The 72,089-nt window shown below is 35.4% G+C and overlaps 2 protein-coding genes across 2 annotated transcripts; both read right to left on the bottom strand.

The window, feature by feature from the left end:
- Window positions 1–12,677: 12,677 nt before the first annotated feature.
- On the bottom strand, window positions 12,678–32,497 carry LOC142354492 (double zinc ribbon and ankyrin repeat-containing protein 1-like). The gene is made up of 6 exons (XM_075406809.1): window positions 32,166–32,497; window positions 23,915–24,077; window positions 16,738–17,491; window positions 15,788–16,551; window positions 15,280–15,479; window positions 12,678–13,261 (listed from the first exon to the last, which is right to left on the bottom strand). Exons 1-6 carry the CDS (start codon window positions 32,418–32,420, stop codon window positions 12,944–12,946), a joined length of 2,454 nt encoding a protein of 817 aa, XP_075262924.1. The 5' UTR covers window positions 32,421–32,497; the 3' UTR covers window positions 12,678–12,943.
- A 471-nt stretch (window positions 32,498–32,968) lies between these two features.
- LOC142354740 (protein ABHD13-like) lies at window positions 32,969–60,387 on the bottom strand. Its single transcript, XM_075407122.1, has 8 exons — window positions 60,137–60,387; window positions 48,803–48,969; window positions 45,257–45,389; window positions 44,381–44,560; window positions 40,266–40,545; window positions 37,717–37,873; window positions 37,055–37,200; window positions 32,969–33,774 (listed from the first exon to the last, which is right to left on the bottom strand). Exons 1-8 carry the CDS (start codon window positions 60,294–60,296, stop codon window positions 33,540–33,542), a joined length of 1,458 nt encoding a protein of 485 aa, XP_075263237.1. The 5' UTR covers window positions 60,297–60,387; the 3' UTR covers window positions 32,969–33,539.
- Between the last annotated feature and the right edge of the window lie 11,702 nt (window positions 60,388–72,089).

The raw sequence follows: 72,089 nt of genomic DNA, 5'->3' as shown, positions 1-72,089 counted from the left end.
GGATAACAACTTTAAACTTATGATTTCAAAAATGCAGAGAAAATATTAGCCTCAGGATTTTTTTTAAAAAAGAAATTATCTGACAAATATACGGTGAATTGCTTTCAAAGGACTGGCGAGGAGGTTAAATTTGGTTAAACCAAAAGCCCAAAAAACCAAAGTTTCAGTTTTCAGAAAAAAATGCAAAAATGTTGCTTGTTTTTCTGGGTTTAATCACTAAAATTTTTGGGCTTAATTTGTCTTTAACATACCACAAAAAGCAGAGGAATTCTATGAATTGTGATCAACGCGTCAATTGAAAACTCATTGACAAATTAGTTCAAGTTATCCGACCAAAATATTAACCGCGCGTGAAACTAATTCAAAGCTCACTTTTCACTTGTAATTTCATCTTTAGCTGGATTTTTGCAGTCTTAGCCCTTCAGAAATTGGTAAAAGTAAGTTAGTTAAACTAATAAAACTTTTCGGAAAAACAGACGAAACAAGATTTTCTCATTTTAAGAGGGATGCATCAAAATTAGCATTTAGTTTGTAAATACTTTGGTGTCGAACTCATAAAAGCCTTAAGTTTCCATTAAAAGCACACAAAACAACGAAGGCAGATTACTTGGCAGCAATAAATATAACTTGATATATTTTGAAAACTAAAGGACAAGCCGAAACAAAAGCATCAAAAGCAGACCAACAAAAAAATTGAAAATTAGCCAAATTTCTGAAATTGTTCCATTGGTTCCTGGTGTTTGCAGCAGCAATTTTGTGGTGTTTAAGTGTGCGCATGAACCCAGCTGTATGCAAAAAAAAGTTTTTTGGATTGTGTTTTAGTGGACTGAGGTAATCGAACAAACATAAACAAGGTTTTAAAAACCGATATTATTGGTAAATGTTTACATACTAATATATTCAAAACAATCTGTGGCTTGGCAAACGTTTACTCAGACATAAATCACAGGTTATCAGAACTTAGGTGAAGCAGAGAACCCTAGTTGAAATACCGAACAAAAACGACCAAACAAATAATAAAAATAAGAATAAAAATAATAATAATAATAATAATAATAATAATAATAATAATAATAATAATAATAATAATAATAATAATAATAGTAATAATAATAATAATAATAATAATAATAATAATAATAATAATAATACTAATATAATAATAATAATAAAAATAATAATAATAACAATATTAATAATAATAATGATGATAACAATAATAATAATAATAATAATAATAATAATAATAATAACAATAATAATATTAATAATAATAATAATAATAATAATAATAATAATAATAATAATAATAATAATAATAATAATAATAATAATAATAATAATAATAATAATAATAATAATAATAATAATAATAATAATAATAATGATAATAATAATAATAATAATAATAATAATAATAATAATAATAATAGTAATCATAACAATAAGAATAATAATAATAATAAAAATAATAATAATAATAATAATAATAATAATAATAATAATAATAACAAAAATAATAATAATACTAACAAAAATAATAATATTAATAATAATAATAATAATAAAATAAAAAAAAAATTCAAACCAAACATAGTTTCCAGCAAAGAGTGTACGTGAATGAAAGCGCATTGTTATATTTAACGACACCAACTAAAATTTTCTTTTCTTCGCACCGTTTCTGTCTCATTCTCTAGCATAAATCAAGGTTTTGCCATTGGACCTTGCAGTGAAGTCGTGTGATTTGATCTCCCAGAAGTCAAGTTGATTCAGAACAGTCTCTCCAACAAGTATTTTGCTCAAAAAAAGAGATCTGTGAGGACCAGCTAGTACCCAATGGGCAAACGACTTTAGTTAATCAGACTTAAGACATAGTCTGAATCGGAGAGATGCCATTGTCTACAGATCCACTTCACACATTTTTCAAATTTCTCCAGACGCTGTAGTCTAACTTTACTTGGGAACCAAACAATTGATCCATAGCAGAGAACTGAAGTTACATAGTTTTCAACCAAAACAAACATTTTATTTGTTTTTGATTCAGCAGGCATAACTCGTCGAATATGAACAAGTTTCTCGAGACCTTTTATTTCAATAAGGTCAATGTAGAAGTCCCAAGAAAATTTTTGAGAGAAATTTATGCCAAGATCCGTTATCGACGTGTCGCGTTCAATCTTATGTTCTCTTGCTTGAAAAGACCATTCCCGGTCGGCGCGATATTGTAGAGAAAATTTCATAAACTTGATCTTTGTGAAATTAAAAATCCATAGTTTTTTTCACTCCACGTGATAGCACTATCAACGTCATTTTGTCACAGTGGTTGATGGGTTTCTGAACCAACAATTTTTGTGTCGACCGCAAATAAAAAACTTTTATTCAAGAAAACTTCTGGTAAACCATTTATATAAACCGAGAATAGGAAGACTGCAAAATTCTACGCATGTGGTCATCCACTATTTACGTTTACGTAAATCGAAGTAAAGTTTTAAATAACTACTTGTTGTTGACCGCCTAAAAAAGACGATTTTAAGAACAGGAGGAACTTTTCATCAAAACCAGTTTGCGAAAATTTGTGGTTGATAATTTTGAAGTTAAATGTGTCGAAAGCTTTGCTATATCAAGGAAAACAGATTTTGGTTTCTTCTTGGTATCCAGCTCATGTTACAGTTTGTCGCAATAAGTAGGGACTTGAGTTATGGTTGATCGACCAAGCTGTTTGTTAAAGAGTTGGTTTTGAATCAGCCGTTTAAAAAGTTTAAAAACCAGTTTTTCAAACACTAATGGCGAAGACGTAAGCATCGCAATAGGTCGGTAGTTTTTGACATCAAGTTTGCTACCACTCCCAAAATGAGGTCGTTCATAAACTTTTTTCCATATGTCTGGGAACTAGCATTTGTTAATTGAACAACTGAAGATTAACAACTGAAACGGTTTATGAGGAATGCAGCAGCTGTATTGAGGAAACCTGGTGACATCTCGTCAATCACATTTGAACCCTATTATATTACCAAGATTTTCTCCAAGACTTCTTTTTTAGAAAAGGTGGTATCACTCAATCATATTAAAATATTTGAAGTTTTTGGTACTTCCAGTACCAATTTGTCTCGAATAAAAACGAATGTGAAATGATCGTTGAAAGCTTCACTTACGTTTTGAAGTCCATTGATTTGTTTTTCTTGTTTGATATGTTCGGTTTCCTACATACTAAGTCGTCGGCGTGTTCGGTTTGTTTGATATGTTTGGTTTCAAACGTAAAATGATCGGTATACTCGATCTCGGATGTAAGACAGCTTCGGTATGTTCGGTTTGGAACGTTGGTATAAAAAACGGGGGCAGAGGATTTTGGTTTCAAAACTAAAAAAAATAGCACAAATTACTTAAAAACGTACTAATATTCTTAAAGTTAATGTAAACCCATTAAAAAATTTGAAAGAACACAATTTCTTCAATTAACCCCTTTAAATAAAAACAACTCTGAAGATTTCGCTCTGAAGAATTTTTGCAAAATTGATTGATTTTTGAATTTCAATTGCCATTTCTAATTTAAATAAATCACCGACGATAAGGCCTGTGATACATTTCTAATAGGCATTGAACTCACATACATGACCACTAAGACAATCAATAACCTATCTAATTTGACACGAAAAGAACACAGCAAATAAAGAAGTGGAGAAGCTAATATTAAAACGTGCCGAAACAACAGATTTTTTTTCCAATCAGAAATTATCCAAAAAATGAATGTCTAGTCTTTAGCCAGTGTCAAGCAATATAACAGTAAAATAGTAGAACCCGTAGTTGACTCTAGTAGAAACATTCAAAACAAAAAAAGAATAGCAGCAAATCACTGAGAACAATTTCTTGAAAAAACAATTTGTATTCAGTCCCTAAAAAATCCGAAATCACATACATTTTCCTAGATGAAAACAAACCAAGAAAATTCTTCAAAACTTGTTTGGCCCCTAAGAGGGGAACAGAAAGAAAACAACAAAATGCAGTGCACAAAATTGTTGCAATTATTACATGAAATTATTGCCTATAAGTTTTTGGTTTGTATGTCTCTAAAATCAAAAACGATCAAACAAAAACATTCGAAAACAACTAAAAACTTTTCTCTCGCTCTCTCTCTCTCTCTCTCTCTCTCTCTCTCTCTCTCTCTCTCTCTGTCAGCTAATGATTTAATAAATTGATGAAAATTTCTCTGGAAATACGCAAAGAGTTGTCAAATAATATTCGTTTTTCTGATTTTTTCGGTGTTATCCTAGTAAAAATTATTCAAAATTAACAACTAACATCTAAAAGAGGAAAAAACAAGAAAATCCTGATTAAAGGAATTTCAAACAGAGAAAATAGGACAAAAAACGCTAAGTTTGTCAAATCCAAATCTTCTGAAAACCTTCAGTGTCTTGTTTTCAAAATCTGCGGTTACTCAGCAAAATTTTAAAATTCGAAAACTTGACCGGGAAATAAACTATGAAAAATTGACCAAAATTTTTTGGAAACATCAAATCAAACATTTTATCAAATACTTTTAATACAAAAAGTAAAACATTCTGAATGAGAAAAATTACTCTGCTCTCAAAAATCAATTCTCTAGGACATCACAAAGTTGAAATATGTTTAAATAAGCATCTCGGAAAGTAACTCGGTTACTCATTATTTTACTAAATGCCTCCGAAGTATTGAAAATTGCAAAAAAAAACTGAAAAGAATTTTTGGTGGCATTGTTTGTCATATCTTAACAATTCGAGACTGGAAAAATTTCATCGCAAAATGAAGAGATTTTTTCACTTTAATAGCTTTAATCAAGCTTGAAAAATTGATAAGAACAGTGCATTTATCCAAACTGCTCCTACTTCTGACCAGCAGAACTTTAAATTGTCAAACTACTTTTACAAACATAATTTTTGAAAAGATATTGAACAAGAAAAAATGGGAAAATCTCAAAAAGAGCCGATGAAGTATAGACTGGAGTTCAATTTAGTCAAAATTTTGCTAAATCCAAAAATGACACATGTCAAATCAAACCGTAGACAAGATCTTAATAGACATATGTGCTACCGAAAAAAAGGCCTTAAAATAACCAAAAGCAGAAAATTGTACAAAATGCTAAATACCTTCACATTAGAAAAATCTTTTAAAAAAGTTGACTCAAAGTTGAAAAAACCTCACATAAAAAATATAGTCCCTCAGCAAATTTTTTTCACACTCACTTATCTCACTTTCAAAAAACTGCAGCAAAAACCACCTTTTCCTCTCTTTGTTTGAGGGTGTTTCAGTGAAGTAAACGCAAAAGAAAATATTTTACATCGTAAATTATCTGCCCATTTTATGAAGTTGAGATAGAGGAATTGAGACGAGTGAAATTGAGATAACAGGAAAGGACAACTTGCAAAATTTTCTATTGTAATGTTAACAAACTCCATCTATGATTTATTCTTGAAAGAATTTTTGTCTCAAAAATGTTACGATTAAACGTTTCTTCAAAAATGATTGTGTTTGCACTTGCAATAAAAATTAGAGAGAGATAAAATGTGAATAGAATATGATTTCGTGGTAGCTTCCTATTCCGATTGAAAGTAGGATGGAGTTAGTTTACTTTGCCTTAACATATCTGGAAAGTTACCTTTTTATACTATATGAAATTCAAAAGAAGGTAGGACTACTAGCCAAGGCGATCAATGTTGTAAATTCTTTCCCTAAACTTTGATTGCAGTTTGGAGCGAAATAGCGTCAAAAATTGAGTTTTGTTCTGCAAAACAAGGGGGTGCTGAATTACTTCAAACGTGTGAAGAACTTTTAACGCGTTTCATTCAGATCATCAACACTTCCTGTTTCTAATACTTCTAAACTAATTTGAACAATAAAAAAATCCGTACTAGATGGTTTTCTATTCAGTAAAATTTAACATAAAGAACTTCAGGCAAAAGGAATGGTATCAACAAAAAAACCGAGGTTGTTTTTGGCTTTTATGACTAACCAACAAACAAAAATGTTGTTAAATTCTCTTATCATATATGTTGATTTGATTATCTCTGTTGACTTTATCTGCAAGTGAATGTTTATAATCAAACAACAACTCTCTGCGCATTACCTGAAGGGAAAATCGACTTTAAAACTTTCCAGTTCGGCTTTTCTAAGTTTGTTTATTTTCAAAGTGGATACAGTTGGAGGACAAGTGAAAACGCGACTTGGTTTTTCTTGACGTTTTCAGTGAAATTGTGATCTAAGAGGTTAGTTCTAATTATCATTTGAACCATGCGGTAATGATATTAGCTGAACTAAAAGAAGTTGGAACAAAAAAATTGATCTGAAAGTCGTCCCAATTAGCATCGCTAGAACTGAATTGTTTCGCATATGGCAAGTCTTCTGGCTCAGCATATTCATTCAAAACCTGCTTGTTTTATCATATTCTCCTTACTCCAAATGATAGCTTTTTCTAAATCTTTTTCAAGTTTTTATTCCAGTGTTAATGAATTTTGTTCGAACCGCTTATAAATAGCACGCACTGATAAAAGTTTTGAGTAAGTTGTTTGTACAAACGGAAAAAAGAACCACAGCAAAAGATCATCCCTGAGGCCCCTTTCTAGTAACTGATTGAAAGTCAGATTTTTCTCAAGATATTACAACTAGCAGCTGTCAGTTAGTCTAATGTGATACAAAAAGCTCAGCTTTATCAAATCTGAATTGGTATAGATTTAAAAGTAAGACGTTGGAATTAATGGTATCAAAGACTTTTGGTAGGTTGAGATTTTACTGTCATTGGCATTCTGCTTACGTTCAGTGATTCAAACAACCTGATGCAGTAGATAGTCAACTTAGTGATGCTTGAATGATTTTTTCCAAAACCTGTCTTTTTCTACTCATAACTTTTGTTGCAGAAGCATCGAGAACTGCTTATTTATCCAAACTGCTCCTAGTTCTGACCAGCAGATATTTAACTTGTCGAACCACTTTTAAAAAACAAAATTTTTGAAAAGACACTGAACAAGAGAAAATGAGAAAACCTCAAAAAATCGATGAAGTATAGACCGGAGTTTAATTTAGTCAAGTTTGTGCAAAATCCAAAAAGGACACAAGTCAAATCAAAACGTAGACAAGAACTTGATAAACATAAGTGCTACCGAAAAAAATGCCTCAGAAAATGCAAATGCAGAAAGTTGTACAAAAAGCTAAATAGCCTCACATTAAAAAAATCTTAAAAGGTTAACTCAATGTTGAAAATTGTTGCAATTATCACATGAAATTATTGCCTATAAGTTTTTGGTTTTTATGTCTCTAAAATCAAAAACCATCAAACAAAAATATTCGACTACAACAAAAAATTTTATCTCTTTCTATCTCTATCTCTCTCTCTCTCTCTCTCTCTCTGTCAGCTAATGATTTAAAAAATTGATGAAAATTTCTCTGGAAATACGCAAAGAGTTGTCAAATAATATTCGTTTTTCTGATTTTTTCGGTGTTATCCTAGTAAAAATTATTCAAAATTAACAACTAACATCTAAAAGAGGAAAAAACAAGAAAATCCTGATGAAAGGAATTTCAAACAGAGAAAATAGGACAAAAAACGCTAAGTTTGTCAAATCCAAATCTTCTGAAAACCTTCAGTGTCTTGTTTTCAAAATCGGCGGTCACTCAGAAAAATTTTAAAATTCGAAAATTTGACCTTGAAATGTACCATAAAAAATTTAACAAAATATTTCGGAAGCATCAAATCAAACAATTAATACAATACTTTTTTATACAAGAAGTTAAAATTTTTGAATGACAAAATTGGATCTGCTCTCAAAAATCAATTCTCAAGTATATCAAAAAGTTGAAATTCGTTTAAATAAGCATCCTGGAAAAAGACTCGGTTACTCATCATTTTACTAATTGCCTCCAAAGTAGCAAAAATTGCAAAAAAAATAACTGGAAAAGTTTCATCGAAAAAATGAACAGAATTTTTCACTTTAATGGCCTTAATCCAGCTTGAAAAATGAAAAGAACAGTGCATTTATCCAAATTGTTCCTAGTTCTGACCAGCAGAAATTTAACTTGTCGAACCACTTTTACAAACATAATTTTTGAAAAGACATTGCACAAGAAAAAATTGAATAATCTCAAAAAGAGCCGATGAAGTATAGACTGGAGTTCAATTTAGTCAAATTTATGCTAAATCAAAAAACGACACAAGTCAAATCAAAAGGTAGACAAGATCTTGATAAAAATAAGTGCTACCGAAAAAAAACGGCTTTAAAATATGCGAAAGCAGAAAACTGTACAAAAAGCTAAATAGCCTCACATTAACAAAATCTCCAAAGGTAACTCAAACTTGAAAATTGTTGCAATTATCACATGAAATTATTGCCTAAAAGTTCTTGGTTTTTATGTCTCTAAAATCAAAAACCATCAAACAAAAATATTCAAAAACAACTAAAAACTTTTCTCTCTATCTCTCTCTCTCTCTTTCTCTCTCTCTCTCTCTCTCTCTCTCTCTTTCAGCTAATGATTTAAAAAATTCTCTGGAAAAACGCAGAGAGTTGTCAAATAATATTCGTGTTTCTGATTTTTTCGTTGTTATCACAGTAAAAAATATTCAAAATTAACAATTAACATCTAAAAAAGATAAAAACTAGAAAATCCTGGTTAAAGGATTTTCAAACAGTGAAAATAGGACAAAAAACGCTAAGTTTGTCAATCCCAAATCTTCTGAAAATCTTCAGCGTCTTGTTTTCAAAATTTGCGGTCACTCAGCAAAATTTTAAAATTCGAAAACTTGACCTTGAAATGTACCATTAAAAAAATTATTAAAATTTTTGGGAAACATCAAATCAAAAAATTTATACAATACTTTTCATAAAAAAAGTTAAAATTTCTCAATGAGAAAATTTAATCTGCTCTCAAAAAACAATTCTCTAGGACATCACAAAGTGGAAATTTGTTTAAAAAAGCATCTTGGAAAAAGACTCTGTTACTCATCATTTTACTAATTGCCTCCAAAGTAGCAAAAATTGTAAAAAAAAACTGAAAAAAAAATTGGTGGCATTGTTTGTCATATCTTAACAATTCGATACTGATAAATTTCATCGCAACATGAAGAGAATTTTTCACTTTAATGGCTTTAATCCAGCTTGAAAAATTGAAAAGAACATTGCAATTATCCAAATTGCTCCTAGTTCTGACCAGCAGAAATTTAACTTGTCGAACCACTTTTACAAACAACATTTTTGAAAAGACATTGAACAAGAAAAAATGGGAAAATCTCAAAAGGAGCCGATGAAGTATAGACTGGAGTTCAGTTTAGTCAAAATTTTGCTAAATCCAAAAATGACACATGTCAAATCAAACCGTAGACAAGATCTTAATAAACATATGTGCTACCGAAAAAAAGGCCTTAAAATAACCAAAAGCAGAAAATTGTACAAAATGCTAAATAGCTTCACATTAGAAATATCTTTTAAAGAAGTTGACTCAAAGTTGAAAAAACCTCAATTGAAAAATCTACTCCCTAAGCAAACATTTTGCACACTAACTGGTCTCACTTCAAAAAACTGCAGCAAAAACCACCTTTCCCTCTCTTCGTTTGAGGCTGTTTCAGTGAAGTAAACGCAAACGAAAACATTTTACATGGTAAATTATCTGCCGATTTTATGAAGTTGAGATAGAGGAATTGAGACGAGTGAAATTGAGATAACAGGAAAGGACAACTTGCAAGATTTTCTATTGTAATGTTAACAAACTCCATCTATGATTTATTCTTGAAAGAATTTTTGTCTCAAAAATGATATGATTAAAAGTTTGTTCAAAAATGATTGTGTTTGCACTTGCATTAAAAATTAGAGAGAGATAAAATGTGAATAGAATATGATTTCGTGGTAGCTTCCTATTCCGATTAAAAGTAGGATGGAGTTAGTTTACTTTGCCTTAACATATCTGGAAAGTTACCTTTTTATATTATATGAATTTCAAAAGAAGGCAAGACTACTAGCCAAGGCGATCAATGTTGTAAATTCTTTCCCGAAACTTTGATGCAGGTTGGAGCGAAATGGCGTCAAAAATTAATTTTTGTTTTACAAAACAAGGGGGTGCTGAATAACTTCAAACGTGCGAAGAACTTCTAACACGTTTCATTCGATTCATCATCACTTCGTGTTTCTAATACTTCTAAACTAATTTGAACAATAAAAAAATCCGTAATAGATAGTTTTCTATTCAGTAAAATTTAACATAAAGAACTTCAGGCGAAAGGAATGGTATCAACAAAAAAACCGAGATTGTTTTTGGCTTTTATGACTAACCAACAAACACAAATGTTGTTAAATTCTCTTATCATATATGTTGATTTGATTATCTCTGTTGACTTTATCTGCAAGTGAAAGCTTATAATCAAACAACAAATCTATGCGCATTCCCTGAAGGCGAAATCGACTATTAAACTTTCCCGTTCGGCTTTTCTAAGTTTGTTTATTTCCAAAGTGGATACAGTTGGAGGACAAGTGAAAACGCGACTTGGTTTTTCTTGACGTTTTCAGTGCAATTGTGACCTAAGAGGTTAGTTCTAATTATCATTTGAACCATGCGGTAATGATATTAGCTGAACTAAAAGAAGTTGGAACAAAAAAATTGATCTGAAAGTCGTCCCAATTAGCATCGCTAGAACTGAATTGTTTCGCATTTGGCAAGTCTTCTGGCTCAGCATATTCATTCAAAACCTGCTTGTTTTATCATATTCTCCTTACTCCAAATGATAGCTTTTTCTAAATCTTTTTCAAGTTTTTATTCCAGTGTTAATGAATTTTGTTCGAACCGCTTATAAATAGCACGCACTGATAAAAGTTTTGAGTAAGTTGTTTGTACAAACGGAAAAAAGAACCACAGCAAAAAATCATCCCTGAGGCCCCTTTCTAGTAACTGATCGAAAGTCAGATTTTTCTCAAGATATTACAACTAGCAGCTGTCAGTTAGTCTAATGTGATACAAAAAGCTAAGCTTTACCAAATCTGAATTGGTATAGATTTAAAAGTAAGACGTTGGAATTAATGGTATCAAAGACTTTTGGTAGGTTGAGATTTTACTGTCATTGGCATTCTGCTTACGTTCAGTGATTCAAACAACCTGATGCAGTAGATAGTCAACTTAGTGATGCTTGAATGATTTTTCCAAAACCTGTCTTGTTCTTCTCAAAGCTTTTGCTGCAGAAGCATTGAGAACTGCTTATACATAATGTGCTCAAAAAAAGGTGACCAGGAGCTAAGCGTTGCAATCGGTTGGCAATTTTTGAAATCTAATTTGAGACAGTTTTTGTAATAGGGTTGTACATGTAATTTTTTCCACAGACTGGTTAAGCTTATATTTGCTTAAAAAAGCAAATTAATGTAAAGAGAAGGCGGTTCGAGACCGACGATAAAGCAGTTTTAGGAAACCTTAGGCTACTTACATCAAAAGAGCTGGAACCACTGTGTATGTTTATCGCTGCTTCGCTTAGAGCCGCTTCGCTGAACTGAATGTCTTCAAAAAAAATTCTGGGTTGTGGCCTAATGGAATAACGAATTCCGAAAGTTTTTCCATGTACACAAATTTCTCAGACAGAGCTGAGTTTTTTGGAATTTGTCTAAACAATTTTTATGCTTAGTTGAGTAAACACCGACCTTGTTTTTCTCAATTAAATTTAGGTTTCCTTGTTCAGATAAGAGGATAATTGTACCCTGATTCCTGAAACTTTCTCTGCGTTTTGTATAATGTTCTTAGCTATTCTGCGTTTGTTTTCTGCGTGGACACTGTTACCGGACATGCAAAATTGAGTTCAATGGAGAAGTTGGAAAACTAAATTTTGCCTTAAAGTCGTCCCATTTAGCTTTGCCAATGTTAAATAGTTTCTTTTCTGGCAAGTATTCTTGATCGGCATGTTCAATTGAAATTTCGGCTAACATTTCCCTTTAAAAATTTTGCTGCTTAAAGTATCATTATTATTAAGCAAAATGTCCAAAGAACTTGTATCAGATTGCAGCGATTATATTCAAATTTTAAATTACTGAGAAACTGCTTTTTCGAATGAAGTTATATTTGAAGTAAAACAAAATGTTTGAGTCAAGTAGATGTCACTATTTGCAGAAAAGGTGATGGAGTCGATGAATCTCCGATTTCCATGGGTATCCCGTACAATCTACGGAATAGTTCTGCATAATTTATCTTCGCTGCCTTTATATTTTCTCGAAGCTGGTGAATCACTTGCGGTCATAAAAACGATTGAATCCTACTGGCGGATCTACTTTTAATTTCTGAAAGGTTGATCTTGATGGAAGGAGCAAGCTTAAATCGATACTCTAGAGCTTGTTTTCCCTTCTTTTCCCATTCAATTTTTGAAAACGTTTGAAAATATTGTACGTCTTCCATTTTGAATTCTCCGTTTCCAATTTTGGATTCTGTAATTTAGGGTAATTGAAAAATAATTCCAGGTAATTGGAATCGGTTCGTTCTCGTTTCGTAAATCCTTAAGATTCAACGTAATTTCTTCTATGTTGTTAAGCATTTCGTTTTCTCAATTCAGTATTCTCTGCAAATCCTCTCACGCCAGTTACGGTCTTCGGGAAACCTAGGTACGATGTCCAAACATTTAATCCCAGGGCTTGACAATTTGTGACAGGTAAAAGTCCCTCGTTGCGTTTTGCTTTCAACTTCACTTGCAGGAAACAGTATAGACCTCAAGATTAATTATTCAGTCTTATAATATTCAAGTATTTACAATATTTCAAAAATATACAATATATTACAGAAAACTCCAAACAGATTTGAACAAATTATATACAAAATGTTCAGCAGTTACATAGAACATATTTCTGAAACGCTGGTGCGTAAATCTCGAATTGCTGTTATATTAAATTTACATCTATACAATTTTAATAATTTTACAAAGCAGTTTTAAGAAAATGCTTCTCAAAATTATTTACAGCTTTTTGAGTTTCTAATAGTTGATTTCGTCAACTGCAGTATTCTGATCATACTCTTTATCGAGCATCTCTTGGCCCAAACTAGCAACCAGCACTGTTATAATCCTCTCGTAACCCTTCTCAGTGGCTAACTCAATCGGCGTCTTTCCCTTGTCATTCTTCCGCTTACTATTGGCCCCACCCCCAAGCAGAGCCTGAACAATACTTTCACCACTGTTACCCAACAGAATAGCCTCGTGAAGAGGAGTGTTTCCCTGTGTCCCCAACTTCCTGTTCACGTCTATTCCGTGACTGATTAAAGTATTCACGCACTCTTCTCGTTTATTCTTCAACTGGAACAAAAACAATAGAGTTGATGTAATTGCCTAATAAAATGAAGCAAAAAAACACATGTAACATACTTTGGAACATCTCAATTACTGCTGCTAAGCAATTATTTCAATTTCTCAATGAAATTTCTGCAAGCCTCATAAATCATGCCAAGAAATAAAGTTCTGAAAATTGAGGACGAAGTGTTTTTGACAGAACAAAAACTTGTCTCCAAAAACGTAAACCGACTAGGGCATGAATTGCTCTCGAACGATTTTGTTCATCTGTGGCAAGTCCAATGGCCACAGATGAACAAAATAACTTTAGAAACCAAACTTGCTTTCTTAATCAACAATGAAAAAGGGTCAAAGTCTACATGCTACTTACTCAGTGCTCCTTTAATTTCACTGTCGTGACTAAAATCACCACTCTATAACTAGTAATTAACCTTGAAATCAGAAACTGTATGAACAGAATTTAATGGCACAGCAAATCCTGGCCTACAATTCAAATAATTTTCATTGACTCAACAAAAAAACTAGACCAAAAAATGACTAGGAACAGGCTAGGAAAACAACTTGAAAAAAAAACAATCAAAGAACATACCCGGCAGATTGCCGGAAAATAGCCGCCGTTGATTCCAATAAGCATGATTGTGATTGAACGAATAGAATATATTGAAAAAAAAAGATTTTTGTACAAAAATATTTTTTTTAAGTCCGATTTATTTTGATGGCATTTCGTAGATGAACATAACGTACTTCTGTTTCTTAGAGAGAGGCTACAGGGGCTACTATCAACACCAATAAGCATTAGAGGTGGTAACTAAGACTTATAGGAACGACGTTCAAATAGCGGGCATCTAAAATTGGGCTTTATGGGTTTATCCCGTTTCTATTTCTGACTTCAATTTTTTATACCGACTCTGTTCATTTTGAATTGCTTTGCTTAGCAACTGATGTTCAAATTCACTTTTAGCAGAATGAGAGAAGAGAGAAACTAGCCTAGGGAAGTCAAAAAGATTTCACGCAAAATGTCGAAAAGGCGGCAAAATGGTAAAGCGAAAAAAAGTTTGACGAAGTAAAAAAAACATAGCAGGACAAGTCCTGACGTACAATTCAAAGAATTTTCATTGACTAAGCAAAAAACTAGACCTAGAAAGGACTATGAATGGATTGGGAAAACCATTTAGAAAATCCGGTCAAAAAAATCGAAAAAACAGAAAAGATCAAAGCGAAATTGCCGCATGTGAACAAAAAACTACTAGCGAGAAAGCGAATTTTTGTTCAAACACCGTTTTCTCACTCTACTTTAAATTTAGAGCGAAAAAATTTCACGCCGCAAAACCACTCGCTTTTTCGCTCCACTTCCTGTTTCGGCGTGACCAAAATAACTCTTCCAATTTGACTTCAAAAATTTGTGAACGAAAATGTGTGAACAGATCTTAAAAAAGACAGCGCCCCAATACAATTCAAATTCTTTGAATTGTAAAAATAGGAGCGCTATAATAGGCGGCTGAGGAGCTGAGGCGGCTATTAATAAATGCTTCAAACGAAGGTTCTGGAGCAATTCTATAGGGTATATACTGGCTGAGTTGGTGTCTCATCCTCAGAACAGGCTCTAATTTTAACAAAAAAGGGGATATCATTTTATCAGATAATGAGCTCGTATTATAATCAACCATATTACCTCGCCCTTCGTTTAAAATCAAATAAAAACCCATTACTCTGGTAGAAGCATAAAACCATAGTTCGGAACAAAAGATGCTGGAGTGCCACTTGCAAGTCATCCGAAGTTCATAATGAGGAAAGCTCGAATTGACATAACGACAGTAAACTTGATTCAGTAAAACAGTGACACATCAAATTCCCTGTCAAAAGGAACCTGGCACCTTCATTGTCGACAACTCTGATAGCTTTATTATTTATTATTAGATGGTAAAATCAGCTGCACAGTAATCTGTGTTCTTTTTCTAAAGTTCCATGCTTTTATTCAAAGGAGAGAAGACTCTCCATATGTCAGTAGAAACGTGTGTACTAACAGCAACTACTAGGAGTGACTCATTGGCCGAATTGATGCAGTTGATTTCAGCTCCATCCTCAGAGAGTAATTGTGCTACTGTGTCCACGTCCCCAGATCCCTTCGGGCCTACTTCCGTGAACAGAAGTCTATTCACTGAACTCAAATGGCTGTTCTCTTGTTGTTGCTTCGACTCTTTCTTACCAGCAGACGCCTTCTTCTCTTAAAAAAAAACTTGCAATATTAAACCACTTAAACATTCACAAAACAATCAACAGATATCTCCCATAAGAACTGGCTGCAAAAATGTAAAAACCGGTGAAGCAAAACATTGCCTTTCATTGACATAACTTTGTAAAATGATTATTTCTGAGTAATACAACGCGAGCTAATTTTTAGCTGTTGCAGAAAAAAATCCCCGCGGAAAAAACCACTTCATTTTAGATAGGAAATAAACCTCCACTTTACTATTAAAGAGCTGGCGCATTCAACGCATTTGGCCATGCTTTCTACTGCGAATTGATACTAACTTGACGCAGGTTTCAGTTTGTGTTTCGTGTTGCCAAAAATATCCTTGTCTTTCTGGGACACTAGAGAATGCACCGCAGTCTCAATGTCACTCGGATCAGTATCACTATCAACTTCGTCTCCACTCACTCCCCCACCTCTGCGATTCACAGGATATCCACCCACTACCGTATTCTTGAATATCGACATGTTCTTCCCTTTAAACGGGTCCCCAAGTTTTCCACTTCCCATGTCACTACGATTCGAGCGGATTGGAAAATTTAACACTAGACTGAATTCATGCCCGTCTTCGTGAATGGTTGCCGACATCAGCTTACCCAGTTTGTGCTCGCCTATCATCTTGCGAAAGTCCATGTCATTTTGGCTATGAGCTTTTAGGTGATTCGCTATAAAGTCGACGTTTTGACGCCAGTATCCCTTTCCAGGACTGATAGCACTAAGAGGGATTTTCTTTTCCTCTTTGAACACTTTTTTAGACTCATCTTCCGCCAAATATTTCTCGATAGCTTTCGTGGATGGATAAAACAATCCAACAGTTTGTGTCTGAACTGAGGTGTTCTCTGTTTTAGCAGGTGCTTTAGCAGTCATTGGGAGCCAAGTTGGGGTGGCTCGGCTGTCCAGACTTTTGATTGCATCCTTTACTGGCATCCCAGACAGTAGCAGACCAGTGTTGCGCGGGTCCGGTCTCTCAGGCGCTTCCAACACGGCACCACAAGTTGAGCAGAAACGCGCGTATGGTTGATTAGACGCTGAGCACTTAAGACACCTAAGAAGAGTAGTATTGCAGTGTCTACCAAGGTTCATAACCAACAGTCATTCTGAACTGAATTTATTAGTGAATTAATATGAAACTATTTGGATCATTGAGCATAACATATGTCTGTCAACATTGTGCATTCCATTAGCTACACCGCAAGTTAATAATTGAAAATGAGTTTTTCAGAGGTATAACCTTGAGAGCGGTGATGGATGCTTTGGCTTAGTTCCACACCAATCACAGAACCTCGCATCGATACTATTGACTCGGCCACATTTAGAGCACGACATCATACAGTCATCGTCCAGGAGCAACGCCGAAGTGTTCACAGGAGGTCTTTCCAAATTACTCTTCACTTTGACCAACTCGCTGTCCAACTTCTCTTCACACTTCAGACAAAACTGCACGCTTGGGGGGTTCAGTGCCCCGCATTCGAAGCATTTCTTCTTATCTGCAGTCCGTAAAGTTGCTTGAGGCTGAAACTGCTCAGCTAGGTCAAATTCACACACCACGCACTTGTCAGTGTTCAACGGCACAGTTGACTGACACTTTATACATTGGCCCATTTGCCCTGGTTCTGGAGGGGGTAGCTGTTTCTCAGTCAACGGTGAACAGGGATACCCACACTCGTTGCAAAATTTAGCATTCGGGTCGGCGGGTCGTTTTGCAAAGCAGCAAATACATCGCAGGAAGTCGGTTTCTCGTGATACTCGCATTGCAGTTTGGGTAGTTTTGGGTGGCAAGTCCTGGGCTAGATTCGGATAGAATCGATTGGTGTTCAGTTCAAATGAGAGGTCTGATTTCTCTCTCTTCAGAGACCTCTGAGGAGAGAAGTTTCGCTTCGAAGTTGCATAGGGGTCCGGATAACTTTTTTCCTTGAGAACTGTGGAATCGGGTGTGATGGCCGCTTTAAGTGCTTCGTTGAAGATCCAGTTATCAGACGCCGTGCCTGAAATTAAATTCTCGTTTTCAATCACACGAAGCAGAAATTTAACCAGCCACACAGTTGTGTAATTTGTCCTTGAATTTGACGATTGTAAATCACGTAAAACGTAACACGTACCATATGCTTTTTAGTTATTTGCGAGCTTCTCATTTTGTTCAAATTATATATATGTTTAGTCTGTATTTAGTTGCTGTCACTGGTAATTTACCAGTCATGTGTGACTGTTTATAATTTAATCATTAACACAAAAAGACGATGCTACTGAAGTTGCTGTTTAAACAGAAAGATTCAAGCCCACAACTTAAAAAGAAATCTTAAGCGAGTGTCGGGTTAGCCCAGCGGCAATCACAGTAGAATTCGACGTGAATTAGTGTCGAACCCACATTTTACGTGAAGCGTGAAATGCTTTAGGCTCATGTCAGAAGCCACTACGCCACGGCTCGCTCCATGGAATTTTAGTTGGATTGTATTTGTATGTCTATCGCTTGGAACAAACATAATAGAATGTTGGTATATTAGAATTGTAAAGCGGTTAATTGTGTTCATCGTTTGATATGTTTATCGCCACATAGCTTCAAACTCCAACTGCATTGTACTATACTACAGTGACGTTAGTCTTAAAATAGAATTATTCGCTCAACAAACGATATACAGAATTTCCATCTACCATAGTACCATTGTTTCTACCATAGCAAGTCCGATATGACCGTAGAAGCTGACTGTATAATTTGAGTTAGAATTTGTATTTGTGGGAGTGAGCCGTGGCGGAGTGGCGACTGATTTGAGCCAAAAGCAACTCTGATTCACAATCCAAACCAGCTAACAGTCAGGTGGTTCAAGCCTGACTATCAACTAGTGATAGCTACTCTGCTAACCCGACACTCACTTATTAACGGCTGTTTTTTGCAGCTCCAATTAACGCTATGCTATTCTTTTTAATCGCATGCTTGCTGTTCAATATTGTTCTTTTCGAAGACACAACCGAACTATAAGCTCAAAGTATTTTCCCTCCGTCATTTTTCGTCTATGGGTGATATTGGAAAGCGCGTAGAGCTAACATTATATCAATACAAGGGCTCTTCAATATCACAGTTTGGTGAACCGCAAGATTTTTGCCGAAATTTGGTCATTATGCCATTTTTTAAACTTGACAATTATTAAATTTCAATCTTTACATACATTTTCACACATGTTTCACATATCACAACATAAACGGCAGGTTGCCGAAACCTACGCTCAAAATATACTGTTCAGTCCTGGTTACAAAAACAGAAGTAGGATTCAAAGAAAAGAATTTCTGATTTCAAATTCAACCCAATTCAAATTATTCACAACTCAAATTTCAAACACTAATGCGTCTCAACTGATACCAATTGAATTTCAAATATTTTACACTCCAAATTTAGCTTATAATAGTGACTGCATTAGTCTTTTACTGATTAAGTCAAGTATCCTCGAAATATTTATCACACGATTTACGAAAAATCAAGACAGAAAAAAGTTGAACAACTACGGGCGCACAAATTCAGCTGCTCACTGGTAGAAGTCACCTATAGAACTTCATCTACACTTCTTGTGGCACCTGAGCACGGTCCCAACGATATTGGAAGAGGAAGAATTACAACCTAGAGTGACACCCTGAGCTACAATTCGTATTTTCGTTGCCCAAACCAAAGAAACTAGAGCTCCAAATGACTACTCTGGACTTTGGAAATCAATCAAAAATGCAAAAAAATAGTGAAAACATACCCGGCAGATTGCCGGAAAATAGCCGCCGTTGATTCTCATAACTCAATTGGGATTGAAAGACAAGAAAATATCAACAAAAATTTATTTTTGTATAAAAACATTTTTAAGTGCGATTTATTTTGATGTCATTTCGTAATTGAACATACTCCTGTCTCTCAGTGAGAGACTACAGGGTCTAGTATCAATACCAATAAGCATTATAGATAGTAACTAAAACTTACGAGAACAAAGTTCAACTACCGGGCATCTAAAAATGGGCTTTATGGGTTTATCCCGTTTCTATCTCTGACTTTGATTTTTTATACTGACTCTCTTCATTTTGAATTGCTTTGCTGAGCAGCTGCTGTTTAAAAGGACTTTGAGCAGAATGACAGAAGAGTGAAACTAGCCTAGAGAAGTCAAAAAGATTCTGCAAAATGTCGAAAAAGCGGCAAAATGGGTAAAGCGAAAAAGAGTTCGACGAAGTAAAAAAACATAGGACAAGTCCTGACGTACAATTCAAAGAATTTTCATTGACTAAACAGAAAACTAGACCGAGAACAGACTATAAATGGATTGGGAAAACCATTTACAAAAAAATCCGATCCAAAAAATCGAAAAAACAGTAAAAATCAGAGTGAAAATGCCGCATGTGAACAAAAAACCACTACCAAGAAACCGAATTTTTGTTCAAACACCGTTTTCGCACTCTACTTTAAAATTAGAGCGAAAAAAATTCACGCCGCAAAACCACTTGCTTTTTCGCTCCATTTCGTGTTTCGGCGTGACCAAAATCACCACTCCAATTTGACTTCAAAAATCATGAAAATGTGTGAACAGATCTTAAAAAAAAAGACAGCGCCCCAATACAATTCAAATTCTTTGAATTGTAAAAAATAGGAGCGTTATAATAGCCGGCTGAGAAGATGAGGGCGGCTATTAAACAGACAAATTTTCAAGAAACCAGAAACTTGTTACAATACAATCTTCTCCCTCATATTTGAAATGATTGCAAGACTTTACGCCTAAAACCACAAGCTATTTGCTCCGGTTACTGGCTCATCGTGGCTTAAATAACTCCCGAGGTTCGCACTCAAGAACCATTAACAAGTGTGAACTGATCCTAAAATGTCAGAAATTTGTAAATAACAAGTTTCGTGAAACTTTTGTGCATAAGTATTTCGACACAAAGTATAACAAAAACTGAACATAAACTACTACAGAGCTGAACGGCCGATTTTATTCGCAAAAAAACTGATGAAAAATTATACCTTTGCGAACGAACTATACTGTAGTTAAAGTCGAACAACATGGAAGAATTAATTCAAATATTAATTGAAAAATCATAAAGCAACGACTCAGAATCAAAAAGTTTAATTGTGATTTATTGAAATAATTTAAAAAACCGAATGGTACAAACTAAATTTATCCCCAAAGTGTTTGCAAAACCTCTTATCGATTCAACGATCCAGCGCCAATCAAGTAAGAAAACAATTAACTGAAAAACCATCACGAAATTGATTCAATAAATTCAACATTCCTTGGACTTTCCGAACAAAGCATCATCCAGCGTACTTTCTGAACACGACACGCATTTTCACAGTTTAAAAAGGATTTGAAACAACCGAAAAACGTCGGTCGAATTCCTCTCAAACGGCTGGCGAAGGGTTGGCGTTGGTAATGGACGGAGTGGCAGAAAGAAGTCCCAAAATTGACCTTTAAATCACGGTTCTGAATTTATACCTCCTTATGAGTTCTGGTGAAACGCATACTAAGAGTACAGTAGAGCTCTTAGAACACTGAACAGACATTTATTGCCTTCAAGCTTTCTCGTTTCATCCAGTTTTCACGACGAGAAGTCAAAGCGTCTGACGAAAAATTGATCGAGCAAAAAATCGCATAAAAAAGAGCCAGCAGGACCCAAATAATTGCTACAGAAGTTTGTTCAACAGAAAAGAGCATTGAAAAACAAAAACATTCACGTACGTAGTAAAGGACGTCAGTACGTCAAAAAAGCCCCTAATTAAAAGCAATTATTAAGATCAAAATTTGTGACATTTAAACGCAATGCAACTAAAACAACACTAAATTGTAAATAGTAAAATAGTGTCACAAATAGTAAAAATGTTAAAGGCAAAGGTAGATTTTAAAAACAGTCGAATTTTCAAAAATTTGGTACTTATCTAAAATACAAAGAACACGAACAAGCGTTCGAAAAATCAGCAAGAGAAATGCAAGCCAATCAATCCATTTGGTCACAGAAAATAGAAGAAAATCAGTCAAAAACTGATTTAAAAGCGTCCAAGTGACAAAAACCAATGTAAACAAAGAATATCACAAAATGTCCAGTAACTACCATAAGTCAATAAAATTGATATTGAATTAATTGAAAACTTTTCGGGAAAAAAACAAATTTAAAACAAAAAATTGCTTTGAAATGACCAACAGCACGCGTGATTTAACATTTATGCTGATTTAGCAAACAAATCTTCACGCCTAGTTTTCCTGCTCAGCTCCCAGAAAAGTTATGAACAAAGAACAATTTCCTTTTCCTCTCTCTTCATTTTAGTTCAGGCCATGGACCTAAACACCTTGGTTGCATGTGCTGCATTTCCGGTTTCAAAAACACCAAAAATTATCAATAAAAAGACGCTCCAAAAATACTAGCCCTCAAAATCTGTACTCAACCTCGGTTCGTGAAAACAACGATGAGGCCAGTTGTGAAGGCTGTGAAGGGGGGTGCACCGGGGCTGATGGGGGCAGCACTGGGTGGGGGGGGGGGGGGCAAAAGCGCGGTGGGGGGGGGGGGGTGGAGCCAATAGTGGGGGTGGGGGGTCAACAAAGGGGGGGTTGTCAACCTCTAAGAACCGCCCCTCACACCATAAGTATACGTATAAGTCTCCAAGACAGTTTGAGCTGAAACAGACCTGAAAGGCTCTAAGAGCACATAATGCCCGCTGGGCGCTACCTGTTTATCCCGTTTTTGAGGACGAAAAGTCAAAAGCGTCAGACGAAAAATTGGTCAAGCGAAAAATCGCATAAAAAAAAAGACCGACAGGACTAATATAATTGCTACAAACTTCGTTTGAGAGCAATTAAAAAGCATAACACGCAAAATTTTGTCGCAGCTAAATTGATTAGTTAACTCTTGTCAACATACTTACTTAGTAACGATTATTAGTACTTCGATACGATTTATTCTCTATTTTATAGAACCCCGCTCAAATGGAGTAAGAGATACCGAATTTGATATGCTAATTTCAGTGAATTTTTCCAGCTTCATACTAATTCGGAGAGCACCAGGCACCAAGAAGGATATCCCGAAACCCGAACTCAGTGCATTCGGAGAGTTTGACGACATAATTGTCTCTATCCAATCAAACACTCTGACAGGTAAAGCAGTATAATTAGAGCTTGAAAAACTACCAAAAACCGGTCAAACTCGTTAATTTAGTCCGATTCAAGTACCATACAGTGCGTAGAAGCACAGTTCCTTAAGCGGTAAATTAAGTGGTACTGTGTCGTGTTTCTGCACATCATGTTGGTGATCTACAGCTTAACTTTAACTTGTTGAAAAGAGAATTAACTTTGATACTCTCATTCTTTCATTCTGAGCGCTAAATTCCATAAGTAAGAAAGTAAGAAAAACTTTTTTCAAAGCACAGAGTAAGGCCTCTTACTGGCTACACTGAAGCATACCAAAATTTCACCAATTGGGTTTTTGAGCAAATAAATGGAAACGCACAATCTGCAAATATTATTACATTTGTTCAAACTGATTATCGGCAAAAAATCTCGGAATTATTATTAACACATCTGAGATAGAAACTAACTCCCCTATCTATTAGCTAAGACAGTTAATTAGAGCTGGACGGAGGGGATTTTGAATTTTATTTCACTTATAAACAAAACTCAACAGAAATTTGATTGCTTGTTTGAATTAAGTTAGCATTCTGAGCGAAACAAATTGCTGAACAGCGAAGCTGAACGATTAGTTATTGGGACTAACTGCTTATCAAGTAATGCAACGTTAATCTACAAAAAGCGGACAATGCAGCTCACAAAAGTAAACTGCAAAACGTAATATCCTGACAGATTTGTAGCGAACACGGTCACATAAATAATAAATCAAATTCTTGAATTAATCACTTTTTATGTAGGTTTTTAATTTTTCAAACATTCTCATTCCCAATTACCTTCTTCAATTGTTATTCTAAATTTTTTTTTTTGCTTTAATTTAATGAAAGCAATCAGTTTTTAATTCATAGCATTTTGCGCCTCAACTCTTTGGAAAACTTGAAGCAACTTCCAATATGATTCATGCTTGTTGGTTCAGGATTCTAGGCCAAAAGATGAACTCTAAGCTGTGGATTAAAAAGTGAGTGAAAAATTACATTGTATACTCAATTCAGTGAAACAATTCAAAGATAGCGGATGAGAGGAGTCGGCACAATGGACAGTCACTATCACCGAGCCTCGACAAATGAAAAAGTGCATGACAACTTTCATTAGGAGACAGAAAATACTCAGTAAAGATGCCTTTGATAAGATAGACCCTTCGTTAGTATCAATTGTTTCAATTCAGCTAATTGATTGATCAACGCTTTGATTACACAATTTAGGATTTCCTCCATAATCAGTATAGTACAGAAACCAAAATTTTAGAAATAGGTTATTTAACCATCTTCTAGTACTAACTTTTATTTTTCACCAGAGACGGAGTCTGGTGCACTGCCTTCCTGAAGCTAGTCTCATTATCTTCCAGCAAACCAGTGTCCCCGTGTCCATTGTCCACAAATGTCACGTGAAGAGTTTTCGTGTTCACACCACTCTCTTTACCGTCAGGCAGACATGCCACAGCCTTCAATTATGTTTACAATACGTTAGCTAGGGAACCTAAGGGCTGATTACAAAGCTGTGTTAAAAGATGCTAACAACACGATTTCACTATACAATAGTAAAACTCATTGTACAAAAAATGGATCTACAATTTAACAAAATTGATCAATACTGTTCGGCATTCAGCGTCAACAAATACATTGTAAAGAAATTGCTAGTCTATCCAGGTTTTAGCAAAACCAACCCTTTTTGGAGAGAAATAAACAAGCAACATTTTTCGTTTTAAAACGATTGGCCGAGACCTATTTTTATTGGAAAGTAGGTACAAAAATCAAGCAAATGAAGTGAGAATTAGACAAGGAGGCTCGGTAATGTGTGTTTGCACATAATGTTTCGACCCCTCTCATCGTCAATTTTGGCTTAATTGTCTACCAAATGAGGAAGAGATAGAAAACTTTCATCAAAAAATCTCAGCCTGATCAAAAATAATTGGTCTATGAACAAAAAAAATGCTTTCAACTCAAATTACCCGGAAATGCAAATAAAACCACATTAGTGGGCAGATGAGACCTGCTATTAGTAAGACCAAGAGGCAACAAGCAAAGTCGAATAGCAAAACAAACATTTAGATCCAAAACTCAAATTTTTGATAGAAAAAAACAATAAAGTCAAAATAGTTAAACAAAAGCTTGTACTTCAGTAAAATTAACAAGTTAGATTGTACTTCACTAGAAAAAAAACATGGAACCAGTCCCTGATGACAATCAGTAACAAGTAATAATGAAAACCATTATATATCAACTGATACTTCAAATAAATTCATGCTCTCCCATTCCTCAATATGAAGAAATTGAGACCTGTCATTATCCAGAATAAGTCGTGCGTCTACAAAAACAAACAACAAATCAGAGGAAAAAAATCACTAAATTATGCAAAAATGGTCTCAAGGCCACTAAAAACGATAATCAGATATGTGGCCTCTGGAAGATGAGACTAAATAACAAGTGTTAATAACAGATACATATTTTTCGAAAAAAATTAATTTCAAAGACATAAACATTAGCTATCAATTGAAATCAACAAAAACGGTTTATTTTATTTCACAAAAAACATTGAGATTTGTCATTATATCGAATATGTCATAGGCCTGCAAAAAGAACGACAAGGTCAAAAATCAAAACCAAGATAAACTTTTTGAGAAAAACCGGTATCAAAGCCGTTGAAACAATATGCAAAGCACCAAAAACATTAGATATGTTCAATTGCACCCATCTCTGACGCCAAAAAATTGAGATGCCACCTGTTATTAATGAGAGAAGGCAACAAGTATACCAAAAAGAACAGCAAAGTGCAATATGAAAAAAAAACAGAAAATAACAATTTTAAAAAAAAATTACATCCAAATTCATGAAAAACTTTAGCTACCCAACGAAATAAGTTAATAGGCTCCTTTGTTTATCCATAGAAAACCGTAGAGAACTGCAAGTATCCAGAAACTATCATACGACCACAAAATAACAGACAAAAACGAAAGTCAAAAGTTAAATTAAAATTTGCCACGCAAAAACGGGATTGATGCCGTTGTAGAAATATAAAAATTTCCATAACTTTTCAAATTATTTTATATCAAAAGTCACGAAAAACGTAAGGATATCTTTTTGAGCTTCCATAGGAAGCCCTTAAATCTGCATCTATCAACAATTTATCTTAAGACATCAAAAAGAACAGATAAAGAAAAAAATCCAATAAATTCTGATAGAAGACGGTGTCAAAGCAGTTAAAACCAGAACCTAATCGCCTAATAACTGACGTGTTCAAATAGGCCTCCTTTCTAAACACCAATGTGATATCTGTTCCTTCAATTATGTGTCACGACAAGGAGCCACAAAGACGGGAAAAGTCAAGAATTTTTTGTTAAAATTTGTATTATCGAAGCAGAAAAAAACGATTACTTAAAACAAAACATAAAAACTTTAAACTTTTTCCCTTAGAAAAACGATGCGACCTATCGTTACCTACCTTAAGCTAAAAAGAAGAAATAGAAAAGAAATAGCGACAAAAGACAAAGAAAAAAATCGCAAAGCTCAATACTTTTTATTTTGAAAATAAACATTTTTAGAAGTCAAAATGACCAGAAGCTTTCGACTAAAAAGCTAGATAGGTTTCCTTGAAACTGTTCCAGAAAACGATTGACCATTCATTAGTTGGCTTTGATTTGAAATTTTCTTTTCTGTATTTAACGTACAGAAAATTAAAAAGGCAAAAAAAAAATAAAAACATCGACTGATTATAATCCGAAATTTTTTGGCTTTCAAAACAAAGCGATTTCACCAAAACTTGCCTTGATATTGCCGATTGTCGTTCAGGAACATGTAATTGTTCAAAACAAAATGGATATGGATAATCTTAAGACATGTTCTAGGTGTTACCTTTTAAGAGAACTTTTAAGATATTTCTTCTAAAATTATTTAAGATATTCTAGATAGTCTTATGGGCGTCTCAAGACTAATAATAATCTTAAGGCTCACCTGATTATTTAAAGTTCTACGTCTTTAGTCTGTTACTCTTCAATAATAGTAATAGTAGACGGTGCACGGGCACCAATGCTACGGTCTAAACTATGTCTCAATCGAGAGGAGTTGATATCTATATATATATATATATATATATATATATATATATATATATATATACTTTATTGTTAAATCAGGTCTGACTCCAGTAGTAACGAGCTAAAAGAGTGAAGGGATAAAAGCAGTGAAAATAGGAAAGGGAATATCTATATATTCAACCAATCACAATCGAGTATTTAGAGTTAGTTCTGAATTTATTGTTTCTTTAAAATAATTCTTTGGATTAGATATTGGATGTCAATCAATATTGACTCCAATCTGTGTAAAAATCCAATATCAAAAATAATTTATGCATTTTGCATAATTATCGAGTTAAATTAGCAAAAAACCGACAACATTTTAATTCAAAAATACCCTAAAAAACAGGTAAAACTTGCCTTCTTGGGAGTTAACAAAAACTCTGTCACCAGTTTTTAGGTGTGTTAATCTTGCAACCTTAAACAAAGTGGACTAAAAAGCTTATTATTTTGTTCCATTTTTGATAAAAGGCAAAATTACAAAAAATTAAACAGAAATGGAATCAAACAATTCAACAAGACTTCTGTTTTTTTTTGCTGCTTAACCAGTAATACTATTGTTATCCAAAATTTGGCGTTTTGGACTTAATTGGCAAAAAAATGCGTAAGAATCCGGAAATGTAAAAAATAATGAAAATCGGTCAAATCGTGACAAACCTTTAACCCTCGATAAATCCGTGCAAAAAACGAAATTCAAAAAATATATATTCTACGCTGTACGGTCTTTCTAATGATACCACTCACAACCCTTTACAATGGATATATCGATCGGCCAAAATTGACTGCACAAAAAATCCTTTTGTGTATATAGTTCATCCCCTACTAAATTGGGACGGAACAACTAATTTAATCTCTTCTCAGCAGCTTTGATGAATTGTACACTAAAGCCAGCAGAGGATGATCTTAGCTTAAGTTTTGATTACGATTTTCAGCTCATTACTTGAGCCTAGCTTAAAATCAGATTTCTCCCCAACTGAACCACCTACTCGAGTGGCTCGAAGCAAGCAAACCCAATATCTCTGCTGAAAAAACCAAACGCAAATGTGAGTACCACCTTGAGAAACTAGGTAAATCTTGACCCCTAAAAATTCAATAACACACTAATACCACTTTAAAATGAAGTTAAAATTCATCGTGTTGTTTATTACAAACAAAACGAAGATTGAACCGTGAAAACAAAGCTCCAAAAAGGCAACAATTTGTTGAAGAAAACTCCTGAGGTTGCACTAAATAGATATTCAGGATTCGTGAAAATCGTAAAAAGCTATTGACCATAAGGTTTTGAAATCTGGTGCGCCGATATAGGCTCCAACAATAGATGACACAAATTGGAATCAGCTCCAAGATGAACAGAATAACTAGCAAGGCTCTAAAAGAGGTGCTCAGCGACCTAATGACCTCCGGGCTTTGCCTGTGTTTCCCGTTTTGGAGGAAGAAAAGTTAAAAGCACCACATGAAAAATTTGTCATATGAAAAATCGCATTAAAAAGAGCGCAGGCCAGGTTTCGTTTGAGAGTCATTAACTACAAACTTTGTTTGAGAGCAATTATTAAAGTCAACAGGACAAAACACAAAAAATGCTACTTTCTTAGAACATAGCCGGCAGATTGCCGGAATAGCTGCGAAAGAATAGACCTGCGTGCCGTATAGAGATAGAAACAGATACATATCTAAATTGAAAAAATATCGACGCCGCTAAAAAAAACTAGGTAAAAAACATTCAGCAATAAATTAATAAAGCTTGTTAAAATCATTCCGCAAAATCCTCTTATTAGGGACCTTTACTGCACATATGAGTTCCTTTGACCTTAAGCAAATTCAAATTAAACTTTAGTTTTAAAGTGCAAAAGTCACTTTATTGAGTGAGGTAAGTCACGCATGATCAAAATCTAATCACGCAAATGATGTTAAAACCTTTGCTAGAGCGAGAGTGAGAAAAACATAACCGACTAACGTCGGGCGAATTGCTCAAACGACCGGCGAGCGGTTGGCTTCGTCAGTAGCTAGCCACGGCTTATTGAACCTAGCGATAGCTTGATTCGACTCATCACTTTTTAGTTTTCTAGCTTTGTTAGCAAACAAATCATAGAAATCATTTAAAAAAAATTGCAAAATGCAAAATTGAAAAGAGAAGCTTCCAGATTTCTCAGTGAAAATGTCGAAACTATTTTTTCTCTCCTGAGTTATTTCAAGTAACCCATCTGCAAGACTTGAAAAACTTTGTTGGCCAGTAATGATAGTTAAACTCAGAAAAGGACAAAAACACTCAAAAATTTTGAAAACAATCGCGATTTATAACAAAATCTTGCTAAATTGCGACATTAAAATCATCAAAACCATTTCATTGTCTCATGAGACTATCCAGTATCACTATTTCAAGCTTTAATTATATTTACTGGTTCAAAAACATCCATAGACTTGGACATAATAATTTTTCGAAAATTTAAAAAAAAATTAAATTTTATCAAAAAAGTGCTAAAGCTGGAGTAATTAAAATATTGATAACAGTTCCATGAATCTAAAAACTATGCAACAAATGTTTCATGAAGCCTTGGAGGAGGTCCCTAGGACCCTGGTGACGGAAAAAAGATAAACTCAAAAAGATTCAAAAAAACTTGAAAAAATTGCAAACAATTTTAAAAATAGCTGATCTTAAAATCTTTAAAAACCTTCCATTACATCTAGAAGCTTTGCAGTAACATAAACTCAAACTCTAGAGGTTATGTGGCTGATGAGATTGGAAAAAACAAGAAAATGACAAAAAATTCCAAAAATTTGAAAAATGGAAGTTGCAAAAAAAACTGCCAAAATTTGTGATAAAAGTTGTAACTAATCCATGGCCAACAAAAAATTTCCAGTAACTCATTATAAAACCTTACCGGAGATTTTCTGTCAGGCTGAAAAACCTGAATAAATGACACTAATGACAAATAAACAGATAATAGCGATAATAAACTGACAATAAATGTTGAAAAAAAATTAAAAATTGCAAGTTTTTTCAAAAAAACGCTGAAATTCGTGGCGTTGAAATCAGGAAAAACAATTCGTTATTTTACGAAATTATACAGTACCTACTTTTGAACCCTAGGGGTCGTTTCTTGAGTCTTGAGGCTAGAGAAACATAAAAACCAACAAAAACTTGAAAAAAAAATGCAAATTTTAATAAAAAAAGATAAAATTTGTCATATTAAAAAATTGAAAGCTATTGCATGGCAAAAAAAAGGTTTCAAAAACTTATTATCAAACCCTTAAGGACGTTTTCTGGCCCCTGCGTCCGGAAAGAAGTGGATAAAGAAACAAATGTCAAAAAAAATGAAAAATTCGCACGTTTTGTCCAAAAAAAAGGCTGAAATTCGTGATGTTAAAATGTTGAAACCATTCCACTACACTAAAAACTATGCAGTAACCTAATATAAAACCATAGAGGAGGTTTCTTAACACTTAGGGCTGACAAAACACGAAAAATGACTTAATTTTCAAAAAACTTGAAAAAATTTGTGAAAATTAGTGTAAAATTGCGTGTTTTTAACGATCGGTTGTTCGTCAGTAGCCACGGGAGGCGGGGGGTGCACACCGGGGCTGATGGGGAGGGGGGTGGGCAACAGTAGGGTGGGGGGCAACAGCGCGGTGGGGGGTGGGGGCAATTGGGGGGGGGGTGAACAGTGGGGGTGTCGTCAAACTCTAAGAACCGCCCTTCACAACTTAAGTAGAAGTCTCCAAAACAGTTTGAGCTGAAACAGAGCTTAAAGGCTTTAAGAGAATTTAACGCTTGCTGGCGCTACCTGTTTATCTCATTTTTGAGGACGAAAAGTCAAAAGCATCAGATGAAAAATCGGTCAAGCGAAAAATCGCATAAAAAAAGACCGACAGGACTAATATAATTGCTACAAACTTCGTTTGAGAGCAATTAAAAACATAACAGGACAAGTCCTGACGTACAATTCAAAAAAAATTTCATTGACTAAACAAAAAATTAGACCAAGAGCGGACTATGAGTGAATTGGGAAAACCATTTCTAAAAAAAATCAGATAAAAATACAGAAAATCAATGTAAAAATGCCGCATGTGAACAAAAAAACCGCTAGCGAGAAATAGAAATTTGGTTCAAACAAAACTAGGCCTAGAATCAACTATGAATGGATTAGAAGAACCATTTAGAAAAAAAAATCCGATCCAAAAATCGAAAACAGTTAAAGTGAAATTGCCGCAGTTAATGTGAACAAAAAATCACTAGCGAGAAATCCAAATTCTGTTCAAACACCGTTTTCTCACTCCACTTTTAAATCAGAGCAAAAATTTTCACGCCGCAAAACCACACTTTTTCGTTCTACTTCCTGTTTCTGCGTGACTACTCCAATTTGACTCAAAAATCACAAACATAGCCGGAGGAATTCCGGAAACGATTCGAAGGAGAAAATTGCCCATAATCATGACTAAACAACACGAACAACAATTGTGAACCCTGACCCTCCACAAATGCCATATAAAATTTAAGGAAGAATAGAAACGGCATTCAAAAACAAATTGAACAAAAAAACTAGAAAAACTTAACTTGAGTTTTTTTTAATAGTACAAGGAAACATAAAGCCGAAAAAAATTCTTTTGGAATTAGAGTAATGAAAAGCTCGCAATGGGCAAGTCATAATAGGCTAGGAAACTTGTCAAAGATAAAAAAAAGAAACTCCAAAAAAATGTGAAAAATGGTTTAAGATTAACTGTCAATTTTCCTGAGAAAAAATGATTTATACCAAGAAAGCTTTAGTCAATTGGTATCTGAATACTCCTTAAGTAACATGCTTCTAATCAAATCCCACTTAAAGCATTAAAACAAAAAGACAGGAAAAAAATCATTAAATTTTGTCTAAAAATCAGCAAAAACTGATCAAAAACCTCCAAATTAGCATCAAACTCAAATTAAATGGTTGCAACCATCAATTCCTATCAAAACAAGCCTAAAACTGATGCAATATCATAATCAGACCTCAAAACCATCAAAAGTTGCAAAAAAACTGCTTTTAAAAAGCCGCACGTGAACAAAAAAAGTTCACTCGCTTAGAAAAATTTTTTCACATCAATTTCTCGATCTCTCAAAAACAGCTGTATGAACAAAAACCACTCTCTTTTTGCTCCGCTTTTCACTTTTGTTCAGCACCAAAATCACTCCTAATTTTTTACGCGTTTCATTTCCCGCTTAAAAATTCACTCCAATAAAATTGATTAAAAAAAGGACTTCTCCAATACTTCTTCGAGTCGTAAAAATGTGTGAACAGATCTTTAAAAAAAAGACAGCGCCCTAATTCAATTCAAATTCTTTGAATTGTAAAAAAAAACCAAAAGCACCGCAAAATAGCCCGCTCAGCTTACAGCTTCGCAGCTATAAAATGAGTTAAAATCATTATTGAACATAAATTGATTATTATCATGACTGACTGACGTGACGTGACATAATTGGAACCCTACCTTCAAGACCACTTTTCCAGGTGGTAGTGTAAATGGCCCACTGTACATATACGTACTCTTATGCAAGTGGTTCACTTTGCCAGAGGGATCGGGTCGAGTGCCGTTAATAGTATAATAAATCGATACATTCTCGGATGCCGGAACTACACTTCTCAGTTCCACCCGGGTATTGGTGTCGATGTTGAACTTGGATTCTCCAGGGCCTGGCACCCTTAGTGGTACAACAGTTGGAACTGGAATAGATCCAGCAGTCATCACAACATCTGAAATGACCGAATAATTTAATCGGTTCTCTTGCCTTAGGACATCGAATACATGTCGATAGCTTTTTCAAGCAGTAGATAAATACTAACGTCAAAAACCAAGTTTCATTTCTAGTTCATAACCCTAAATTCCTGCTAGTTTATTAATGCCTGCCAGTAACATATTGGAAGTATTTACCTAGACCTCAACTTGTTTGGAGAAGCCGTTAAGGGTGTAATGCTGACAATTTGTACTCAAATGACGAGTAGATTTAATAGATATTTTACATAATTTGATTGATGCTCTAACTGCGGCCGACGTTAATAGTCTAGTTATCTGTCCCTGCTTTTTCCTTGTACAATTACAGGTGTTTGTTCAAGTAATAGCGAAATAAATTCATTTCTTTCTTTTTTCTAAAGAGATAGCAGAAGTTGGGCTAAAAATCGCACCACGACATGTTCTCTTTGAACAACAAAAAGCTCAACAGCACGGATGAAAATTATTTTTTTAAGTGGACGAGGGTCTCCTGATTAATCACTGAAAATCTGAGAAAAGGTGAGCCACGTTGAAAAATGTTTTTTCATCGAATAGTACATAAATATTACTGTCTAGGAGCTATAAAACTTACTATGCAACAGTGATAATAACTAGTAATCTGTAGATAAAACTACACAATGGCGTAGCAACATTATTCACAAAGCTCACTTAAAGGTACTCTCGCTCAATTTATACATGGATGTCAAAATCAATTCGAATATCGGTCTGTTCTCGCTAACTAGCCCCGCGAAACGAAATTTGGAATAAGTAATAAAGGATTCTCATTGACATAGGTCTAGATCTATGCTACACACGCTCGCAAAACATTTAAGAACTCAACTCTTGTATAAAGGTTTATCAAAAAGAGTTTAATCAAGATCTTGATGACAATAATGACTTTTTGCAACTCATGAAGAGATCTTGCAAGCTCATACACGTTGAACTAAATATACAGTGCCCTGTTATGGTATGGTTCTCTTCGACCCTATCAAAAATCGTTTCACAGGAATGACATTACAAACTTCTCCAATAATATCAACATCTTTCATCTCTTAGCAAGATGTAATCAATTTCTATTTAAGCGCGATTGTTCTCCTAAACATTTCGACTATTAGTGTGATGCATATCAACAGATGTAGTATTGCTGTTCTGGGGATAGTGCAGATTGTCGTGAGTTGTTTCATTCTCTCTCCTCACAGCCACAGCTGGCAAGTGTATTGAATGCACTGGTGAGTTCACATGTGCTGGCATCCCGCCTCCTCCTGTCGTGGATCCCATTGATACTGACACCCCGGCTGATTTAGAATAGGTATCACTCCTTCCGTTCGGCCTAAACACAGCAACTTAGCATTTATAGTCTCCGTTAGTGACCAACTACCGTTTGTTCTTTTTAAACAAGGACGCATGAGGCCTGGAAACGAAAATTTATTAAGATACGATCATGCCCTCTTGACTTCAACGTAAGGGCAAGTAGCCAAGAAAAGAAACACAATTGACAATCGCCGGACGAATAACTCTCAAGAGACGGTTCCACAGTTTGCAGTAATCAGTGTCTTTATGCCCCCAATGACAATTTAATATAGCCGGCAAAATGTCAGAAAATATCCGCCGTTGACAAGCTTGACGCACATCGGGATTGAAACAGAAAATGAAAAAGAAGCGACAAAAATTGACCGACTTTTATCCCAAATTTCAAAAAAACTGAAAGGTAAGCTTAATACCAATGTCAGCGAGCAATCGCTCTTATGAACTTGGATAACCTAATGCACTAAGACTCAATGACCGGGCTCTATCGAATTATCCCGTCTTTAACTTTGCTCTTTTGACTTTGACGGTATTCACTGCACTGCGATATTCAATGCGCAAAAAATTCGAAATCCATTCAGTTGAAACAGTGAGTGAAGTAAGTCAGAAGTCAAACGTGAAAGTCGTGACTTATGTAAAACCAAAAACTCGATCAAATGGTAAAGCGAATTTAAAAACATAGCAGGACAAGTCCTGACGTACAATTCAAAGAATTTTTAATGACTAAACAAAAAACTAGATCTTGAACGGACTATGGGTGAATTGGGAAAACCATTTCTAAAAAATCAGATCAAAAAAGTAAAAAGAAAAAAATCAATGTCGAAATGCCGCACGTGAGCTAAAAACCGCTAGCGAGAAATGAAGATCTGGTTCAAACTAGGCCTAGTATTAACTATGAATGGATTGGGAAAACAATTTAGAAAAAAATCCCATCCAAAAATCGAAAAAACAGTAAACATTTAAGTGAAATTGCCGCATGTGAACAAAAAACCACTAGCGAGAAAGCGTAATTTCGTTCAAACACTGTTTTCTCACTCTAATTTAAAATTAGAGCGAAAAAATTTCACGCCACAAAACCACTCGCTTTTTCGCTCCACTTCCTGTTTCAGCGTGACCGATATCACTATTCCAATTTGACTTCAAAAATCATGAAAATGTGTGAACAGATCTTGAAAAGAGCGCCCCAACACAATTCAAATTCATTGAATTGTAAAAAGGAGAGCGCCGATATAATAGCGGTTGAGAGGCTGACGACGGTAATCAATAATATTATTAATGAAATCAACCAAGTTTGGTTTTCCCAACTTGGTATACCCCGATTTCAAGTGGATTAGCTCTACGTTTTTTCCAGTTCTCAAAACTACATCCATCAGAGAGGTGTAACTCGTGTCTGAAATTTATTTGTATTTCTTCGTCCAATCTTCGCAGCTAACTTTCGAAATTTGCTGTTGGCCTCTTAATGGGTGTATTATCATACTTTACAATACGTTTGAAGAAGTTGTTTTGAGAACTCATTTCAATGGCATGCCTCTCAAGAAGGACTTTGCGAGAAATTCTGGTTCTAGGATCTCTCATTTCTAATTTCCCGGAAAATAAGCAGCATAAATGGGTGCGCAACCATTAAAGATTTTGTTCAAGAACACAAGATCATAAATAAAAAAAATGTAAAAAAAATTGGCGGCATATTCAAAGTAAGTATACAATTAGTGTACTCCTGATCAGTAAAGCAATTTTTTAAACAGATTTTTCAACATAATTTAATGCAAGTAGGTTGTAATTTTTCCATTTTCTTCAAAGTGACTTTTGCTGGCAACAACACATTTGTACCGTGGAACAAAACCGATAAAAATAACTTTTCACTAAATTGGATTTAACTATCATTTTTGTTGTACTACGTATAGACCTTCGATATTTTTGTCATTTAGTTTGCTATACGTTTTGTTAAACAGCACGTTAGTATGTAAAAATGGCACGTGCAATTAAGGGGCGTAAAAGATGTATGCCACCTAAGCTGGGGGACAGATTAGATTCAAAAATACATCAATGAGTTGTAAGGGTTCAAACGGGGAAAGGGCGGCAAATGCAACTAAGGAGAAGACTGGTTGAGCTCGAAATTACCTTTTGCCCCGGTTTTGCCTGTTCTATTTAACGAAGTAAAGCAATGACATTAATGGCTCTCAAACGGCCGTTGAGTGGTCGGCTTCGGTAGTGACCAGCTGGCTCTTAGAAATGCTAGCATTAGGGGACAGGGGTGAGCAGAGTGGGGGTTCTAGTTGAGAGGGGGCGGCACGAGGGGCGGGAGGTGCAAACAGGTGGAAGAGGGTCGGGGGTTCAAACTATAAGAGCAGCACTTCACGCAAATTTATGTCTCGTCAACAGTTTCGTGGAACCAAATACTTCGAGGCTAGCAAGGCGTAAGCTGAGAGCTGGTCGCCCCGTTTATCTCATTTTTGCGTCAGAAGACTGTAATAAGCTTCAGACGAAACATCGGTCAAGCGAAAATTGCACAAGAAAGACAGCAGGATTAATATAAATGTTACAAACTTTTTTGACAGCAATTGACCAAACTATTTTTTTCTACTGACAGTTTTAACCTTCAATGTTTGCCCCTCTTCAGTGCGGCAAATAAAATTGTATCTAGCAACTAGACACTATCCAACTATTTTAACTTTTCTGGTTTGTAGATATATCGAACGATTGGGCCAATAATCAGCCAAAAAATACGTTGACTCTTCAAAACCGAAAAACTTCTAGAAGTTAATCGTGGGATTAACTTTCTTAGTGGGACTTTTTGTAACTCGTAACACAGAGCAACGGTAGCCAACACAGTTTATAAGCAAATACAATTATTGAAACCACAGAATGTCGAAATATCGTAGAGAAAGTTCAGTTCTATCTATTTAAGTTTTTCTGCCGCATGGTCCTGACAGAAAAACAAAAATTTCTAATTTTTGAAATGTTCTCAATATTTAATGGAATTGTGTCTTAATTTGACTTCATCCCGGCTTAGCTGCAAGTACAACTGAAGGCATCTGTCAATTTAAACAACGAGGCCACCTTTAAAGGTATCAGAAACAAAACCGACTAACGTCGCACGAATTGCTCCCAAAAAAAGGCTACATCCGGACACTACCTCTTTTTCCCATTTTCCCCAAGGACGAAAAGTCAAATGTTTCAGCCGAAAAATCGGTCAAGCGAAAAATATCATTCAAAAGACCACAGGACTAATGCGTTTGAGAGCGATTAAAAATGTACGATCGCCAATATTATTGAGTAAGAAGAACGCATGTCACCAAAACTGATACCTGAATGTTGTTGAGGCGGGCGATGCCGATGACTGACCTACTACACCTCCACCTCCCCCTGGCAATAGCACCTCGTCCATAAATTTCCTGATGGAGTCGTAATACCCAGATGTCATCCAGGTCTCGTTGTGGGTGCCACCCCTCACCTGAATCAACAACAAAAATAAAATTAAGTTCCTATAATTGACACTCGTTGCAATAACAACCGCTGTATAACTCACCGGTGAAATAACAGGTTAACGCCCAATTAACACGAAATCTGCTTCGTCAATACACTACGAGTTTATCACCACTTTCGGTATATAAACAGCGGCGACAAAAGAGATCGTAAAACCCGTAGTCTGATCGCGGAAAAGTTATGCAACAGTTGTAATCTCAGCGAGAGTTGATTAAAAACATTACCACACGGTTGTTATCGCTCTCAAAGTTACTCAACTACTGGGCTTCACCTTGATAATTTTTCCATGACTATAACAACCATGTGGCAATATTCCTTGAATTCATTATTACATCCTATTTCTAACGGAATTATTAACACAACGAGTTTCACTCTTCGCTTGATGATTTCCAAGAAATGGGGAAACTGAAAATATTTGCGATACTATATTTACTTAAGCTGTGCGATACTTCAAGTGTTAAATCTTTTCATTGGACTGACTGACCTTGAGCAGTCGTTTTTTGAGAGCAGCACAGCGTGAAAACAGAGCAGACATCATGTGTGGTGGAACTAGCTGATCCGCCTGTCCACTCACAAAAAGAGACGGGATCTCCACCTGTGATATCTTCTCATTGCTCGCAAACTTGTTCTTGTAGAACAGTCTAGAAATTTGAAAAGTGACTGTCAAGCTTATTGAAGTAGTGAGCAGCAATATAACCAATTATTAGAACATCACCAGCAGATTGCCAAAAATAGCCGCGATAGACGCTTGTGGCCTTCCATGGAATTGAAACAACTAAAGAAATAAGATAGACAGATCGACTACCAGTCCTTTAATAGACCACTGGACTTTTTGGGTAGGAATCGGACTGTAAATTTTATGACACACACGCGGTCTATAAGGAAAAAACACTAACGGAGCTTTTTCAAAATTGATATTCAAAATCAAAAACTCAAGACTAATACGCAAGAATTAGGGCATATAAGTTTGGCACTACTTAGATGCACACAATTGATTTTTAACTAGTAAATGTTCATAAAACTTGAAGTTCTATAAGTGAGTTCTGAAGTCATTTTTTGAGTGAGGCAAGTCACGCAATTGAAGTGAAAGCAGAAATGACGTCACGCACGCAAATTTTAACAGCACAGCAGTAGAACTCACTGAAGTCATTGAAAAAGTCAATTCCAAGAAGACAAGTCGTAAGAATCATCGATGGAGACGACGAATTAAAAAAACAGTAATTCAAAGAATTTTCATGGACTAAGCAGACAACTAGACCTAGAACCGACTATGAAAGGATTGGGAAAACCATTTAAAAAAATCCAATCGAAAAAATTGAAAAAACAAACAGTAAAAACCAAAGTCAAATTGCCGCATGTGAACAAAAAACCACTAACGAGAAAGCAAACATTTGTTCAAACACCGTTTTCTCACTCTACTTTAAAATTAGAGTGAGAAAATTTCACACTGCAAAACCACTCGCTTTTTCACTCCACTTCCTGTTTCGGCGTGACCAAAATCACTACTCCAATTTGACTTCAAAAATCTGTGAACGAAAATGTGTGAACAGAACTTAAAAAAAAGACACTGCCCCAATACAATTCAAATCCTTTGAATTGTAAAAAAAACATAGCAGGACAAGTCCTGAGGTAAAATTCAAAGAATTTTCATTGACAAAACAGAAAACTAGACCTAGTAGGGACTATGGGTAAAATGGGAAAACCATTTCTAAAAAAAATCAGGTCAAAAAAATTTAAAAACAGAAAATCAAAATTGTGCTACACGTGAACAAAAAATTTAGTTTTAACAAACAAAACTAGGCCTAAAATGAACTATGAATGGATTGGGAAAACTATTAAGAAAAAAGACTGATCCAAAAATCGAAAAAACAGTAAAAATTAAACTGAAATTTCCGCAAGTGAACAATAAACCAATAGCGAGAGAGCGAATTTTCGTTCAAATACCGTTTTCTTACTCTACTTTAAAATTATAACGAAAAAACTTCACGCCACAAAACCACTTGCTGTTTTGCTCCACTTCACGTTTCGGCAAGACCAAAATAACTCCAATTTGACTTCAAAAATCACGAATAGGTGTGAACAGATCATAAAACATGACAGGACAAGTCCTGACGTAAAATTCAAAGAATTTTCACTGACTAAACAAAAAACTAGACCTCGAACGGACTATGAGTGAATTGGGAAAACGATTTCTTGAAAAATCAGATCAAAAAAGTTAAAAAAAAAACAAAATGTCGAAATACCGCACGAGAGCTAAAAATGATTAGCGAGAAATGAAAATTTGGTTCAAACAAAAAACTAGGCCTAGAATGAACTATGAATGGATTGGGATAACTATTTAGAAAAAAATCCGATCCAAAAATCGAAAAAACAGTAAACATTAAAGTAAAATTACCGCAAGTGAACAAACAACCACTAGCGAGAAATCGAATTTTTGTTCAAATACCGTTTTCTCACTCTACTTTGAATTTAGAGTTCAAGCCACAAAACCACTCGCTTTTTCGCTCCACTTCCTGTTTCGGCGTGACCAAAATCACTACTCCAATTTGACTTCAAAAATCATGAAAATGTGTGAACAGATCTTAAAAAAAAGACAGCTCCCCAATACAATTCAAATTCTTTGAATTGTAAAAAAAAACCAAGAGAAGGCCAATAATAGCCCCAGCTGTCGCTGTGCGGCTATTAAAAAAATATGTGAACAGATCTTAAAAGACAGCGCAGCAATACAATTCAAATTCTTTGAATTGTAAAAAACCACGATGTTCGCAATAATAGCCGCTATCGCTTCGCGGCTATTAAACATTGTTTCTACTGATGCTCAATTCTCTTGACTTCAAATCCCAAAATGATGAGATTGTTGAATACCAGAAGCAAGCATTTGAAACGTTCTTTTCCTGTTCAAGATAATCTTCGGGTGCCTTATTAAGCTACATGCAGTATCAATCCTATCATATTGATTAGTTTGTTCCATCTCCACTGTTCTTCTCTATTGTTGTTAGTGATACTAGTACATTATATTGATGGTATACTAACCGTGGTATGTAGGAGAACCCTGGTATTTGGAACATGACCTCAGCCACGTCCGCGATATGTGTGAAAGTATTCTCCACAACCAACATTGCTACTGCTCCACTCTGCATCGAAGAAGAGGTGCCCGATGACACCCCACCACCCCCACCCTGGTCAGTTGATGAAACAACAGGACATACAGCTACCTCTGCGATTGCTCTCTTAGTGGCTGCCTGAATTGCCACTGCTCCTCCCAGTGAGCGACCAAAAAGCACCACAGGGCACTCACTCAGCTCCGGATGATCTAAAACAGTACAAGTAATGAATATGGCCGGTAGATTGCCGAAAATAGCCGCCGTTGACGCGCTTGATGCACATCATGATTGAAACAGAAAAAGGAAGAGACAGAAAATGACCGAATTTTTTCTGTTTTTTTTTCAGTGTCAAAAAGTGTTGTAATTTGGCGTGCAGTTTCAGTGAGATTCTAAAACTACACTAAATTCAGCTTCTAAACTGAAAGCTAAACAGCTTAAAACCAATGTCAGCTAGCAAAAACACTGTAATGAACTTTGATAACCTAATGCTCAATGACTTAATGACCGGGCCTTTATCCCGTTTCTTTTGATTTTGCTCTTTTGACTTTGATAGTATTCACATTGCGCAGCTAAAAGAGTGAGTGAAGTAAGTCAGAAGTCAAGAGTGAAAATCGTGACTTACGTAAAACGAATAACGTGATCAAAAGGAAAAGCGTTATAAAAAACATAGCCGGAGGTTTTCCAGAAACGACTCGAAGTCATATCCTCCGAAAGGATTGTTTTTCAAATAGCTAATAACTCCTTGCAAAAAGCATCAATTCAAAGAGAACAAGTCTTAAGTCGAAGAAAAAGAAAATATGGCAGAAAAAACTAATGAAAAATTACGAAAGTTCATTTTATTTTTCATGTAGTACAAGTACACATACAAACAACCAAAATCGTTGTTTCATGCAATGAAGACCATTTAGCCAACCGCAAAAAATCAGCCAAACCTTTATGAGCTCATAAACATCTTCATTTTTGAGGAAAAAGAGAAAAAATAGGAAAATTGTTTAAAATTTCTCAATTTTTTTGTCAAATTGCATAGGAAGAGACAACTTGGTAGCAAAAGAAACTTGCATCCTTTATAGTAAATAGCCTATATGCATAGGCTTTAATTCAATTACCAATAAATACAATAAAACAATATAATGGGTCAAAAAGCTTAAACGGCATTTCAAGGAAGATCTGTGCCGTGCTGTCAAATGTCTAATGCACAAAATATCAAAGGTAAAATTGCCATATGCACTGCTTTCTAAAAACTTTGGGAAAAAATCAGCTTTAGGTTTCAAGAAATAAATTATTTTGAAAAAGCCAAAAAAAAAATTAAAAAATTGGAAAACATGTACTCAATTAGAAATTAAAACACATTAATAGACTCCCAAAAACACTGTGGTATCAATTGCAAACAAAAAAACATCTACGAAAAAGGCTAAACTCATTATTTTTAAACAAAGGATAAGGGCAGAGAAACAAAAATAGATAAAAAACAAAAAGACTAGTTCTTGATTTTTGAAAGTTAAAAATGGAATTGAAAAAAAAGCGAAAAAAGAAAAACAATTAGATTTCCTTATTAAGCTTAAAAATATAAAGCAATGTTCCTGTATTGATTAAAACTTAGAAACATAATTCAAAGATAAGAAACAAAAAAAAATTGCAATAAAAGTGTCAAAAATATTTGCAAAATTTCACTTATCAAAAAACATGGCAGAATTTCAAATACTGAATGCCACAAAATCATTCAACTATTAGTTTTAAAAAAATTCGGATCCCTGACAGTGCACAGAAAGACTTTCCAGTAATTAAATCCAAAAAAGAGCAAAAAAAAACAGAACACTGACACAAATTTAACAAAATCCGGCAAACATATGTACAATTTTTAAAAAAAAACAAAAATACTTCACGTTATAAAGAGGCCTTTAATGCATACAATATCAAAGGTAAATTGTTATATGCACTGATTTCTAAAAAATTTTGGGAAAAACATCCGCTTTAAGTTTCAAAAATTAAGAAATTTATTTAAAAGCCAAAAATAAAACTAAAAAAATTGGGAAATATGAGATCATTTGGAAAATAAAACGCATTATTAGATTCTCAAAAACACTGTGGTATCAATTGCAGAGGTTCACATAGTAACACAGCTTCCATTAAAAATTATTTCTACAAAAAAAAACTAAATTATAAGCGAAAAAAGCTGGGCCAATTGGAGAAAAATACAGCTATAAATGGTTATCTATATGTGGTATATTGTCAAAAAACACTTTTCAAAGTCAGAAATTCATTCACTGATCGAAGCGCATGATCAAAATTTTCCCTCGCTCAAAAACAAATAGTTCACACGGCAATTTTACTCACTTTCGATTTTAGGTCAAAACATCGTCTGAACGAATAGTAAAAAAAAACCTTAAAACCAATACTCCTCCTTCGAGTCGTAAAAAAAGGAGACCGCCTAAATAATAGCCGTTTAGAGGCTGACGGCGGCTATTAAAAAAGTAAACATAACGTAATATATGACGCCTGTAAAGTGCTACTGCAAAGATTTAGAGTAATGAGATCTATGTATATTAGACGCGTTCAAGATCATACTCTGCTTATGAAACATACTCTACAGATTACCGAAAAATAGGCGCCGTTGATTCCAATAAGCATGATTGGGATTGAACGAATAGAAGATATTGAAAAAAAAAATTTTTTGTACAAACGAATTTTTTAAGTCCGATTTACTTTGATGGCATTTCGAAGTTGAACATACTTCTGTTTCTTAGAGAGCGGCTACAGGGGCTACTATCAATACCAATAAGCATAAGAGATGGTAACTAAGACTTACAGGAACGACGTTCAAATAGCGGGCATCTAAAATTAGGCTTTATGGGTTTATCCCGTTTCTATTTCTGACTTCATTTTTTTATACTGACTCTGTTCATTTTGAATTGCTTTGCTGAGCAACTGATGTTAAAATTCACTTTAAGGAGAATGAGAGAAGAGAGAAACTAGCCTAGAAAAGTCAAAAAGATTTTACGCAAAATGTCGAAAAAGCGGCAAAATGGTAAAGCGAAAAAAAGTTCGACGAAGTAAAAAAACATAGCAGGACAAGTCCTGACGTACAATTCAAAGAATTTTCATTGACTAAACAGAAAAACTAGACCTAGAATGGACTATGCGTGAAAGGAGAAAACCATTTTTAAAAAATCAGATCAAAAAATAAGAAAAAAAACAAAAAATCAATGTCAAAATGCCGCATGTGAACAAAAAAACCACTAGCGAGAAATGAAAATTTAATTCAAACAAAAAACTAGGCCTAGAATGAGCTGTGAATTGATTGGGAAAACCATTTAGAAAAAAATCCGATCCAATAAATCGAAAAAACAGTAAAAATCAGAGTGAAATTGCCGCATGTGAACAAAAAACCACTACCGAGAAACCGAATTTTTGTTCAAACACCATTTTCGCACTCTACTTTAAAATCAGAGCGAAAAAAATTCACGCCGCAAAACCACTCGCTTTTTCGCTCCATTTCCTGTTTCGGCGTGACCAAAATCACTACTCCAATTTGACTTCAAAAATCATGAAAATGTGTGAACAGATCTTTAAAAAAAAGACAGCGCCCCAATACAATTCAAATTCTTTGAATTGTAAAAATTCTTTGAATTGTAAAAAAAATAGGAGCGCTATAATAGCCAGCTGAGAAGATGAGGGCGGCTATTAATAATCTAGCACAAACGGAAAAAATTGACAATATTGGATACATTTAGATTTAAAGGATTACACTAGTTAACACAAAACCTTACCTCAAAAAATATTGCGACTTCTTCAACACTTTTTTACACCTCGCAAATTTCGCATGATCTAGATTTGCAGTTGAACGAAAATACTCTCCAAAACAGTTTTAAGCTCTTTGGAAGAGATTTTGGTCAAAGAGATTTCAGTCCAAATTTATTCGATCGATTATTGCCGAAAAGACTACTGTCCAAAATCCATACAAGAGTGTAAATAGTGCACGACTAGTAGCCCAAAGTATATAACTGAAAAGCGCCATTTAAGCACTTGAAGCGAGAGACAACTTACGTTTTACATAATGAATAGCAGCTTTTGCATCCAAATATAAGCCCTTCTCTGATGGGGAACCAGAGCTCTTTCCATATCCTCTGTATTCAACTAGTAGGACATTGCATCTCAGTTTGACCACCATTTCTGTCGCATTAGGCAACCTGTGTCCTATGTTCCCTGCATTCCCGTGAAGATACACTAAACAATAATTAGCATTGTCCATAAAATGGCATAACATCCAATGAAGCGAGAAAACAAGCAACTTTGTTTCCTGGCACTCAAAATTTCAGAAACTATACTGTAACCATAAAAATATTAAAATCCTGCAAAAGGCGTGGACCCGATAATTTATATCCGGTCTCCTTCTCATAACACCCACTTTCACTTAAGACTGAGTGCCCGTAACTGGGTGATATGATGATTGCATAAAAATTAGCATAGCCTAACTGGCATGCATCATGCTCTGTTACACCATGCAAAAATGCACCCTAAAAATCTCAACGCAAACTCTCGAACTTTGATGCAAATGTTTTCTCGTGGCTCCCAGGTCAATAGCTGTTCATTTTAGAAAAGGTTGATTACGTGGTAATGCAGCCACACCAACAAATTATAAGCTCTCCAAGGCAAACAGCTCATTCTAAGCTCAATTTCTTTCAAAAAATTTTCTCGAAACATTTCAAAACTTTTGTCAAGAGATGCTATCATTGTGCACTTTCATTCTCCGAAAAGAATGGCAATCTGATTTACGGTTACCACTACTTTATGCCAAAAAAAGTGTCACAAAGCTTAAAATATCAAAACAAGAATTATGGCCACACTATACTGGAGATTGATAGATTAAAAAAATACATATTCAAGGGCTCATGAATTTCCTCTTAATGCTCAAGAACTTACCAATGCAAGGATAGTTTTGAGGGTTGACGCTCGAATATTTCAACAGATATCCATGTAATGAAACGTAATCTTCACTGAGGAACTGCACACTTTCAAAACCACCCAGGCCTTTCGAATTTTGTGTCGACAGACTCTAAACCACAAAGGTACCAGACAGGACGTCAAGTAGGTTTAAGCACCAAGGATGTACCCAAAAGTACTTTGAAGAACTTTAATCGTCTTTCAGTGCAAAAAAATATAATGTAGAAAAAGTCAATATAATGCTTAAGAGAGCCGAAAAAGAACGTGCTTTGATAATTCAGCAGGCTAAAACTTGAACTGTAAAAGTTGCAGTAATGCAAATAAGTTACCTAAACAACCCAAATTCTTTATGATAAGCAATAAAACCAGGCCAAATAATTAGGGACAGGAAATATTTTTCAGAATTTGGAGCAGGACTAATCTTTGCTTTGTTTAGAGAGGAACTCATTTCTGTAGATTAAACATTCCACTTTCTGAGCATCATGTCCGGACAAAAGAGTCCCTAATTGCAACATAGTCCGAGACAAAATAATCTCGAATAAATATTAAAACAGTGTAAATATAATCTACAAACAATTAACAAACATAATCTATGAGTTAAGCTTCCGAAAGCATTGTTTTTTAATTGATATGAATTAGGATTAACCAAAAAAATTTGTTTCAACATATATAATTTGGCAACAAAATATGTTGTAATCAGCTTAATATTTGTTCAATGAAAAAACAATCATATGAATAACTTAAGGAGTTTCGTTGTTAATTGCTGTGCATGTGTTTAACTCTATGTTTAGTTGGGGCTATTTTGTTAGTGACTGTTTTGTCTCCTTTCTTGGGACTATTTTGTCTGGGACTGAAGAACTACTTATTCAGACACCAAATTAACTACGAGATCTATTCAGTGCAAAAGAATACGTTTTCTGGGATAACTGAAAACCTTCAGAAAAACCACCAGCTCCATAACTTCTTCATGTGAAAAAGTATTTGGCAAAGACTCATTTTCAGCTCCGAGAAAATTGCACACCCAATTTTTTGATCAAAACTTTAAGTCTACAATTTTTTCTTTGAAGTTGATTACAATTCACCAGCTGCGACAGCTCAGAGCACTGACATGGCAGAAAAATGAAACAAGTTATAATTCAAAAGCAAGTAACTTTAAAACATTTTCAGTATTTTTTATTGAAATCTCGAACCGTTATTTTCATAACTTCGCTACTTATCTTTAAGAAATTATTTTGCCTCTCATTTTGATACCAAAACTTAGTCAAATAACTCAGTGCATCCCCCTAACAAGCACGATCACCAAACCGAATATTCGGGAAATGCCCCTCATTACTTGACCTGCCTTTATTGTCTGATATACAAATATAGACCACTTTTAGAAAGAATGCGCTTTCAAAATCCCCTTGAAAAGATATGAAAAGCCTTGGGCAGAAAAATTGTCCATACTAGTATTCAGTTTTTGTTATTTTTGTTTCGAATTTTCATTTAAAGCTTGGTAAAAAAATTAAACATAGCCAACAGACAGCCGGAAAATAGCACATCGGGGTTTAAACAGAAAAGGCAAGAAAAAATGAAATTGACAGAATTTCTTCTTAAGCTTCAAAAAAGTTTTAAACAATTGGGTAGTTTCAGTTGGATTGTAAACCTATACTTAAGTCAGGTTCTTAACTTAAGACTCTAAGGCTTTATACTAATGCCAGATAGCTATCGCTCTAATGAACTTTTATAACCTAAAGCACTGACTTAAAGACCGGGCTTTATCGGATCATCCCGTTTCTTTTGATTTTGCTCTTTTGACTTTGACCCTATTAACTGCATTGCGTAATTCAATGCGTGAAATATTCAAAATCCAATCATTTTAAACAATGAGTGAGGTAAGTCAGAAGTCAACGTGAAAATGGTGACTAATGTAAAACGAAAAACGTGCTCAAAAGGTAAAGCGAATTTTAAAAAAGGAGAGCGCCTAATAGCCGTTGAGAGGCTGACGGCGGCCATTAACAACGCATACCCGCAGATTTAAAGTATTTTTCGTTTTAGTTGCTACTAAGACGAGGTGTGGCACAAAAAACACTTGGGGACAGGATTCCAAACTTCAATGAACCCGTTTTTGCTCTAAAGTGTTTTTAAAATGTTTTCTAAATGAGTGATAATCTAGCTGCCTAAAAACCTGCCTAACAACGAACAGAACGTAAACGACCCCAATTCTGGGGGAACTTTTAGGCTATCACAAAAACTGTTCTCCATAGCTTTCAAAATAATCATATTAGGAAAAAAAATTGAAGTGACAGAAATGCCACCATCTTTCCAACATGAGCTTCGTTTACCAGGGACTCGCCAGATTTTAAAAATAATATCACGAAAGATTAAGTAAAGAAATACATCTAACAACTCAGGTACGTTGCTAACCTCCAAAACATCTGAATCATTCAGGTCACTGGATTTTGAAACTTTTAACAAATTTCAAAACTCAAAGCATTAAACTATCTTCGCTTGAATCACGGCAGAAAAATGACCGGATCAGCACCAGACTTTTGCTTAAAATAAATGAGCATCAGAAAACACTAAACTAATTAAGGCAAACTAACTTTTTAACTAAGTTCAAAAAACCACAGTTAACATTAACAACGAACGTCGGAAAAAAATTATATGAAACAAATTGCGAGTGGTCGGCTAGAGGCTAGATCCAATGGGTGAGTGGGCAACAAAAAAGGTACAGGAATCATTTTAAGAGCGATTAATTCCCGCTTAAAACTTCACACGACTGAACTAAAACCAGGTAGGACAAATGCGACATCACACTAATTCCAACTTCTGTATGGCAGGGGACATGAAAACGTGCTGTTTGGCCTGTTAAGGCGTCCTCAAAAGGACTCGAAACAAAAAATACGCCGGCACCAAAGCAAAAAAAGACATAACAAAATCAGTCTCCAGCTATAGCATCACGGTTGGTACGGATTAATGTGTGCCTTTGAAGTAATTGGAAAGCATCGTGTATTTCAAAGATTAGCTAGGTTATAAAGACTATGTATCTAGAGCTACTTTTAATTGAAAAATCATTATGTTAAATAGAGCGGCAAAAAGAACAAAGGAGCACTGTCATTACCCAAATTTGAGGACATCGTAACTTCTGCTGACGCCTCAGGCAGACAAGCGTAGCGAAAAGATGAAAATTGGTTGAAGTTAAAAGTCACCTATAAGGATCCTAGGCGGAAACAAAAGTATTTAAAATATGATAAAGCTTACGATAAACGAGAAGATAATTCATCCTATGGCCTGTTGATTGATAAAACAGCACACGCGGGCGGTTGATACAAAAATCAAAACCAGAAGTTCAAACAAAACAGATTAAAAATATTCTATTCAGTGGTTCTACTTTTTTGCATTAAAATTACAAGCTGTCGAAAATTGAGGCTGTAAGATTTAAAAACGGTAGGCCTTTTAACAAATGGCTTACCAGGTCAACACTGATAGTACAAAATTATGTGCAATTACATTCAGTGATACCGATAGTGTATAAATACGCACTTGTACATAGAGACGTGAGTTTGGTGGGTTATCGTTGTGGTAGAGGAGAATGTCTTGAGAGTAGAAGACGACACCAAACAGGGACACCACAACCAGTACAAACAGGAACACTTCCACTTCTCCCTCGAAGTAATAAAAGGCCAACAGCAGCGGCAAAATGGAGTACGCTGAAACAGTCGAGGGTAGCACCACACGGATCGTTACTGATCAACCACAACTATCATGACGCTCTGACTAACTTTTACAAAAACTTGTTACTAATGCCGATTTATCTAAAAATTTATAACAAAACCGAAAAATCAAAAAAGCTAATTTCAGCAAAGATTTGGACCTAGAGAAAGACTTTATTATCCCTGCACCTACCCGACAGCTTCAAGGTAATTTCCATTACAGCAAGAACAACAAACATAGCCGGCATCTTGCCGGAAAACAGCCGCAATAGATGCTTGTGGCTAAGACCACCAGAGCTTTAATAGACCACTAAACTTTTTGGGTTAGATTCGGACTGTCATTTTCATGAGACATATAAGCGGCTTTTCAAAATTATTATTCGAAATCAAAAAGTCAAGACTTTAATAATCAAGGACAAGAATTAGGGCATATATGTTTGGCACTACTTAGATGCACACTATTGAGTTCAGATGCACACATTGAGAGTGGTAAGTCACGAAATTGACCTAAAAGAAACAAAAACGTGGGACGTAGGGCAAGACGAAACAAAAATCTGTTAGACGAAGTAAAAAACATAGCAGGACAAGTCCTGAAGTACAATATGTAAAAATTCCGCATGTAAACAAAAAACCTTTAGCGAGAAATGGAAACTTGGTTAAAGAAAAAACTAAGTCTAGAATGAACTATGAATGGATTTGGGAAACCATTTAGAAAAAAATCCGATCCAAAAAATTGAAAAAACAGTAAAAAATCAAAGTGAAATTGTCGCATAAGAACAAAAAACCAGTAGCGAGAAAGCGAATTTTTGTTCAAAGACCGTTTTCTCTCTACTTTATTAAAATTAGAGCAACAAAAAATTCACGCCGCAAAACCACTCGCTTTTTCGCTCTACTTCCTGTTTCCGCGTGACCAAAAACACTATTCCAATTTGACTTCAAAAATCATGAAAATGTGTGAACAGATCTTGAAAAAAAGAGCGCCCCGAAACAATTCAAAATCTATGAGGAGCGCAAAAATAGCCACCTGGAACTCCTGACGCGGCTATTAACAAAAAATATAGCAGAACAGATCCAGAACGGGACGCTGAAAAAGTAAAATGAAATCTCCATTCATCGCAACATCCAAATTTAAAAAACTCAAAAAAAATATTAGGCTCTTAAATAAAAAACAATTCTGAAATTCCGTTTTAGTCAATAATTAAAGCTGATCTTGCTCAGTAAGTCATAAAATGAGCACAACTGTCTTATTTCTTAGCAAAGAGCTCCGAAGCTAAGAGCTCGAAGCTGAGGAGCCCGCTCCATCAGTGCTTACAAAGATAAGTGGGCAGAAAAAGGATTTTTCGATCTCAATTTTTTAATAACTGTTTATTTTTATTGATTCATTATTCTTGTTGGTTTCACTCCTGGTTTCAACATTATGGCACACATCAAAAACAAGATTTACAGAGGAATCTTGCAGCTCATGGTGTCTCCCCAGATGGAAAAAGAAGTGCAAGTGCTTCTGTTAAATTTTCATGGCAGGCACACATAATCTTCACCGTTGCCTTACGATCGCCATTACGTTAAGCCAACAATGTTTCTTTTTCACTAGCATGATCAAGTGAGCGAATCAGATATAATCAACTGTTACATTTCCGCATCTTCAGACAGATATAAGGGACATGAAAGCTGAATTGATCTTTTGTATTTATCAGAACAATAATCCGGTCTCAGAAGGCTTAAACAACACTACCTACCGACAGCAAGAAAATTTCCCGGGAATCTTTACTAAATTTGGTATTAAGTCATCATTTATTGCTTTTTGACATTACATCAAACAACTTTCAAAATTGGGGGTGGTGTTGGTCACGAATGTAAGCTTATACTGAAATTATGTAGTTAACGACTTTTATACTTTGTGATAAAATTTAACCAATAGTTTAATATCAATCATCTGTTGTTAATTAAATCATATTTCAGTTCTTCTAATGAGGTTCTTGCAGTTCACAAAAGAATATCTGGTAACATTTAATTCTCTTCGTCACTATTTCTAATCCTGTTTAACCATTCAAATCTCTCTAGTACTTTGTTTCTACAATTCAAAACATTCTTAAAGAAGGTCCTTCATATAAAATGGAAGTCGGTAAACTCGGGGGGGGGGGGTAAATAGGTGGGGGGGGGGGGTAAATAGGTAAAATCCTATGAAGAAGCCGTAAGCTTTGATATTAAGTCCAGCGTCGTCATCAGTAGTGGTTCTTCTACATGCGAAGTCTTCACATTACGAGGTCTGAAGACAGGGCACTATTTCGACATCGCAATATTTGAGGTCATCGTGTCTAATGAGTGTACAGCCACTTTTTAAGCAAAGTAGAGCTTATGCTACATTAAAAAATTGCCCACATGCGCATGTTGATGTTAATTTTACGGAATCCCATCCATGTCTAACGGCAATTGCATTTCTTAAATTTCACCGTGGTTATTAACAAAATGATAACTTTTCATTGGAAGTGCGTTTAGCCAGCATGACGATCCTTTGTCCATAGCCAACTCTAGAGAATGTGCCTCTTTTTCATTGATGACATCTTTCAACGACGAATTTTTTGGTCGGAAAACTTTCTGGTTATTTTCTGAGTTTGAAGAATTCTTTCCTGATAAAGAAATCCGCATCTACAGCGTTATGATTCTGTAATGGCTCATATCTGAAAAGATCTTTCATATTCGTTTACCTGTCTTGAAGTAGAAGAACTTCTTTAACCGGAAGAAAAAACCTGATATTTATCGTGAGAAGGGTGTTTCAACAATTAAGTAATGAGAATTTTCTCGACTTTGTTTTTAACTTAACACGGCAGTTTGTCAAAATATGGAAAGTTCTTGTAATAACAGTCAACTTATGTTGCAGTCTCTTTGGAAAGAATTTGTTACCGTTCTGGGAGACACATTACTATGTTTGACAAGTTTGCTAAGCAAGCTAGAGTAGTTCATGAACATTTCAATGAAAACATTGCAGCTCTTATCAGAACCCATAACTGAACCCAGAACACGATGACATTTAATGATATCAACTCCTGAGAAAAGTTTAGGCCTTCTGAACAAATTCTGCTTTTGTATTCAGATGACATTCGACTACATTATACACCATAGACTGTCATGTTTATTGAGCTAATCCAGTATCACTCAAAGTGATTCAATACTACCACCCATTTACCGTCGTCTGCGTATCATTTGAGTCAAAGTTCGATTTTCAAGCATGTCGAATTAAAAATTAATGAAAAATCGTTCCGATGGCATCATATACAACTTCTTACAGCCGTAAAAATTGAGGAACAAAACTCTGATGTTTTTAGAGTAAGTTATCTACTTAGACTGTTAAATGCATTCCTGGTATCAATCAAATGAATAGCTTCGGTAGTATCCTCAAGAACGCGTCAAAAGACTGCATGAAAAGCATGATCGATGCCCCTTTTTTTCTCCAAGACACTGCTGTACGTTTCCGCCAAATAATTGGAAAGCTGGTTTAACGCATTTTATTCTACTCCTAACCATATCTCTTAAGAGCTCGTTAATGCCAATTGGACTTACCCCCGCGAATCTATCGAGTACAATCAAACATTAAGTGTTATATAAACTCAAGGAAATCTAGTTCGGCAACAACTCTGCAATCTTGGACAATGCTTTGCAGAGATTGTTGGAGGAATTGTGTGATGTCAATAGTTGTCTCCAATTGCCTATATCCAGACCAGATGGACCCAGACAACATGGGACATCGCTGGCATTTGTTGTCAGCGCGGCACGCCTTTTGTTCAAATATAGAAGGATGGAACGACAAATCTCGATTTTTCAGATCGGTTACGACATAAGTAGGGCCAGATTTTTAACTACATGGGAGCATTTCATGCAGAATATTGAGTACAGTATGATATTTTCCCTCGATAATCATTGATTTTTTGTTAGACGCCCCAGAAGTGCCTTTGCCTCATCAAACAGGTTGTCAAATTTGCGCTTCAGCCAAAGATTGAGCCATCTAGACAAAGTTCTTATTGAACGGTCTTAAAAACTTTTTATCTTTCTAAAATTTTTCCAGAACTCGCAGGGTTCAGGGCGTGCATCGTAAGAGGCAGTCTGGCTATTTAAAGCTGGTTTTTTCCGGATCAATTGTTTTGTTGGAGCAGTGTTCGCAATTGAATATCGGAAGATGATCGTTTTTATTTCAAAGGCCATTGCACTTGATATGCAACTGAATCACCAATCTGTAATTTTTCCGAGGTGACAAGAACAGTAAGAGCAGTGAAGACCAACTGCTAAACTATAAAGATGAAATAATTAAAGGAAATAATTAAAGGAGACATTAAAGGAAATAATCAAATTTAAGTTTATTATTTGATGTGGCAATAAATTTAAGGGAGATAACAATAAGCGGTTGTACTTTATAACATACCATGTCCAAAAAAACTTGGTTGCATTCAATGAAGGTAGAACAGGCGTAAGAGCGATCATTGAATCCTGCTACAATGCATACTCGAATCATACGAGAGGATATTCGTTGACTTCATTGAAGAGGCCAATCAGATTAGCTCCAATTTATGAACAAATGCGTACTCCGGCTGCTAGATCTTCAATATACTGTCTCCTAGATGTACGAGTTAATGGATCTTTTGCATTTCAGGGCAGGTATGAGCAGCGATTTAGCTCTCATAACTTGGCAAGATATGAACCAGTGTCGTCTGATTCACACATGCACAACCAGTCTCAATCACACGAAAATACACAGGGGCACACTGGAGTACATATTCAGCATATATATAAATATATATATATATATATATATATATATATATATATATATATATATAAAACTGTACACATGCTATATTTACAAAATGCGTGTGTAGGAACAGTACAAACAAGTTCAGATAATACTGCACATCTTAAATAATATTCTCTACACTGCATTTTGACTGTTAATGCAGACATTAACTCATCCTAATTCATTTTATCTAAAACAAACTAACGCATTTTTGAGTTATGGTTTGCGTATGGGTCACACGCATTAGGTCTCCATTTTCAAGAAGAAAAAAAGTATCAAGTGAAGTATTTAGGCTTTGGACTATTTGTTTATAAATTAATTGCAAATTGTCTTTTACAACTACTTGAGCACTCTCTTGACTAATTGCCTGAAGAAACATTAAATAGTTTCTAATTGGGTTATGCCTTCTACTATGTCAAGACTGACCTCAAAGCAAGATGAGACTTGTCAACATTGTAGCAGAGTAACAGGAGGACAAAAATGGCTTTTATGTGAGTGCTGCCACAGATGGACACAGTGATTGTATAGGTTGTACTAAAAATGAGTGCAAGAGGCTGGAAAACGCAATAAACAAAGTTCATCTATGACCCATGTTTACCATCAGCCAAGGCGAACATGGCTGGCAGTGCAAAATCCCGTGCGCTGACGGAGAATATTTCCAAACTCAAGCAAATAGTTCACTCAGTAAAGGAGGCGGTTATTGTGCTTGGATCAACTGCGCCCGAAACAGCAGCTCCACTTTCAAATTTCGAAGCAAGGTATTCGTCGATTACAAAAAGCTCATGATTATGCAGGCGAATTAAGACTTAGTAGAATAACTAAACTCAAAAAGCAAACAATACAAGAAACGACTTTTTTGCGCATAATGAGAACCTATTAATAGATGCTGTTAGTAATCTTAGATTAAGGGCGGACGAAATAGTCAGCTTTCATAGACTTGCAAAGTTCAAAGCAGACAAAATACGTCCCAGGCAAGTTTTAGCGAAGTTCCGCAGTCTTTATGTGACAGACAACCTTTTAACTCGTGTATCGATGCCTTAACTGTACCAGCCTAAAATTAGTGGCGGCCACTATGTTTTATTTCTACATCTCCAAACAAAGAAGAATAAGCAAATGAGAAGCAGCCACGTAAAAATCAACAAAAACTTAAATCATGAGAAGGAAATCTGTCAAATTTGCAAACAAGAAACGGTATTATGTATCTAAAAATGACCTATGTACAAAACGACTGACTGACAATTCGCACAGGCGAAATCAGTGTTCTTTGCTACAATGTACGTAGTTAGTTCAAATTTGAAATACGACAGATATTTGCAATTTTTTCAACCATCCATAGTTCTGACTTTATCTGCGTCTCTGAAACGTGGCTTAACGCTAATATCGCAGAAGCAGATCTCATTTTACTAAACTATCAGTGTTTTTGCTCCAAAAGAGAAACTTCGACAATTTGTACGGCTCCGGGCAGAAAAATGATTTGTGTAAAACGTAATGTCGATTGTGAGAAATATATTTTCGCTTGAGAAAAAAAAATGATCAACTACTTTATGCTTATATCCCTGTGAAAGAAGAAAATTTTGTCCATTTCACTGTATCTTCCTTTGTCCAGTAGCAAATATGTGTATAGCCAGAGTCAACTAATTGATTTATTTGTCAATATATTTAAAGCCAAAAAAAATAGCCGATGAAATCATAATTCATGGAAACTTAAATTTTCCAATCATCAACTGGTGAAGCCGGTCATTATGTCATCCAATAAAAAACACGTCCCTAAAAAATTCGAGGAAAACAAATTGAAGCCGATTGTAAAATCAACAGGAGTTCTAGAGTTCATCCTGACCAGCAATGATGTTCAGATTGACACGGATTTCAGATTTTACCCTTCTTCCAAATCATTTTAAGTTTCGAAGTTTAATGTTGAACTTTTTAGCTTAACTAGGCGAACACTTCTTTACAAAGTAATTTTTTATTTCTTGCAAAGGAGATTATAATCAGCTCAATCAAACGTTTAGTAGCTACTGCTGGTCAAATCCAATTAAAGCTCTCAAATTATGGTACAAGTGGCTGGAAGATGGCCTGGCAGCATGTATTCCAAAATGAACACTTCACAGAGCATCCTTGCCCCCATGCGTGTCCCAAGACAATTCGCCCTTAATGAAACGCGGCTTAACGATAATTTTGCAGAAGCAGATCTCTTTTTACCAAACTATCAGTGTCTTTGCTCCAAAAGAGAAACTTCGACAATTTGTCCGGCTCCGGGCGGAACAAGGATTCGTGTAAAACGTTATGTCGTTTGTGAGAAATATATTTTCGCTTGAGAAAAAAATGATCAACTACTTTATGCTTATATCCCTGTGAAAGAAGAACATTTTGTCCATTTCACTGTATCTTCCTTTGTCCAGTAGCAAATATGTGTATAGCCAGAGTCAACTAATTGATTCAGTTGTCAACCTATTTAAAGCCAAAAAGTTAGCCAATGAAGTCATAAATCATGGAAAATTAAATTTTCCAACCATCAACTGGTGAAGCCTGTCATCGAGTCATCCAAATAAAAACACGTCCCTAAAAAATTCGAGGAAATCAAATTGAAGCCAATTGTAAAAGCAACAGGAGTTCTAGAGTTCATCCTGACCAGCAATGATGTTCAGATTATTGACACGGATTTCAGATTTTACCCTTCTTCCCAATTTTTTTTCATAAGTTTTGAAGTTAAATGTAGAACTTTTGAACTTAACGAGGCGAACTGCTTCTGTACAAAAAATTTTGTTTTTGCAAATGAGATTATAATCAGCTCAATCAAACGTTACAAGTTTAGTCGCTACTGCCGGTCAAATCCAATTAAAGTTCTCGAATTATGGCACAAGTGGCTGAAAGATGGAAGATGTATTCCAAAATAAACAATTCACAGAGCATCCTTGCCCCAATGCGTGTCTCAAGACAATTTGTCCTTAATAAAATTTTTGAAAACGAAAAAATAGCCGTCATCAGGCTCAAAAATTCAATATTGGTTAAGAAAGCAGAGATCGAAGCATGCAGAGAAAAAGTTGAATACGAAAAAGGCTCGCTGCTGGAAGAAGCACAACCAAGCCTTCTAAGTATTTCAGCTTTACGTAATACACAAATGCCTCATATAGTGCAGTTTCTGGGCTCCTTTGCAAATGACAAATCGAAAGCAGAATATCCGCACAGTTTTTCTCGTCTGTCTATTTTACCACGATCTCCTTATACTGAGCCCGAGATATCTGAATGCAATGAAGTGACAGAGAAAATTTCAATTAGCTAGAAGGAAATAAGGAGTATCTGTTCTAACTTAGACACGAACAAAGGTGCGGTTGCTTACAACCAATTTTCTTTCAGAAACTACGAATTACGTTGAGTCATTCTCTAGCTCAATTTTTTTGCTAAAATGTTCAGACTTGCACTTTCTCTAATTTCTGGAAAACGCCTTTAGTCAGCCCTCTTTTTTAAAGAGGTGAATCATCGGACATTTCAAATTATCGGCCCGTTCCGCTTCAGTGCATCACGTCAAAAAATTCTTACCGGGTAGTATTCAATTAACTCTATGAGCATTATTCACCCTATCTGCATATACTGCAAACTTGCTGCCGAAGAAATCGATCTACAGTCTCACAGTTACTAGTTTTTCTACCAAAAAAAGTCTACAAAGGTGTCGAACAGCAAAAAAGAGGTTGATACTTTCACTGATTACATTTAAGTTTTCGATCGTGTAAACAATGACACTTTACACAGAAAATTGTTCAAAACAGGGGTGCCAGGAAAATTTTTAGAGGTAATTAGAATCGTATCTTGTGCGTCGATCTCTGAGCGTAAAAGTCAATAGCACTTTTTCTTCGGAGTTTAAGGCATTCAGTGGAGTAGCACAGGGTAGCAATTCTTGGGATCTATTCTGTCCCCCCCCCCCCCCAGCTTAGTGAGCATAAATCTTTTATGACCCCAGGCACACCTGCTATTTTCATACAAAGTAACATGCTATATAACAACATATAAATTGTAACTGAGGGTAATAAAAAACACACGGTGGGGCCAAACAGAATTGAACCAATTTGTCTGTGAGCGACCTACCAAACTCGTGCACAGGCCTTTCTCCTCTGCTATTTGCCGTGGATGCAAAGTTTTGAGTGTTGGCCTAGAAAAATAGAAAATTCAAGCTGACCGCAATAATCTGTTCAGCTGGAATTCTGAAAATTCTATGCCTTTTAACTTGAAATGCGCTCATATCAAAATTGCTAAAATACATGAAAATTATGTTGTTGGGACAACACCAATGAATCAGCGGCTTCCCAAAGTGACCTAGGTCTTATTTCTTCAAGAGAGCTAAAATGGAACTAGCATAACGATAAGGCCAACTGCAAGGTTATGAATGTTTTTTATGATCAAGAATTTGTGACTCTGATCCGCCAACAAAACAGCGACTGGAGCTGCACAAGTCAGTGATCGTACCAATTTTAGTGTACGGCAGTCCATGTTATGGTTTACGGCGCTATGTTATGACAGCTTCAAAATGTGCGTTGTCTACGTTGAACTAACATTTAAAGATGCCCCTTCGTCCCTGTCAATTCTACCACTGCCTATGTATATAGAGCTAATAAACCTCCTACCTTTGGCTAAATTAGTTGAAAGTCGCAACGCTACCAGTTTACTCAAGATTACCTTATACACAGAGTGATTCCGCCGCAATTAGATTCAGCTTTCAAGATAAGTGAGGAAAAATCTAGAGGAGAACTCCTTCTTTCAAACATATTACAATTTGGAAGATTACATCAACGTTGAAATTGGAGATACTATGGCGTGTAATATTTTAGAATATCGTTGGCAGTAACATTGTCTAGCGTTTGTGATTCCAAAATGCAGATAGAAGCATAGAAGAACAAGAAGAAGGAAAACCAATAGCAAATGACATTTTCCTAACTCCATCTTGTCGAAATTTGATAATGCTTGAAATTTGTCTCAAAATTTGAAGCACTTGAGCTTCAGTTCATATTTAAGTTTATTGGTTCTATGAGCTCATCCAATTTGTCAACCAATTTTCGATTCATTTTAAGCACATTTAACATTTCCAACTGCACATTTTCAACAGAGAGAGAGAGAAAGACTTAATTCTCAAAGAGAAACCAAAAGTATTAGCATATGCTCTTCATAACAACACAATTTGAACAAGTACATACAACATAATAGGTACAGATTAAGTCAACGCAAAACGTTTTTTTTAATCAAGAAATCTTTGACAGCATTTATGTCACTCTTACTGAATCCGGTAATAATCTTATGACGAAAGAGATAATTAGCCATAACTGTACTCCGTGAGAAGAATGATTTTGAGTTGCTAAATTTGAATAAGCTGGAGCAGACACGTTTTCACTTTGTCTGCGAGCTTCAGTTTGTCTGCAATTCCGATCTTCAGACATCGGCGAGCTTCAGACATGGGCGAAATATGTGGAGTTCCGACAAACTTGGTAATTTAATAAAAAGATGCTCTGATGGATCAGCTAATTCGATATCAATTCAATTAAACATTCGCTCTTGGGGGAATATATAAACTTACCTCTGTTTTTTCCGCAATTCAATTCTAATGGACATACTTTAGATCCTCGGAGCTTTGTTCGTTTTGTGGTTCCCATTTTTCAAATCAATAGAACTTTTGCTTTTTCCTTAATCGGGAGTTTGATCGTCAGGATATTACAATGCTGTAAGGCTGAAAATTGGCTGCAAAATAATAAGCAACCTAAACACTAAACATCCAATCAAAGTGACTTTTGATCCCTTTTGACATTACTGTAACACATTGGAATGACGGAAAACGTTCATTAGCAAAATTCTGGGATCTGTTGCCCCCCCCCCCCCCACCTCCAGTGTTTTTTATGACCCCCAGTTACAAACTGTCTTGTTATATACCACGTTACTAGTTAAAAATAATGCACGTTCGCCTGTGGGTCATAAAACATATATTCTCACTAAGCTGGGGGGGGGGGGGGGCGAAACAGAATAGATCGGAATTCTGTGATGTTTCCAGGTCTTGTCTGGAGCAAATGTTAAAAGACTTGTGATCTTTCAAGGTTTTGCTATTAGAATATAAATTTCATATATCTTCCAAATGCAAAATAAATTCCATATCATCTTGAAAAAAAATACAATGGTCCTCCTGCCTTTCACTAACGAAAAATGACCCGTAAACAACGAAAATGTGGAAATTAGAAAAACTCATCACAAAAATTTAAAATTTAGTTAAAATTATTTTTTGAAGTATTGTTCAATTCAAATTTGTCGCAAATGTTATCGGTTGGCTTTCTAATTTAAAGCAATGGATTTTAGTATTCTTGGGGCCCGTAAAAAACCCACCTAGTTGAAAAAGCAATCTCGTTATACCTGAAACTTTCCAGAAACTTCCTAAAAGAGCCAGAAGTTCACTTCCCAATGGAACTTTGCCGAGCATGTGATCAACTGCTAGCATTCTTCGACCACCTCCACAACTCCTCTTGCAATAAAAACGTAGCTGTTTGATACACGGTGATATGTGAAACCGCATGGGTATAATTCTGAGAACACGGCCCCTTTTCACTAATCAAAGCCAAATTCTTTTTTCGACCATTAGCTGAGCTGAAATGACAATTTTTCACACAGAGAAAGAGATTGTTGAGTCCTCGTTGAGCCAAAACAAGTGACAAGGTAAAATTACAGCCTCTGATGGCAGTGGTAGCTATACGCTCTAGTTGGAGGAGTCGCTATACGCTCCGGTTGAAGGGGGTATAATGAACGAGGATGACTAATCACATTTAATTCAGCAATCAAATTCATTTGGAAACGAAAGCAATTGATATGAATCAAAAATGAAGGAGAAGCGTGAAAAGTCGCCACTTGTCGGCTTTCTAGTTTAAAGAAGTGGACTTTAGTATTCTTCGGGCCCGTAAAAAACCCACCTAGTGATGAAGGAAAAACTTGAAAGATAGGAGTAAATTTAGGGAGAACGTCAGACCAGAACTGATGCCATCCGTTGTTAGCAGCATTAGGCGTAAAATGCGGAATCACTCCGCAAGGTTCAAACTAGACTTAACGGAAATCTAGCTAAAGCATTTAATTCAATATCGCACGAAATTTTTCTCAAAAAAATTGAAGCTTACGGTTTTTCAGAGAGTGCAGTTGAATTATTTGCTTCATTTCTTAAAAACAGACAGCAGTGTGTTAAGATAAATAATGTTTACTCAGAATGGTTGGAAACAAATCATGGTGTTCCACAGGGAACGGTTTTAGGGCCACTAGTTTTTCTTCTCTATATTACTGATTTTCGAGAAAAGGTACAAGGAAACTTCGACATAATTCAATTTGCTGATGACACAAGTTTCCATTTTAGCAGAAGCAATGTCAGCGAACTGGAAAAATGTGTTTCTGAAATACTGGAGAAAACAGATAATTATCTAAAGCAATACAAATTAACCATGAATACCGGTAAAACTGAACTTCTTTGCGTCTCGAAGGAACATGAAAATTTTGATCCAATAGTTTTTCGGGGACAAGAAATTAAACCACAAAGTCACTGCAGATACTTGGGTATAATAACTGATTCTAAACTAAATTTTCATGTACAACTCAACAAAGTCCTATCAAATATGGCCACAGCGATTAGATCCATATACCTTTTACGTTATCAGTTACCTCTGGAAGCACGATTGATGCTATTCAAATCCTTAGTCCTTTCTCATTTAACATTCAGTGCTCTATTTTTTCAGAACTTGAATTTCTCTGCAATGCAGCAAATTAATCGACAAATCAATTGGGGTATTAAAATTTTCTGTATGAGAAAAAAGTTTGAGAGATCTACAGATCTCTTAGTAAAATCTGACATTTTGCCTGCAGAACTTTTAATAAGCCAGATGAGTGTTTCAAAACTTAGGAATGATATTTCATTATTGAAAACACACGGCACTGAGAGTTTTTGTCTAAGTGGTAATGTCTTAGTAACGAAACACAACAGAACTGAACAGCTAATTCTCTTAAGGTCGAGCAGTCGATCAATAGAAAAAAGAAGCATCCAAAAGTGGAATAAACTTCCGCGTGATGTCCGGACTATCAGATCAATATCAAACTTTAAACGCATGTTAAAACAGCATCTGCTCCAACAATTCAAACTTGTACCGTTGGTGGCTTCAAAAGGTTATTTTCACCTTTACAAAACGGAACCACTAATATTGATTTTTAACATTGTACTGATTTTGTTTATATAGTTTTAAACTTGTAATATTTAACCCCTGGGTTATATTTTCAATTTACTTGTTTAAAAAAAACGAAAATTGAAAAACTGTCAGAGAGACAGGATAGACCACTGAGGAATAGCTCCCATAAAAGTGATGTTATAATGATGCAGAGAAGTAAGTGTCAATTAAAACTTAAATTCATTAGGTAAAACGAACGTTTCCGAACATTGCGTTCTTCGTTAGGTTTAAAAATTAAATGAAATCATTTACAAAGTATATAAACTTGTCTTTGACTATAATTCTAAGAAATGAGTTAAAAATCACATCGCATTTTTTAAATTATTTACACTTAAAATCACATTTACAACATTTTATTTACACTTAATACAGTAAAATCAGTTCAATTTTTATTCCGGATTTTATGAAAATCCCGGGTATACTGCTTTCTATTCCTGAGAGGGATTTTTTATTTTCATTCATTTTGTTAAAATGGATGGCGGTGAACTTCCAAAGTTTGTACTTGACATCCTATCGTTGGGGCCTAAACACCCTGTGAGAGACAAATTTAATGAGTTGGACTTCCTCGCAGACGTGGAGAAACTTGTACGTGAATTACGCGACAATAAAACTGAGGGTGAGACGTTAATTGAGGTCTGGATGAACTTATTTGAGGTCTGCTCTGTTGTGACCTTACTCCTTAGCTTTCTGATATCTTCCTCGGCATTCTCCAACTCCCGAGCTAAACACTACCGCTCATTCACCAGAGCGATAACTTCTCTTGTCTTTGTTTTGACTACTTTCGTAACCTCCTCCAGCTCTTTCTTCAATATTTCAACCTGCATCCTGCAGTTTTCCAAGCAGTCGTTTTGTCTCAAGCAATTGGTCAATTAAATTTTGACCTTCACGTTTTAAATGCCGGAGCTCCTCTTCGAGCTGAACCCCGGCAGTTCCCAGCATTTCGCTGTTTTCAATCTTATTTTGTTGTTCTTCGATTCTCTGATGCATTTCATTTAACTCCAGAACACTAATTGCAGCTCTATCCACTATATTGGGCGGTTGTAGCGGCGTCAATGGCACAGCATATTTTTTATTTGAGGTTACTCCACTAATCTGATACACTTGGTGCGTGACTATTGACCTGACCTTGAACAAATCATGGTAGAGAGAGAGAGAGAGAGCCTCTAAGGACTTTCTAACATCTTGCGTGTTTTTTCAATAAAGAGATTTAAAAAAATGGGTAAAAATAACCTTAGATTATTTAACCATTGGGTCTAAGATTAATCAACTAATGATAGGACCGAAACCAAAGACCCTATTCGAATCTAATCCTCCTATAATTGAGCGCTGCCTTTCTCTAAATGGCTTTTCATGTTGTCATCTTTTGAAATTTCAGATATTTCCAATCAATAATTCTAACTCTGCATTAAAACGTTTGAATTTTTACATCTTCATAATTAAATTAAAGTCTTAGACTTCATCAGTAATCTCGAGTTATAAAGTGCTCAAGAAAACCCCCAACCCAAACAGTAACCGCACACACGGCACGGATATTACATTGGCGAAAGAGATTTAAAATAGTCAACATCTTGCAAACTTTAACAATTTTGTCGGTAGGAAGAATCTTAAGTTATTTTTACCTATTTTTTTAAGTCTCTTTGCGATTTTCTCATAATCATTCTCTACCGCATTGGTCCCTGTTAGTTAAACTAATAGACGACAATTTTAACTGCCTGACGAATCCCGTCAAGAAACAAACATTCCTTGACGTCTTCCGTCAAGATGAAATTCCGCAATGATTGCCATCATTAGTTGTGACGCTTTTTTTATATCATTAAAATCCCGTTTACTCTTTGTAATAATCACTTTTTGTTCCCTCATTTACTGTTAAAATTCTGAATATTGCGTTCAATATGTTTTTTATGACATGTTTTTCATGTCATATATTAAGATATAAGGTTTACTACACAGCCTCCCTCTTAGAAAATTTCCACTCACTCACAAGCAAGAGTTTCAAAAGTCCCCTTTCCATTTCAAACATTCTCCTGCTTTTTCAATCCAGTACTTGTCATAAATATTTCAGGCCTCCTCGTCTTCCATAGTTTCCTTGGTCTGAAGAATAATTTTGAAAATGTCCTCCCAACCATCATTGTCCGAATGACAGAGCAGCGAAAAAACTTTGAAGTGTTTCTTGATAGTCCTGGTTGAGGCCACCTGTGGCAGTAATAGAATCTCATAAAAATTTTGAGGTCGACTGAACGAGTTCTGAGCGCGGATCGCCTCAAGCCTCCTCAGGATGACCTTCTGTGAGGTCTGCTCTGTTCTGACCCTAGTCCTTGACTTTCTGATATCTTCCTCGGCATTCTCCAACTCCCGAGCTAAACACTACCGCTCATTCACCAGAGCGATAACTTCTCTTGTCTTTGTTTTGACTACATTCGTAGCCTCCTCCAGCTCTTTCTTCAATATTTCAACCGGCATCCTGCAGGATGCCTGCTGATTCCCAGCTTTTCCAAGCAGTCGTTTTGTCTCAAGCAATTGGTCACTTAACTTTTGACCTTCAAGCTTTATCTGCCGGAGCTCCTCTTCGAGCTGAACCCGGCGGTTCTCTGCATTTCGCTGTTGTCAATCTTTTTTTTTTGCTGTTCCTCGATTCTCTGATGCATTTCAATTAACTCCAGAACACTAATTGCAGCTCTATCCACTATATTGGGCGGTTGCAGCGGCGTCAATGGCACCACATATCTTCTATTTTAGGTTACTCAAATAATTCGCTACACTTGGTGCGTGACTATCGACCTGACCTCGAACAACTCGGGTAGATAGTAGCATTAGTCGCCAATTTCGGTTCTGCCATTCTTAAATATTATACAATTAAATTACTCTAATATGTCAATCTCAATTTCTGCCATATCTGGTAGAGGTTTAGCATTTTTTGATTTCACAAATTTAATGTTCATGTTACAATCACACCGTTCATGTGTCCTTTTTCTTGTCAGTTTTTGTTCCTTAGAAAGTTATTTTAGATGATGAAAATAACCTACTTCTTTCATTGGTTTAATGGTTTGCAGTGCAATTACAGGATTAGTGCCGTTGCGTAGCATATCGATTAAAAGAAACACAGGTACCAAACAAAATATGATCTTAGATCCAATAAAAATAGTTGTTATTCTCATGCTTATTTCCCTGGCCAAACTCCAGATTTGTTTCACTTTACCACGCATGTATTCCAAAATTAGAAATAAATGCCACTGATGATTGTATTTGAGCCCGTGCTGAAATACTCTAAAATCTGATGTTCATATAAACCTCCTTGTCCCAGGAAAACTTCTCTTCCTGTTATCGTTTTTCTCGAATGCCTTAATCTTTGGGCCGTCTTGTTGAGTTCATGATCATTGTCAATGAAGAAACCATCCCTTGACGCAGAAAGTGACCAATTGACGTTTACTCTGTAATTAGGCATATCATTGGGTTTACCAATCAGCTGTATTCGTCGGCCATATATTATCCATAACCCGTTCTGCAATTCACGAGCGTTCGGGTACATAGGGTTGCAATTAATTAGTATGAAATTTCTATGGAATACTCTAGAAATAGGGTCCATGTATCTAATTCCTTCTTAACAGTTGTCAGAAGACACCCTAATTGGTATTTTCTCGGTACAAAACTATTTTTCGACAACATGTACGATAACTTTAGCGCACCTATTGACATAAAAAATATTCCTCCCGCTCTTTCTGCGTTTATACCCAGAGCGTTTTGATGATTTAGGAAAATTTGTGTGAGTTTTCATTAATTGGTTTCGATAAAGTCATAGCTGACTGCATTTTTCTATGTGACAATCTAATAACTCTATTCGTTTCAGATGTTCAAACATGCTTCAAAAACCCAACACAAAAAATTGGCCAGTTTTATGTCCCAGAAATTTGTCTCGGATAAATCTGTTGGTGAAAAATTTTGTTCCGTGGCCGTCAACGTTTCCTTTCTGTAAAACAAATTTCTCTCGTTTGTTTCGAAAAGCTGAAAATTGTCTATCTTTTTGTCCTGTATTTCAGTTGAACAACTAAATTTCTTTTTCTGTCTAAATTGCTCGTCAAATACTTTTTGTTTCCATCGCGGACTATTTTTCCTGCTATCGAGTTTGAAAATTTAACTATCGTTAAGATATTTGGTTTTACTTTGTCAAACAAATATTGTACTGAATCTATCTCAAATGTGTCCCCTTGATATAACAAGGTCTGCTCCTAATTCAGAGTTCGGGTCTTTTAATTAAAATTTTATTCCTTCATTTGCCTCCTTAGTTTCAATGAACAATGTCCCCTTGAAAATTTCAGCTTTTATCATAATGTTACTTTTCTGTGTTTTACCTTTTGGAATGATCTAATTTACGGGGTAGCCACAATTCGCTCATTTCTCATCTCCGCATTTCTTGAATGTTTTTGATACCTTCTGAACAAACTCTGGGTCAGTTCGGCCAACATTCATCTCATTAAGGACTTCTTTAGTAACAATGAAATCGAAACAATGCGGCCGTTCATCAACGCTTGCCGGATATTCTTCAGTTTTTTTCCACTTTTGTAGTTCGGCTAATAGTACAAAATGCGTCACGTTGCTTTCCAAGTTGTTTGAGCCGGTAAACGCTTCCCGTAATAGCATTCTAGAGGTAGAGCCCGTAGCCATTTTACACTTCCGCCACCTTGTATCAAACCCCTTTTAAAACTTTGTTTAGTTTTTAAAAAAGTTTCTATAAAATATTTACAAAGTTGATCGTCACTGGAAAGTTTTTCTTTTTTTATGATTGAATTTCTATAACACTTTCTTCATTTTTCTGTTTAAATTTCTTGGTTTTAAAACCTAACACTTAATTTCTTATGGTATTTCCCTAATTTTTTTGTTCCCTTAATTTCAAAGAAGTTTCAATTTACAGTCTTATAGATGACTGTCTCACCTAATTTCTCTTTATTATTTTAATATAATTTTAACTGAACTCCGATTTGTCCTGTTTTTTGATGTTTATAAAAATTTTTTGCTCAAATTACGACAAGGATGATATTAGGTACTTTGCTTTTCTTTCCTTCCTCCTGCTTATTGTTACCCGATCAACTTTTTTGCGTCTTTTTTTACATTAATAGTAGTTTCAGAATAATTCAATATATAGCATTTAGAGTACAAAACAACGCAATTGTTTTAGTTGATTTTACAGCGCAAATATCCTGCAGTTTTTTCGGTTTTGCAATGGTTATGCAGCTCGTGATCTACAAATCAATTTAGCAACTAAGGTTGAAAGAAGAAAATATTTCCTAGACTAACAAGACGCAGTGGAAATCAGTTTCAATTATCAACACCAAAAACTAGAGAAAAGTCTTTAATTCTAACTTTCACTTGGTATGATGCGCTCTTTCAACACAAGTAATTTTCTCTCTTCACCAACGAGTGAATGTTAGCCCCAATGGTTGAATAATCTTAAGTTATTTTTACCTATTTTTTTAAATCTCTTTGCGATTTTCTCATAATCATTCTCTACCGCATTGGTCCCTGTTAGTTAAACTAATAGACGACAAGTTTAACTGCCTGACGAATCCCGTCAAGAAACAAACATTCCTTGACGTCTTCCGTCAAGATGAAATTCCGCAATGATTCCCATCATTAGTTGTGACGCTTTTTTTATATTATTAAAATCCCGTTTACTCTTTGTAAGAATCACTTTTTGTTCCCTCATTTACTGTTAAAATTCTGAATATTGCGTTCAATATGTTTTTTCAAAATTCCAGATTTGTTTCACTTTACCACGCATGTATTCCAAAATTAGAAATTAATGCCACTGATGATTGTATTTGAGCCCATGCTGAAATACTCTAAAATCTGATGTTCATATAAACCTCCTTGTCCCAGGAAAACTTCTCTTCCTGTTATCGTTTTTCTCGAATGCCTTAATCTTTGGGCCGTCTTGTTGAGTTCATGATCATTGTCAATGAAGAAACCATCCCTTGACGCAGAAAGTGACCAATTGACGTTTACTCTGTAATTAGGCATATCATTGGGCTTACCAATCAGCTGTATTCGTCGGCCATATATTATCCATAACCCGTTCTGCAATTCACGAGCGTTCGGGTACATAGGGTTGCAATTAATTAGTATGAAATGTCTATGGAATACTCTAGAAATAGGGTCCATGTATCTAATTCCTTCTTAACAGTTGTCAGAAGACACCCTAATTGGTATTTTCTCGGTACAAAACTATTTTTCGACAACATGTACGATAACTTTAGCGCACCTACTGACATAAAAAATATTCCTCCCCCTCTTTCTGCGTGTATACCCAGAGCGTTTTGATGATTTAGGAAAATTTGTGTGAGTTTTCATTAATTGGTTTCGATAAAGTCATAGCTGACTGCATTTTTCTATGTGACAATCTAATAACTCTATTCGTTTCAGATGTTCAAACATGCTTCAAAAACCCAACGCAAAAAATTGGCCAGTTTTATGTCCCAGAAATTTGTCTCGGATAAATCTGTTGGTGAAATATTTTGTTCCGTGGCCGTCAACGTTTCCTTTCTGTAAAACAAATTTCTCTCGTTTGTTTCGAAAAGCTGAAAATTGTCTATCTTTTTGTCCTGTATTTCAGTTGAACAACTAAATTTCTTTTTCTGTCTAAATTGCTCGTCAAATACTTTTTGTTTCCATCGCGGACTATTTTTCCTGCTATCGAGTTTGAAAATTTAACTATCGTTAAGATATTTGGTTTTACTTTGTCAAACAAATATTGTACTGAATCTATCTCAAATGTGTCTCCTTGATATAACAAGGTCTGCTCCTAATTCAGAGTTTGGGTCTTTTAAATAAAACCATATTCCTTCATTTGCCTCCTTAGTTTCAATGAACAATGTCCCCTTGAAAATTTCAGCTTTTATCATAATGCTACCTTTCTGTGTTTTACCTTTTGGAATGATCTAATTTACGGGGTAGCCACAATTCGCTCATTTCTCATCTCCGCATTTCTTGAATGTTTTTGATACCTTCTGAACAAACTCTGGGTCAGTTCGGCCAACATTCATCTCCTTAAGGACTTCTTTAGTAACAATGAAATCGAAACAATGCGGCCGTTCATCAACGCTTGCCAGATATTCTTCAGTTTTTTTCCACTTTTGTAGTTCGGCTAATAGTACAAAATGCGTCACGTCGCTTTCCAAGTTGTTTGAGCCGGTAAACGCTTCCCGTAATAGCATTCTAGAGGTAGAGCCCGTAGCCATTTTACACTTCCGCCACCTTGTATCAAACCCCTTTTAAAACTTTGTTTAGTTTTTAAAAAAAGTTTTTATAAAATATTTAGAAAGTTGATCGTCACTGGAAAGTTTTTCTTTTTTTATGATTGAATTTCTATAACACCTTCTTCATTTTACTGTTTAAATTTCTTGGTTTTAAAACCTAACACTTATTTTCTTATGTTATTTCCCTAATTTTTTTGTTCCCTTAATTTCAAAGAAGTTTCAATTTACAGTCTTATAGATGACTGTCTCACCTAATTTCTCTTTATTATTTTAATATAATTTTAACTGAACTCCGATTTGTCCTGTCTTCTGATGTTTATAAAAATTTTTTGCTCAAATTACGACAAGGATGATATTAGGTACTTTGCTTTTCTTTCCTTCCTCCTGCTTATTGTTACCCGATCAACTTTTTTGCGTCTTTTTTTAAATTAATAGTAGTTTCAGAATAATTCAATATATAGCATTTAGAGTACAAAACAACGCAATTGTTTTAGTTGATTTTACAGCGCAAATATCCTGCAGTTTTTTCGGTTTTGCAATGGTTATGCAGCTCGTGATCTACAAATCAATTTAGCAACTAAGGTTGAAAGAAGAAAATATTTCCTAGACTAACAAGACGCAGTGGAAATCAGTTTCAATTATCAACACCAAAAACTAGAGAAAAGTCTTTAATTCTAACTTTCACTTGGTATGATGCGCTCTTTCAACACAAGTAATTTTCTCTCTTCACCAACGAGTGAAAGTTAGCCCCAATGGTTGAATAATCTTAAGTTATTTTTACCTATTTTTTTAAGTCTCTTTGCGATTTTCTCATAATCATTCTCTACCGCATTGGTCCCTGTTAGTTAAACTAATAGACGACAAGTTTAACTGCCTGACGAATCCCGTCAAGAAACAAACATTCCTTGACGTCCTCCGTCAAGATGAAATTCCGCAATGATTGCCATAATTAGTTGTGACGCTTTTTTTATATTATTAAAATCCCGTTTACTCTTTGTAATAATCACTTTTTGTTCCCTCATTTACTGTTAAAATTCTGAATATTGCGTTCAATATGTTTTTTATGACATGTTTTTCATGTCATATATTAAGATATAAGGTTTACTACACAGCCTCCCTCTTAGAAAATTTCCACTCACTCACAAGCAAGAGTTTCAAAAGTCCCCTTTCCATTTCAAACATTCTCCTGCTTTTTCAATCCAGTACTTGTCATAAATATTTCAGGCCTCCTCGTCTTCCATAGTTTCCTTGGTCTGAAGAATAATTTTGAAAATGTCCTCCCAACCATCATTGTCCGAATGACAGAGCAGCGAAAAAACTTTGAAGTGTTTCTTGATAGTCCTGGTTCAGGCCACCTGTGGCAGTAATAGAAGCTCATAAAAATTTTGAGGTCGACTGAACGAGTTCTGAGCGCGGATCGCCTCAAGCCTCCTCAGGATGACCTTCTGTGAGGTCTGCTCTGTTCTGACCCTAGTCCTTGACTTTCTGATATCTTCCTCGGCATTCTCCAACTCCCGAGCTAAACACTACCGCTCATTCACCAGAGCGATAACTTCTCTTGTCTTTGTTTTGACTTCTTTCGTAACCTCCTCCAGCTCTTTCTTCAATATTTCAACCTGCATCCTGCAGTTTTCCAAGCAGTCGATTTTTCTCAAGCAATTGGTCACTTAACCTTTGACCTTCACGTTTTAACTGCTGGAGCTTCTCTACAAGCTGAACCCCGGCAGTTCCCAGCATTTCGCTGTTGTCAATCTTATTTTGTTGTTCCTCGATTCTCTGATGCATTTCATTTAACTCCAGAACACTAATTGCAGCTCTATCCACTATGTTCGGCGGTTCTAGCGGCGTCAATGGCACCACACATCTTTTTTTTGAGGTTACTCCAGTAATCTGATACACTTGGTGCGTGACTATTGACCTGACCTCGAAGAACTCCTGGTAGAGAGAGATAGAGAGAGAGAGAGAGAGAGAGAGCGAGAGAGAGAGAGAGAGAGAGAGCCTCTAAGGGCTCTCTAACATCTTGCGTGTTTTTTCAAAATTTGTGCTCAGTAGTTACTGGAAAAAATGTTCGACAAATCCGTTCAAGTTTTCGTAACTGCTACCAGATAGCGAAAGAACTGTTTGGAGATTTGTATCTTTTTATGTACCTTTGGTAGTGTAGTAACCCATTGAACTCAATGCATGACAAGCTCATAAAATACATATTAAACGCACTAATCGAAATTTTCACAATAAAAGGGAGAACAAAAAGAAATCGTTACTAAGAGTAAATCGGATTTTAATAATATAAAGAAAGCATCATAAATAACGATGGGAATCATCACGGAATTTCATCTTGACGGGAGACATCAAGAAAAGTTTGCTTCTTGAAGAGATTTGTCAGGCAGGTAAACATGTTATCTGTTAGTTTCAAAAGTCCTTTTTCCGTTTCAAATATTCTCCTGTTTTTTCAATCCAGTACTTGTCATAAATATTTCAGGCCTCCTCTTATTCCATAGTTTCCTTGGCCTGAAGAATAATTTTGAAAATGTCCTCCCAACCATCATTGTCCGGATGACAGAGCAGCGAAAACACTTTGAAGGATTTCTTGATAGTCCTGGTTGAGGCCAACTGTGGCAGTAATAGAAGCACATAAAAATATTGAGGTCGACTGAACAAGCTCTGAGCGCGGATCGACTCAAGCGTCCTCAGGATGACCGTCTTTGAGGTCTGCTCTGTTCTGACCCTAGTTTTTGGCTTTCTGATATCTTCCTCGGCATTCTCCAACTCCCGAGCTAAACACTACCGCTCATCCACCAGAGGGATAACTTCTCTTGTCTTTGTTTTGACTACTTTCGTAACCTCCTCCAGCTCTTTCTTCAATAT

Source organism: Convolutriloba macropyga, chromosome 15 (assembly GCF_964194025.1).
Source record: "Convolutriloba macropyga chromosome 15, txConMacr16.3, whole genome shotgun sequence".
Lineage (NCBI taxonomy): Eukaryota > Metazoa > Xenacoelomorpha > Acoela > Convolutidae > Convolutriloba > Convolutriloba macropyga.
The sequence above is the reverse complement of the archived record's forward strand: the minus strand, read 5'-3'. Positions and strand labels throughout refer to the sequence as shown.

Bases quoted from the DNA above. Each gene is read 5' to 3' on its own strand.
- LOC142354740 (XM_075407122.1), bottom strand. From the start codon at position 60,296: ATGCGGTTTCACATATCACCGTGTATCAAACAGCTACGTTTTTATTGC. The intron at 40,546-44,380 runs GTAAGTTGTCTC...GTACTGTTTTAG, and splicing joins TGCTATTCATTATGTAAAAC to ATCATCCGGAGCTGAGTGAG. The intron at 37,874-40,265 runs GTTAGTATACCA...TCAAATTTCTAG, and splicing joins GGGTTCTCCTACATACCACG to ACTGTTCTACAAGAACAAGT.
- LOC142354492 (XM_075406809.1), bottom strand. From the start codon at position 32,420: ATGACTGCTGGATCTATTCCAGTTCCAACTGTTGTACCACTAAGGGTG. The intron at 24,078-32,165 runs GTAGGGTTCCAA...ACATAATTGAAG, and splicing joins CTGGAAAAGTGGTCTTGAAG to GCTGTGGCATGTCTGCCTGA. The intron at 17,492-23,914 runs GTTAGTACTAGA...ATTTAATTTCAG, and splicing joins GTCTCTGGTGAAAAATAAAA to GCACGGCGTCTGATAACTGG.